General features: G+C 38.4%; 3 protein-coding genes and 1 pseudogene across 3 annotated transcripts; all 4 read right to left on the reverse strand.

Moving 5' to 3' along the window:
* Window positions 1–33,634: 33,634 nt before the first annotated feature.
* LOC135676700 (cysteine-rich receptor-like protein kinase 44) lies at window positions 33,635–39,437 on the reverse strand. Its single transcript, XM_065188154.1, has 7 exons — window positions 38,583–39,437; window positions 35,726–35,854; window positions 35,107–35,237; window positions 34,819–35,026; window positions 34,493–34,730; window positions 34,257–34,407; window positions 33,635–34,178 (listed from the first exon to the last, which is right to left on the reverse strand). The coding sequence occupies exons 1-7, from the start codon at window positions 39,409–39,411 to the stop codon at window positions 33,831–33,833; spliced, it is 2,034 nt and encodes a 677-aa protein (XP_065044226.1). The 5' UTR covers window positions 39,412–39,437; the 3' UTR covers window positions 33,635–33,830.
* A 3,045-nt stretch (window positions 39,438–42,482) lies between these two features.
* LOC135587050 (homeobox-DDT domain protein RLT3-like) lies at window positions 42,483–57,908 on the reverse strand (annotated as a pseudogene).
* Window positions 57,909–58,006: 98 nt separating this feature from the next.
* LOC135676701 (peroxidase 27-like) lies at window positions 58,007–60,659 on the reverse strand. Its single transcript, XM_065188155.1, has 4 exons — window positions 60,366–60,659; window positions 60,078–60,266; window positions 59,806–59,980; window positions 58,007–59,661 (listed from the first exon to the last, which is right to left on the reverse strand). The coding sequence occupies exons 1-4, from the start codon at window positions 60,642–60,644 to the stop codon at window positions 59,255–59,257; spliced, it is 1,050 nt and encodes a 349-aa protein (XP_065044227.1). The 5' UTR covers window positions 60,645–60,659; the 3' UTR covers window positions 58,007–59,254.
* LOC135677496 (protein NDR1-like) lies at window positions 58,244–58,900 on the reverse strand. Its single transcript, XM_065189857.1, has one exon. The coding sequence runs from the start codon at window positions 58,898–58,900 to the stop codon at window positions 58,244–58,246; it is 657 nt and encodes a 218-aa protein (XP_065045929.1).
* Window positions 60,660–72,089: the final 11,430 nt, after the last annotated feature.

Consider the following 72,089-nt stretch of genomic DNA (forward strand, 5'->3'; position numbering starts at 1 on the left):
ACTTGATGCATAAGTATATTGTGATATCCATGGATCTATGTAATGAAAATCAGATCGTGATAAGTGTTAGGATCGAGTTGACACTAAGACGGGGGGGGGGGGGGGGGTGAATTAGTGCAGCGGATAAAATTACGTCAGTTTGAAAATATTTTGTTCGATTAAAACCAATTTCGGAAAGATGATAACTTGAAACACATTCGAAAAAGTGTGTAGCTAAAGTAATGAGGAAGTATGGCAGTTTACAATAAATGTAAATAGCAAAGCAGAAATGCAAACCATATTTTATAGTGGTCGGTCATCGTGACCTACATCCACTTTGTCGATTCCTCTTCCGTTGAGGCCATTGTCATCCACTAATGATCTTCCTTCAATGGGCAAAGATCAACTACCCTTACAACTCGATTCTCCTTTTGTCAGGTTTAGGAGAGTTACAACCCCCTTCACTCTTCTCTTAAATAAGACTAACACCTAGAGCTTGAGAGGAGTTCACACAAGATTACAATAATATTTTTATTTCTTTTTGCTCTCAATTCTTATGTATATTAACCAGGGATGAGAAGGGTATTTATAGGCCTCAAGTGGAGTCAAACTTGGTGAATAAAAGTATCTCATCCTAGGTTTCTCGAGTCCTAGCAGTACCACCGCTTATGCTGGGCGGTACCACTGCTTGTGCTGGGTGGTACCATCATTTGCAGCACTCACACTAGGCGGTACCATTGCTCAGTCTAGCAGTACCATCGCCTAGCACCCTGCCACTAGGTGATACCACCCTCCAGTCTAGTGGTACCACCACTTGACAATCTCTCGGAGATTGTATCTAGGCGGTACCACCACCTGATACAATCTCGGAGACTGTGCCACGAAGGTTCCACCTATTAGATTACTATTTGGGCCTTTCACTTGGCCCAACACAGCCCAAACTTGGGCCCAATTGGACCCTAATTGAGTTGGCCTAATTTTAACCCAATTATGTGCTAACTATAAATTTTAAGATATACACTAAGCAAATAAAGTCCGGTTAGTATAAGTTTCTTCCGGCGATCTTTAGACGAACTTCCGATGATCTCTTGCCAATTGTTCAGCGGACTCCTAGCAAACTCTTAGACTTCACGACGATCTTCTTGGCGAGTTCTGACGAGCTTGTTTGGTAAGCTCCTGGACTTCTCGGTCAATTCCAATAGAACTTCCGATAAACATCCGGACTTCCAATAAAATCTCGAACTCCCAAAGAAATCTCGTTCTTGACTCCGGAACTTCATTTTGTTTTATAACTTAATCACTATCGTAGTTAATCCTGTACACTTAAAACCTAATTTGATCTACATAATTATTACAAAGCTAGTTAAATATTGTCGAGCATGTCATTGGTTCATCGACGCCTCGTCTAATTTTTCGGTGCATCATTCTCTTTTGTGGCCTATTGCCCAATCGGCCAGTTGACCTCTGCAACTCCGATTTCCTTGGTATAATTTCTACTCTTCTTGGCTCGATGCTCGAACCCATGGCTCGAAGCCTTTTGTAGATACGTCGATCGATCCTCCGGCTCGATATCCAATCTTCTGACAGGTTACAATATGGCCCAACATAATTCTTCCTGCTTTTAATTGTCTCTCCCTAATCGAAGCTTCCTGCATCACTCAAAACGTACATCAGATAAACACTATTAATTAGTTTAATCATCAAAATTTGAGATTCAATAATCTTTTCTTTTTTGATGATAAAAACCAATTGATGACAGAGTTAACCTTAACTCCCCCTATCAATATGTCATATTGATAGAACCTTGAATTCAAGTTGAATTCAAGTCAAAGCAAATTTAATCAAGAAATTATTATGAGTCCAAGTAACATAAAATCATGCAAAATCAAAGTATCTAAGTACATCATCCCATGCATGATTATCATTATGATTTCTCCCCCTTTGTCATCAACAAAAAAAGGAGAAGTGTAACTATCAAATTTTAGATATTTGAAAGCTTAGCAATTTAGCAAATTTTTCATCATTTTTGAACATGCAAGCTAGTAAGTTCTTTCTTCTCTTTTGAGCAGTGCAAGCTAGTAATTTTTACATTTCTAGCAATTCTTTTATCCATGCAATTTGCAAGCTAGCAAATTTAGTAAGTTTTCTATAATTTTGGAACATGCAAGCTAGCAAATTTTACACATATGAAAGTTGGCAAAATTTTTGCATCTTTTGAGATGAGCAAGCTTTTTGCTTCTCTTTATGATGTGCAAACTAACAACTTTTTGCTTCTTCTTGAAGTATGCAAGAAAGCTAGTAAGCTAGCAAAATTTGCTCCCCTTATTTCATTGTCAAATAGAAGAGAAGAATATAATATTGTAATTCTTTTCTCTTTTAGTAAATAACAAAAAGAAACATGGGAATTCAAAAACAAGATTTTGATTCATAGAAAAATCTCATGTATCAAATATTCATCATTTCTCTCATGCATGATACTAAGGCATTCATGATACCAAACATTAAACTAACCTTTTTTAAGCATTTATCACTTAATGATTGTTGGTACCAAATATTCATCATTTATTTTCTCCCCCTTTATCATAGACAAAAAGGAGAATCATTCAACAATGCAAGTATTTGAAAGCATATCAAGTAAGTTTTACACCAATTTATCCAAGCTAGCAAATCTATCTCCCTTAATATGCAAAACTTTTCTCATTACATCATTTTTCTTATCATCACATGAAATATATCGAGAAAAATTAACATGGTGACGAGGTATACAATTCATGAAGAAAAATTATGAATATCAAGAGACAAATTATAATTTTTTTGATATAAAAAAGAAGAAACATATTAAACAATCTTGATTCATAAGAATCTCAAGTTGTCAAGATCATGATTTACATATTAATGAAAGATCTCAAGTTATAATTAAAAAATTCATGATTCATAAAAAAAATCTCCTCTTGAGAACACATAATAAGATATCTTGATTAATAAAAGATTTCAAGCTATAATTCCGAGGAATCTCGTTCTGATGAGCTTATTTGGCAAGCTTCTGGACTTCTCGGTCAATTTCGGTAGAACTTTCGATGAACGTCCGGACTTCCGACGAACTCTCGAACTCCCAAAGAAATCTCGTTCTTGACTCCGGAACTTCATTTTGTTTTATGCCTTAATCGCTATCGTAGTTAATCCTGCACACTTAAAACCTAATTCGATCTAAACAATTATTACAAAGCTAGTCAAATATTGTCCAACATGTCATTGGTTCATCGACGCCTCGTTTAATTCTTCGGCGCATCATCTTCTTTTGCGGCCTATTACCCAATCGACTAGTTGAACTTTGTAACTCCGATTTCCTTAGCATAATTATTGCTCTTCTTGGCCCGATGCCTGAACCCATGGCCCGAAGCCTTCTGTAGATACGTCGACCGACCCTCCGGCTCAATATCCAATCTTCTCACATGCTTCACTCTGGCCCAACATAATTCTTTCTGCTTTTAATTGTCTCTCCCTGATCGAAGCTTCTTGCATCACTCAAAACGTAGATCAGATAAACACTATCAATTAGTTTAATCATTAAAATCTGAGATTTAACAATCGTTTCCTTTTTGATGATAACAACCAATTGATGACAGAGTTAACCTTAACTCCCCCTATCAATATGTCATATTGATAGAACCTTGAATTCAAGTTGAATTCAAGTCAAAGCAAATTTAATCAAGAAATCATTATGAGTCCAAGTAACATAGAATCATGCAAAATCAAAGTATCCAAGTACATCATCCCATGCAATATTATCATTATGATTTCTCCCCCTTTGTCATCAACAAAAAGGAGAAGTGTAACTATCAAATTTTAGACATTTGAAAGCTTAGCAATTTAACAAATTTTTCATCATTTTTGAACATGCAAGCTAGTAAGTTCTTTCTTCTCTTTTGAGCAGTGCAAGCTAGCAATTTTTGCATTTCTAGCAATTCTTTTATCCATGCAATTTGCAAGCTAGCAAATTTAGTAAGTTTTATATAATTTTGGAACATATAAGCTAGCAAATTTTACACATATGAAAGTAGGTAAAATTTTTGCATCTTTTGAGATGAGCAAGCTTTTTGCTTCTCTTTATGATGTGCAAACTAACAACTTTTTGCTTCTTCTTGAAGTATGCAAGAAAGCTAGTAAGCTAGCAAAATTTGCTCCCCTTATTTCATTGTCAAATAGAAGGGAAGAATATAATATTGTAATTCTTTTCTCTTTTAGTAAATAACAAAAAGAAACATGGGAATTCAAAAACAAGATTTTGATTCATAGAAAAATCTCATGTATCAAATATTCATCATTTCTCTCATGCATGATACTAAGGCATTCATGATACCAAACATTAAATTAACCTTTTTTAAGCATTTATCACTTAATGATTGTTGGTACCAAATATTCATCATTTATTTTCTCCCCCTTTATCATAGGCAAAAAGGAGAATCATTCAACAATGCAAGTGTTTGAAAGCATATCAAGTAAATTTTACACCAATTTATCCAAGCTAGCAAAACTATCTCCCTTAATATGCAAAACTTTTCCCTTAATAGACAAATTATGATTTTTTTTATAGCAAAAAGAAGAAACATATTAAACAATCTTGATTCATAAGAATCTCATGTTGTCAAGATCATGATTTACATATTAATGAAAGATCTCAAGTTATAATTCAAAAAATCATGATTCATAAAAAAATCTCCTTTTAAATAATATGAGAACACATAATAAGAGATCTTGATTAATAAAAGATTTCAAGCTATAATTCCGAGGAATCAAAATCACGATATAGGTAAAAAATCATTCAAATTCAAATAATCAAAATCATCAAAATCACTTCCAAGAAATTCAAAATATAAATAGATTCATTAATCTATTTTTGAAAAATCGATAAGATAGTGATAGAGAAATTTTCAAAATGTATTCCCTTTGTAGTTGTTTCAATTTATGTGGTATGATTTCTTACGAGCATGCCCAAGTTTCTTATGCCAAATCAAAACATGCATCAATGTTTAAATCAGAAAAAAAACTTTCATTATGGCAAAGATCGATAAGTCATTAATCATAATAATCATCATGCATAATTTTGAAATATAAACACATTAAGCATAATCATCAAACATGATTTCATAAAACATTTTCAATCAAATTCAGAAACTATCAATTTAGATACACATTATTTTTTCTTAAAAACATACATAAGATTAATCATTAGATTTAAATATAATATTTTGTTATATTTTCATAAAACATGCAATTATCATTATCGTTTTCAAAATTTGCTAGAAAAAGAAAAGCATGATCCCCTTTTATTTATTTATTTTTATATTTTATATACTAATTTAAAAATAATATATGAAATGCATCAAGTAATTTCAAAATAAAGTAAAGGGGTTTTGGCTACCTTGTCGTCAAAACCCGTTAAGGCATAGTTTGCCACATCGCCTTTGTTAGTTTGTTCTTCATCTTCGGATGAACTTGATTCGTCCCAAGCCACCTTGAATTCTTTCTTCTTCTTTGACAACTTCTTCTTTTTAAGTTCATTTTTACTTTTTGATTCTTGTTTTAAGTACTTTTTAAGTTTTATTGTGAGAAGTTTAAAGTCATCATCACTTGAGCTTTCGCTCGAGTGGTCATCTTGAGTTCTAAGTGTCAAATCCTTCTTGTTCTTTGGAAGATTATTCTCGAGTTCTTCATGTGCATTGCACGTTATTTCATAGGTCATCAAAGACCCAATAAATTCTTCAATCGGAAAATGGTTCAAGTTCTTTGATTTTTGTATTGTTGTTACTTTTGAATCCCAATTTTTAGAAAGTGATCGCAAAACTTTATTCATAAGTTCAAGATTCGAAAAACTTTTACCAAGAGCTTTTATACTATTGACGACATCCGTAAAACGGGTGTACATGTCTCCAATAGTCTTGCTTGGTTCTATACAAAATAATTCAAAATCACACATCAAAATATTTATTTTATAGTCTTTAACTCTACTAGTGCCTTCGTGTGTGATTTTGAATGTGTGCCAAATGTCAAAAGCCATTTCATAGGTAGAAACTCAATTGAATTTATTTTTATCTAAGGCACAAAATATAGCATTCATAACTCTAGCATTTAAAGAAAAAGTCTTCTTCTCCAAATTATTCCAATCATTTATTGGAGGAGAATATCTTTGAAATCTATTTCATTGATATTCCAAATATTGAAATCTAAGGAAATCAAGAAAACTCCTATTCGAGTTTTCCAATATGTGTAGTCCATCCTATTAAACATGGGAGGACAAATGATAGAGTGACCCTCTTGAAATACGAAAAGAGTCATTTCTCTTGGGTGTTAAACCAAATGAGAAAAATCGTGGCTTTGATACTAATTGTTAGGATCGAGTCGGCTGTAGTGGGGAGGGGTTGAATTAGTGCAACAGATAAAATTATGTCAGTTCAAAAATCTTACGTTCGATTAAAATCGATTTCAAAAAGATGTTAACTTGAAATATGTTCATAAAAGTGTGCAGCTAAAGTAACGAGGAAGTATGGGAGTTTGCAATAAATGTAAATAGAAAGTAGAAATGCAAACCAAATTTTATAGTGGTTCGGTCGTCGTGACCTACATTCACTCCATTGATTCTTCTTCCATCGAGACCACTGGCATCCACTAATGATCTTCCTTCAATGGGTGAAGATCAACTACCCTTACAACTCGATTCTCCTTTTATCATGTTCAGGAGAGAACCTTTACAACCCCCTTCACTCCTCTCTTAAACAAGACTAACACTTAGAGCTTCAAAGGAGTTCTCACAATATTACAACAGCGTTTTTGTTTCTTTTTGCTCTCAATTCTTGTGTATATTAACCAAGAATGAGAAGGGTATTTATAGGCCTCAAGTGGATTCAAACTTGGAGCCTAAAAGTGTCTCATCCTAGGTTTTTCGGATCCTGGCAATATCATTGCTTGTGTTGGGTGGTACTATCGCCTATAGTATTGACATTAGGCGGTACCACCACCAAGTCTGACTATACCACTGCCTGATAGTCTCTCAGAGACTGTGTCTAGGCGATACCACTACCCAGACTGGTGGTACCACCGCTTGACACAGTCTCAGAGACTGTGCCACGACGGTTCCACCTGTTGGATCACTATTTGGGTCTTTCATTTGGCCCAACACAACCTAATTGGCCCCTAATTGAGTTAGCCCAATTCTAACCCAATTATGTGCTAACTACAAATTTTAAGGCATACACTAAGCAAATAAAGTCCGGTTAGTCTAGGTTTCTTCCGGCGATCTTCCGATAATCTCTCGGCAATGTTCCAACGGACTCCTGGTAAGCTCTTGGACTTCACGATGATCTTCTTGGCGAGTTCTGATGAGCTTCTTTAGCAAGCTCCTAGGCTTCTCAGTCAATTCTGGTAGAACTTCCGACGAACGTCCGGACTTTCGATGAACTCTCGAACTCTCAACGAAATCTCATTCTTGACTCCGGGACTTCATTTTGCTTTATGCCTTGATCTCTATCGTAGATAATCCTGCATACTTAAAACCTACTTCGATCTAGACAATTATTACAAAGCTAATCAAATGTTGTTCGGCATGTCATTCGTTTATCGACGCCTCGTCCGATTCTTCGGTGCATCATCCTCTCCTATGGCCTATGTTGAATCTCGGATTTTGATGATGAAACCAATTGATATGTGTTTATGTTTTAATCTGCATTTTGAGTGATGCAGGATGCTTCGATCAAGATAAGACAATTAAAGCGGGAAGAATCATGTTGTATCGGAGGAAAATATGTCAAAAGATTAGACGTCGGACCGGTGGATCGGTCGACGTATCGACAGAAGGCTTCGGGCCGTGGATTCGGGCATCGGGCCAAGAAGAGCGAACATTGTGCCAAGGATATCGGAGTTGCAGAGTCAACTGGCCGATTGGGCAATAAGCCGCAAGAGAGGACGATGCGCCGAAGAATCGGATGAAGCGTCAAGGGACCAATGACATGCCGAACAACTTAATTATTGCCTAATATTAATTGTCTAGATCAAAGTGTATTTTTACATATGCAGGATTAACTACAATAGCAAGGTATGAAGCAAAATGAAGTCCCGGAGTCAAGATCGAGATCACATTGGGAGTTCGAGAGTTCAACGGAAGTCCGGACGGTCGTCGGAGGTTCTACGGGAACAATCCGAGAAGTCCAGGAGCTTGCCAAAGAAGCTTGTCGGAACTCGCCAAGTGAATCATCGCAAGTCTAGGAGCTTACCAGAAGTCCACCGGAGCATCTTCGAGGGTTCGTCGGATGTTCGTCGGGATCACGTTGGGAGTTCGAGAGTTCGACGGAAGTCCGAACGGTCGTCGGAGGTTCTGCAGGAACAATCCGAGAAGTCTAGGAGCTTGCCAAAGAAGCTCGTCGGAACTCGTCAAGTGAATCATCGCAAGTCTAGGAGTTTACCAGAAGTCCACCGGAGCATCATCGAGGGTTCGTCGGATGTTCGTCGGAAGTTCGCCGGAAGCTCACCGGAATAAGCGATTGACACACCGGAGCACGAGTTGCAGTATTAATGTCTTAAATATCATAGTTAGCATGAAGATTAAGTTAGAAATGGGAGGTGATCTCATTCACTTAATCTAGGGGCAATTGGGCCCTTGATAGACCCAAATTGGGCTGAATGGATTAGCCCATTCGGACCCAAATTGGCCTGAGCTCACTCTCCGAGCAATGCCAGGCGGTAGTACCGCCAGGACCCCAAAAATCCGGGAAATGATATTTTTGAGCTCCAAATTTAAACCAGTTGGGGCCTATATAAACCCCACCCTTTCCTGCATGAAAGGGCATTGAAACTTAGCATTTATTCTGAGAATTTGAGAGCTTAAAAGTATTATAAAAGACTAGAAGTTCTTCTCCCTCTTTTCTTCCAAGTTTTGATCATTCAAGAGAGGAGTGGAAATCTATAAGGGTTGTCTCCTAAGCCCGTCAAAAGGAGTACAGCTGTAAAAGGGTGGTTGGTCTTCGCCTATTGAAGGAAGGCCTCTAGTGTATGTCGATGACCTCATCGGAGGAGGAAGCCAAAAGTGGATGTAGGTCAAGATTGACCGAACCACTATAAATCTCGGCTTGCATTTATATTCTGCTCTCTATCTTAAACTACAAACTACCTCCATTGCTTTACTTCAACTATACTTTCGCTTGATCTTAAGTTCAAGAACTTTTCGAACTGGTTTTTCATCGAAGACATTTTTTTTTATCGTACGAACGTTGTTTTAAATCGTCGAAAGTTTTCCGCTGCACTAATTCACCCCCCCCCACCTCTTAGTGCTCTTGATCCTAACAACTGGTATCAGAGCCACGTTTTTCTACTTTGGTTTAACACCCAAATAGAAATAGCTCTTTTCGGCTTTCAAGATGGTTGCTCTCTCATTCGTCCTCCCTTTTTCAATGGGATGGACTACACTTATTGGAAAACTCGAATGAGAGTTTTCTTGCTTTCGTTGAATCTCAATTTATGGAATTTAGTTGAAAATGGTTTTCAAATATCTTCTCTTCCAATGAATCATTGGAATGATTTGGAGAAGAAGACATTTTCTCTAAATGCAAAGGCTATGAATGCCTTGTTTTGTGCCTTAGATAGAAATGAGTTTAATCGTGTTTCTACTTGCGAAACGACTTTCGATATTTGGCACACTCTTGAAATAACACATGAAGGGACTAGCAATGTTAAAATTTCAAAAAATAATTTTTTAATACATGATTTTGAGCTTTTTTGAATGAAGCCAAGTGAAACCATTATTGACATGTACACCCGTTTTATGGATGTCGTCAATGGTTTAAAAGCTCTTGGCAATTGTTTCTCGGATTTTGAACTTATAAACAAGATTTTACGATCGCTTTCTAAAACTTGGGACTCTAAAGTAACGGCCATACAAGAGGCTAAAAACCTAAACAACCTTCCACTCGAAGAACTAATTGGGTCTTCAATGACCTACGAAATGAACAATGTGGTGAAAATGGAACTCGAGAACAACCTTCCAAAGAACAGGAAGGATTTGGGACATAGATCATTTGAAGACCACTCGAGCATAAGCTCATGTGATGGTGAACTTAAACTACAAATGAAACAAAAATTAAAAAGTAAAAAGAACGGAACTACTTGTTTTGAACACAAGAAGAAGAACAAAAATTGGGATGAATCGAGCTCCTCCGAAGACAAGGAGAAAATCAAGAAAGGCGAGGTGGCAAACTACGCCTTAACCGCTTTCAACAATAAGGTAATCGAAATCCCCCTAATTTATTTTCAAATTATATTATGCTTTTCATGATGCATTTTTTTTGTTTCAAATTATTTTTTCTTAAAAATTACATGTTTAAAAATGAAAATAAAAATGTAAAAACTTAGGATCATGCTAGTAATTTCGAAAATGATAATGAAAACTGCATGTTTATGATAAACAAAATGATCTTGATTAAAAATGCCTTATGAAATCATGTTTGATGATATCATGCCTAATAAATTTAGTTTTTAAAATTATGCATAAATATTTTTGTGATTTATGAATTATTGAACTTTGCCGTAATGAAAGTTCTTTTTCGGTTTTAAATGTTGATGCATGCATTTACTTGACAAAAATAAAATAAATCACATGAATTGAAACAACTAAATGGAGGAAAGTATTTTTCTTGAAAACTTCTCATATCCCTACCTTATCGATTTTTCACTAAGAGATCAATAAAATTATTTATGCTATTTTGAATCTCTTGAAAGTAATGTTGATAGTTTGATTGTTTGACGATTTGAATTTGAACAAGACTTATCTTGATTTTTCGAAATTTATGACTTAAGATTTCTTATGCAAGAATCAAGATACTATAATATTTGATCTCTTAAGATTTTCTTTTGATTATTAAAAAGGAGGTTTTTCAAAAGAAATCATGCCTTTTGGTATTCACATGATTTTATCTTTTCATGATATGATGCAATTCCTTGTATTCATGAAATATTTATCTCATCACCTAACAATTCTTCTTGATATTCCTTATGTGATGATATTAATACATGAAATACTTATTAATTTGTTTTGATGTATACAAATAAGAAGTTTCGATCATGCATGGTAGGATGTAATTTGACAAAATTGGTATCATCATGATGTAAAATAAATAATGATTTGGAATCATGCATGTGATGATAATTTTATATTTTACATACATGATGATTTGGAATTATGCATGAAATACACATGAGAAGTTAATGATCATACATGATAGGATGTAATAAACTTTGACATTTAGATACCATCATTTGAAAAGTTATGATCATGTTGCCAAAATGATGTATCATAAATGTTTGAATACTATGTATGATATGCCTATAGTGATGATTGATTTATTTGTATCATGCATGAAAAAAGAAATGCATGGTTTTGAAATTATGCATGTTTTAATTTGAAAATATAATGATGCACAAATGAGATTGATACTAACCTTTGTCATGATTTAGAAATTGATGTAAAGGGTTTTTCCCTTCTTTTTGACAATGACAAAGGGGGAGATAGATAACTTGCACAATTCAAGAAGAAAGCAAAAATTACATTTCTCAAAAGAGAAGAAATTGCTATCTTGAACATCACCTAAACTTGCTAGCTTCCAATCTAAAGAGAAGCAAAGAGTTGCTATCTCAAAAGAAGCAAAAGTGCTTTTTTGCCTATCTCAAGAAGCAAAACATGCTATCTTACACGTTGTAAAATTTGCATATCTAAAATTTGATAGCTTGAATGTTCTAAGTATGATGTAACACTTGCTAAATTTTCTAGCTTCAAATTGCATGGTGATAAAAATGGAGATTATGTTTATTATACAATATGTTGAACTTGGATATCTCAAACACTTGCTAGCTTGAACATTGCAAAACAAACATGCTGGCTAACTAGTATATCTAACAAAATTTACAAACTTGCAAAACTCAAATTTTTGCTAGCTTGCATGGTGATAAAACTTGATGTTTATTATGCAACGATTTGAATTCCTACTTCTAAATACATGAGAGTTGGAACTTCTCCTTTTTGTTGATGACAATGGGGGAGAAGTATGTTGATGTCATGCATGATTTGATTATGACATGTTGCTTGGATTTTTGAATCCAAGAGTTCCTATCAATAAGGCATATTGATAAGGGGAGTTTGTTTAAACTCCGGGAGTTAAGATTAACTCCGTCATCAATTGATTGTCATCATAAAAAAGGGGGAGATTGTTGAATCTCGGATTTTGATGACGAAACCAATTGATATGTGTTTATGTTTTAATTTATGTTTTGAGTGATGTAGGATGCTTCGATTAAGATAAGATAATTAAAGCGGGAAGAATCATGTTGTGTTGGAGGAAAACATGCCAGAAGATTGGACATTGGACCGGTGGATCGGTCGACATATTGACAGAAGGCTTCGGGTCGTGGATTCGGGCATTAGACCAAGAAGAGCAGACATTGTGCCAAGGATATCGGAGTTGCAGAGTTAACTGGCCGATTGGGCAATAGGCCATAGGAGAGGACGATGCGTCGAATAATCGGATGAAGCATCGAGGGACCAATGACATGCCAGACAACTTGATTATTGTTTAGTATTAATTGTCTAGATCGAAGTGTATTTTTACATGTGTAAGATTAACTGCAATAGCAAGGCATGAAATAAAATGAAGTCCCGGAGTCAAGATTGAGATCATGTTGGGAGTTTGAGAGTTCGACGGAAGTTCGGACAATCGTCGGATGTTTTGCGGGAACAATCCGAGAAGTCCAGGAGCTTGCCAAAGAAGCTCATTGGAACTCACCAAGTGAATCGTCGCAAGTCCACTGGAGCATCGTCGAGGGTTCATCGGATGTTCACCGGAAGAAGCGATTGACGCACCGGAGCACGAGTTGTAGTATTAATGTCTTAAATATTGTAGTTAGGATGAAAATTAAGTTAGGAATGGGAGGTGATGTCATTCACTTAATCTGAGGGCAATTGGGCCCTTGATAGACCCAAATTGGACCGAATGGATCAGCTCATTCAGACCCAGAATTCTTGGCTGGCGGTGGCACCGCCTAGGAGCTCAGTCTCCCAGGAATTCTGGGTGGTGGTACCACCCCTGTCAAGCAGTGGTACCGCCTGAGCTCGGTCTCCAAGCGAAGCCAGGCGGTGGTACCGCTTGAGATTGGTCTCCGAGCAATGCTAAGCGGTAGTATCGCTAGGACCCCGAAAATCCAAGAGATGATATTTTTTAGCTCCAAATTCAAACTAGTTGGGGCCTATATAAATCTCACCCTTTCCTGCATGAAAGGGCACCGAAACTTAGCATTTATTCTAAGAATTTGAGAGCTTAAAAGTGTTGTAAAAGGCTAGAAGTTCTTCTCCCTCTTTTCTTCCAAGTTTTGATCATTCAAGAGAGGAGTGAAAATCTATAAGGGTTGTCTCCTAATCCCATCAAAAGGAGTAAATCTATAAAAGGGTAGTTGGCCTTCGCCTATTGAAGGAAGGCCTCTAGTAGATGTCAGTGACCTCATCGGATGAGGAAGCCAAAAGTGGATGTAGGTCAAGATTGACTGAACCACTCTAAATCTCGGCTTGTATTTACATTCTGCTCTCTATCTTAAACTACAAACTACCTCCATTACTTTACTTCAACTATACTTTCACTTGATCTTAAGTTGAACTTTTTGAAATGGTTTTTCATCGAAGATGTTTTTTTTTATCGTACGAACGTCGTTTTAAATTGTCAAATGTTTTCCACTGCACTAATTCACTCGCCCCCCCCTCTTAGTGCTCTTGATCCTAACAGCCTATCGTCTAATCAGCTAGTTGACCTCTGTAATTCTGATTTCCTTGACACAATTTTCACTCTTCTTTGCCTGATGCCTGAACCCATAGCCCGAAGCCTTCTACCGATACGTCGACCGATCCTCCAGCTCGATGTCCAATTTTCTGACTTGTTCCACTCCAGCCCAACATGATTCTTCCTACTTTTAATTGTCTCTCCTTGATCGAAGCTTCCTGCATCACTCAAAACATATATCAGATAAATACTATCAATTGGTTTCATCATCAAAATCCAAGATTTAACAATGAGATAATGATATTGAGACTAATTCACCTTTAAACACAGACCCTAAATAATTCTAGTTATAGGTTACTCGAGAGGGACATCAAGATAACCGGAGAGACTAGTGTGTTGTATACTCATTTATTTGATGGAGGCGATTGGTCTCATAACTGCTCATGTGGGGACTCTAGGGGTAAAGTGCATGTGCTCATTGGATAATAAGTTCACTGATTGATCTGCTCACGAAATACTGGATGGTTGATGATACCACATTGTTAGACAACGATTCTGTCATCCTAGTGGTGTATCTGGTCTTTAGACTTGTGACACTAAGGATATCCTGTATAGGTACTCTACTCTTTGATATTGGACTTATAAGTTTAGAAGTTCTAAATTTAGTATAGTCGGTTATCGGGAGTGGCAGCCAACCTTATGAGGGCTATTGAGTGTCAATAGAGGATCATCTGCCCTCGGTATCATGAGAGAGATATCCCATGTGTTCTTGCTCAAACAAATCCTTGGTCAAGGTCATTCAGATTGCGAGAGAAAGAGTTCTCCGAGAGAATCCGATTAGAGCGATACTCGAATAGAAACTATATGGGCCTGATAGTACTATGCCTGGTATACGGTCTCTAGGGTATTAGATGGATAAGGGACTATAGATATATAGTAACTAAGGACATATAGGTCTAAAGGATTAGATTCCCCTATATCATCTAAGGACTATGGCGTAGTGGCCTAGTATGTCCGTAGTCAATGAGTCAAGTGAATTATTATAGAGATAATAATTCACCGAGTCAGAATGAGCTCTGATAGGTATGACTCATGGTCAGTTCAATATTGGTTTTAGAGGGTCACACACATTTGGTAGGTGTTGCGACGAGTAGAGGTTCAGATATGAGATATCTACCGGAGCCCCTATCTTATTAGATATCCATTAAGCCCCTGAATTATTGGATCCTATAGATGAGATCCAATAAAAGCTAATAAGAGATTATTGGATAGAGACCCACTAATCTAAGAGGCTTGGGTAGTTGGATGGAGATCCAATACCCAATATGGTATGATCCATTAGGGTTAAGTTGACAAGGGGCCTCTATAAATATGAGAGAACCAAAGGGTCATTGGCTATGCTTTTTTGGTTGTCACCTCCTATTCTCCTCTCCCCTTCTCCTCCTCAGCCAACAGGTGTGGAGATTTGGGCAGTGATTCGATGAGCGTCTTCGTAGCCCTTGTCTTGTAAAATAGAGAGGAGAACGCTTTATCTCCTTCATCCTCTCCTACAGATCTGTAGAAATTCAGGGATATATGATCTATCTAGGTAACACAACTATCTCACATGTGATTTCCAGTTTCGTGGGTTTTTACGCACTAATCTTCGTACGAGGATGAACACCTTTTGGGAAATTCAAGATTTTGTTTGATGTTCTTCTATTGCGCATGTGATGTCTCCCATAGAGTTCCCCATAAGGAACGAGTCGGCACTAATAATATGCTTAAATTGAAAGCATACAGAAGAGTATAGCAAATAATAATAAGGCTGTTTGCAATTGAAATAAATTGCTCAAAAGAAATGTAAACCAGATTTTTATAGTGGTTCAATTGTCATGACCTACATCCACTCCACCGATTCCTCTTCCATCAAGGCCATCGGTATCCACTATCAGTCTTCCTTCAATGGGCAAAGACCAACTACCCTTTTACACCCATCTTCTCCTTTTCACAAGTTTAGGAGACAACCTTTACAAGCACGCACTCCTCCCTAAACAGAATTCTAAACTTCGAATTAGAGGAGGGATTCTCTCAAGTGATTTCTACAGCATTTTCTCACTTTTAAGCTCTATGTGTTTGTGTATGTTAACCAGGGATGAGAGGGGTATTTATAGGCCTCAAGTTGATTCAAACTTGGAGCCTAAAATGGTTTCATCCTGAGTTTCCGGGGTGCGGGCGGTACCACCGCCTAACACAATCTCAGAGACTATGCCATGATGGTGCCACCTATTAGGTCACTATTTGGGCTTTTCATTGGGCCCAACATAGTCCATAAATGGGCCCAACTAGCCCCTAATTGGGTTGGCCCAATTTCAATCTCAATTATGTGCCAACTATGAAATTTAAGATATTTAGTAAGCTAAACAAGTCTGTAAGTCTAGGTTTCTTCCGGCAAGCTTCCGGCGAACTTCCAACGATCTCTCGACAATGTTCCAGCGGACTTCTGGCAAGCTCCTAGACTTCACGATGATCTTCTTGGCAAGTTCCGATGAGTTTCTTCGGCAAGCTCCTGGACTTCTTGGTCAATTCCGGCAGAACTTTCGACGAACGTCCGTACTTCCAATGAACTCTCGAACTCCCAATGAAATCTCGTTCTTGACTCCGGGACTTCATTTTGCTTTATGCCTTGATCACTATCATAGTTAATCTTGCATAAATAAAACCTACTTTGATCTAGATAATTATTACTAAGCTAATCAAATATTGTCCTAGCATGTCATTGGTTCATCGACGCTTCGTCCGATTCTTCGGTGCATCATTCTCTCTTGCAGCCTATTGCCCAATTGACCAGTTGACCTCCACAACTCTGATTTCCTTAGCACAATATCCGCTCTTCTTGGCCCGATGCTCGAACTCATGGCCTGAAGCCTTTTGTCAATACATCGACCGATCCTCCGGCTCGACGTCCAATCTTCTGACATGTTTTTCTCTGGCCCAACATGATTCTTCATGCTTTAATTATCTCTCCCTGATCAAAGTATCCTACGTCACTCAAAACACAGGTCAAATCATAAATACTATCAATTGGTTTCATCATCAAAATCTAAGATTCAATAATATCTCTCTTTTTAATGATAACAACCAATTGATGACGGAGTTAAGTTTTAACTGTTAGGATCAAGAGCACTAAGAGGGGGGGGTCAATTAGTGTAGTGGTAAAACAACGTCTCGATTAAAACTTTTGTATGATAAAAACTATTTCCGATGAAAGACGGATTTCGAAAACTTAACTTGAAAATCGAACTAAGAAGATAACTTGAAATCTCATTCTCGTTCGAATATAAAGTGAAAGCAGTAGGCAAGTAAAGATTTAGTTTGCAGTATGTAAATAACAAGAAGTAAAAGCAAACCAGAGAGCACGGTAATTTTAGAGTGGCTCGATCAACGTGACCTACATCCACTTTCGGCTTCCTCCTCCGACGAGGTCACCGACGTCCACTAGAGGCCTTTCTTCAATAGGCGAAGGCCAATCACCTTTTACACCCCTTTTCTCCTTTTACTGGGTTTAGGAGATAACCCTTACAAGCACTCACTCTCCTCTCTAAATAGAATTCTAACACTTAGCTAGAGGAGGGAATTATAAAGAGATTGCAGTAGCGATTTCATGCTTTTAATCACTCTATGCTTGTGTGCTTTAACCTGGAATAAGAGGGGTATTTATAGGCTTCAAGTTGATTCAAACTTGGAACCTAAAACTTTCCCATCCCGGGTTCCCCGGGCACGAACGATACCATCGCCTGCGTTGGGCGGTACCACCGCCCAAGTCTGGCGGTACCATCGCTTGGGGGCTAGTGCTGGGTGGTACCACTGCCCAGACTGGTGGTACCACTGCCTGGCACCCTGTTAGGGGTGGTACAACCACCCAGACTGGTGGTACCATCGCTTGACATAGTCTCGAAGATTGTGCCATGACGATGAGGCTTCTTAGGGCACTGTTTGGGCTTCTTATTGGGCCCACCATAGTTCTTACATGGGCCTAGCTGGCCCCTAATTGGGTTGGCCCAAATCCAAGCCCAATTACGTGCTAACTACAAAATCCTAAGATATTTGCTAAGCTAAACAAGTCCCTATGTCTATTCTTCCGGCGAGCTTCCGACAACTTCTGACGGACTCACGATAAGCTCCTGGACTTCACAACGATCTTCTTGGTGAGTTCTGACAAGCTTCTTTGGCAGGCTCCGAGACTTCTCGGTTGGTTCCTCCAGAACTTCCAACGAACGTCCGGACTTCCAACGAACTCTCGAACTCCCAACGTGATAGAGTCCTTGACTCCGGGACTTCATTTTGCTCCATGCCTTGCCATCGTAGTTAATCCTGCACATGTAAAATATACTTCGATCTAGACAATTAATACTAAGCATTAATCAAGTTATCCAACATGTCATTGGTCCCTCGACGCTTCATCTGATTCTTCGACGCATCGTCATCTCTTGCGGCCTATTGCCCAATTAGCCAATTGACTCTGCAACTCTGATATCCTTGGAGCAATGTCTGCTCTTCTTGGCCCGATACCCAAATCCATGGCCTGAAGCATTTTGTCGATACGTCGACCGATCCACCAGCCCAACGTTCAATCTTCTAACATGTTCCTCCGGCCCAATATGATTTTTCCTACTTTAATTGTCTCATCCTGATCGAAGCATCCTGCATCAATCAAAATATAGATTGAAACATAAACACATATCAATTGGTTTCATCATCAAAATACGAGATTCAACAATCTCCTCCTTTTTTATGATGACAACCAATCGACGACGGAGTTAACCTTAACTCCCAGAGTTTAAACAAACTCCCCCTATCAATATGGCATATTAATAGAAACTCTTGAATTCAAAAATCCAAGCAACATGTTATGATCAAATCATGCATGTCATCAACATACTTCTCCCCCTTTGTCATCAACAAAAAGGAGAAGTTCCAACTCTTATGTGTTTTGAGATAGGAGTTCAAATCATTGCATAATAAATCTTCAAGTTCTATCATCATGCAATTTTGCTATCATCATAGACATGCAAGGTAGTAAGATAGCAACATACTAGCTAGCAAATTTAAGGATGTGCAAGTTGGCATATTTGCTTTTCTTGAGATAGGCAAGATAACACTTTTGCTTCTTTTGAGATAGCAATTCTTTGCTTCTCTTTAGATCACAAGCTAGCAATTCTAGCAAATTTTACATCATGCAAGGTAGCAAATTTTTGGTAATGTTCAAGATAGCAATTTGTGCCTCTTCTTAAAGTGTGTAACTTTGCACATATTGCTTCTCTTGAGATTTGCAAGATGGCACTTTTGCTTCTTCTTGAAGCATGCAAGCTAGCTAACAAGCTAACAAAATTTGCTCCCCCTATGTCATTGTCAAATAGAAGGGAATAATAATACAATCATGTAATTCATTTCCCTTTACTATAATCTTCAAATTATGACAAGGATAAATAACAAAGATGAAAAATGAATGTCAAAAGACATATATCATTTTTGACACATTTCTTCTTTTGTAAGTAGAAAGCATGATAGGAAACAATCTTGATTCAAAAAGAAAACTTGAGTTATAAATTATCAGGATGTCAAGTAGCATATCATGGTTTACAAGAACAAGTTTCTTGTTAGTTAATAGCAAAATGAATCGTAGGAGAACAAAATCTCAATTCATGCATATAAAATCTTATGATTCACATAGAAAATCTCCTCTTTTATAAAACGAGAGAATAATGATGAACAATCTTGATTTACATAAAGTTTCAAAACATAATTATCAAGATCATGAATACTAAAAGACCATGAAACACAAATCTCCTTTTAAATAGAAAACAATCTTGATTCATTCAATAGAAAATTCAAATTATAATTACGAGAAATCAAGATCATGATTTTGATAAAACCCATTAAATTCAAATCAATTTCATAATCCATGAGATTCATAAAAATAATACAAATGGATTCATCAAAATCAATAAGATAGAGAAAAATAATTTTCACGAAAAATGTTTTCCTCTTTTTAGTTGTTTCAATTCATATAATTTTATTTCATTTATGCCAAATAGAAATATGTATCATGTTTAAAACCGAAAGTGTAAGATTTATTATGTCAAAGATCAATAAGGTATACATCACAAAAATCATCATGCATCATTTTTAAATCTCATGCATAGTATAAAATCACCAAGCATGGTATAAAAAATTTTCATATTTTGGTGAATTAGTGCAGCGGATTAAAACTTTGGTTTTAATAAATCTTTCGTACGATGAAAAGCAATATCAATGGAAACCGATTTTAGAAGCTTGATAACTTAGAAACGTATGGAAGCGTAGTAACTAAGTAGAGAAGTTTGCAGTATGTAAATGGCAAGAGTAGGATGCAAACCAGATAACGCAGTAGTTTTTAAAGTGGTTCGGTCACAATGACCTACATCCACTTGCGAAGCCTTCTTCGAAGAGGCTTCCAACTTCCACTAGCAAATTTCTTATAGGGAAAGGACTGATACCCCTCTTAGAACCTTTACAACTGGTTCACACTCTTACAATTCTTTTCAACAAGATGGGAGGTGAACACTTAAGCAATATGAAAAACAAGGCTTGCAAAGACTATTCTAAGGCTCTTAACTCAAACTATTGCTTTTCAAAAGTTTGTGATCTCAGCTGAGATTTGAGGTGTATTTATAGGCCTCAAGAGGATTCAAATTTGGGCTCCAAAATTTGAATTCTCTTTGGTTCCCGATGCTAGCGGTGCCACCGCCTAGCTCTCGGGTTCTATGTGGTGCCACCACCAAATCTGGCGATGCCACCGCCTACACTATTTCAGCTCACTAGTTAGGCTCCAAAATTGGCCCAAACCAGTCCGAACTAGAGCCCAATCGGCCCCTACTTGGTTTATAGAATTAACACCTAATCCTAACCCTAAGTAACATGCTAACTACGAATTTAAAGACATTTTCTAAGCTATTACAAAGTCCGTAAGTCAAGACTTCTTCCAGCGAGCTTCCGGTGAACTTCCGACGGTTTTCCGATAAACTCTCGAAAACCATTCTGTGGACTCCCGGCAAGCTCCTAGACTTCACGATTTGATCTTGACGAGTTCCAACGAGCTTCTTTGGCAAGCTCCGATCTTTCTCGGCGAGCTCCGCGAACTTCCAACGAACCTTCCGGCGAGCTTCCGAAAAACCCTTCGGCAAGCTCCCTACTCATTCTCGGCTAGTTCCGGCAGCATTCCCGACGAACCTTCAGACTTTCGTCGAACTCTCGAACTTGCAATGAATCCTTCGTGCTTGACTCCGACACTTTGTTTTGCTTTATGTCTTCGTCGTTATTGTAGTTAATCCTGCACACACAAGCTAAAACTCTACTCCGATCTAGATAATTATTACAAAGCGAATTGACTTTCTATTGCCCGGCACGTCATTGGTTGGCGTTTCGTCCGATTCTTCAGTGCATCATCCTTTCTTGCGGCTTGTTGCCCAATCGGCGGTTGACCTCCACAACCCTGATATCCTTGCCACAATTCCGCTCTCCTTGGCCCGATGCCCGACGTCCGAAGCGTTCTGCCATCCAATATCCTGACGTGATCTCCTCCAGTGCAACGTCAATTCCTCCTGCGTCAATTGTCTCATCCTAATTGAAGCATCCTGCGTTACTCAAAACACAGATTAAATCATAAACACATATCAAGTGGTTTCATCATCAAAATACGAGATATAACAATCTCCCCCTTTTTGATGATGACAACCACTTGATGACGGAGTTAACCTTAACTCCCGGAGTTTAAACAAACTCCCCCTATCAATATGGCTTATTGATAGAAACTCTTGGATTAAAGAATCCAAGCAACATGTCATCATAAACTTATGCATAACATGTCATGTCATCATACTTCTCCCCCTTTGTCATCAATAAAAAGGAGAAGTTCCTACTCTTATGTGTTTAGAGATAAAAAGTTCCATACATTGCATGAAAAACATAGTATCAAATTTTATCATCATGCAATCTAGCAATTAAAGATGTGTAAGTTTAGCATGTTTGCTTTTCTTGAGATAACAACTAATTGCTTCTCTTTAGACTACAAGCTAGCAATTTTCATGATATGCAAGTTGCAAGCTAGCAAATTTTTGCTTCCTTTGCAACGTTTGAGCTAGCAATTTTGCTTCCGTAACAAGTTAGCATGTTTTGTATTTTGAGATAGGCAAGATAGCACATTTGCCTTTTTTGAGATAGCAACTCTTTTGAGATAGTGATCTTAGCAAATTTTACATCATGCAAGGTAGCAAATTTTTGTGATGTTTAAGATAGTAAGTTCTTTCTTCTCTTTTGAGAAGTGCTATTTTCGCTTCCTTTATAAAGTGCAAGCTAGCAAAGTGTTTGAAAAAGTGAGAAATTTTACAACATACTGTTGAATCTCATATTTTGATGATGAAACTACTTGATATATGTTTATGATTTAATCTGCGTTTTGAGTGACGCAGGATGCTTCGATCAGGATGAGACAATTAAAGCAGGAAAATCATGTTGTGCCGGAGGAACATGTCAGAAGATTGGACGTCGGGCCAGTGGATCGGTCGACGTATCGACAGAAGGCTTCGGGCCGTGGACTCGGGCATCGGGCCAAGAAGAGCAGGTATTGTGTCAAGGATATCGGAGTTACGGAGTCAACTGGCCGATTGGGCAATAGGCTGCAAGAGAGGATGATGCGCCGAAGAATCAGACGAAGCGTCGAGGGACCAATGACATGCCGGACAACTTGGTTAATTGCTTAGGATTAATTGTCTCGATCGAAGTTTTGTTTTAAGTGTGCAGGATTAACTACAATAGAAGAAAGACATGCAGCAGGAGTTGCGCCGGAGTCAAGACAATGATCACGTTGGGAGTTCGAGAGTTCGATGGAAGTTCGGACAGTCGTCGGAGGTTCTGCGGGAACAAATCCGAGAAGTCCATGAGCTTGCCAAAGAAGCTCGTCGGAACTCGCCAAGTGGATCATCGCAAGTCCAGGAGTTTGCCGGAAGTCCGCAGTAGCATCACCGAGGGTTCATCGGATGATCGACGGAAGTTCGCCGGAAGCTCACTGGAAGAAGCGATTGACGCACCGGAGCAAGTTGTAGTAAATGTCTTAGGAAAAATCGTAGTTAGCACAATGATTAAGTTGGAAATGGGAGGTGATCCCATTAACTTAATCTTGGGGCAATTGGACCCCTGAAAAACCCAAATTGGGTCAAATGGATCAACCCATTCGGACCCTGATTTCTGGCGGGAGGTGCAACCGCCCAAGCCAGGAGGTAGCACCGCCTAGGCTAAGTCTCCGAGCAAGACTGGGCGGTGCAACCGCCCCAGCCAGGAGGTAGCACTGCCTAGGCTCAGTCTCCGAGCGAGACTGGGCAGTGCAACCTCCCCTGACAAGAGGTGGCACCGCTTGAGCTCGGTCTTCGAGCTCTGGCAAGCGGTGCAACCGCCTCAGTCAAGAGGTGCAACCGCCTGAGCTCAGTCTTCGAGCTCTGGTAGGAGGTGCAATCGCCCCTGACAGGAGGTGGCACCGCCTAGAGGCTCAGTCTTCGAGCTATGCCAAGCGGTGCAACCGCTCCAGTCAGGAGGTGCAACCGCTTGATCCCGGAATTCCGGGAATTGATAGTTTTGAGCTCCAAATTTGAACTGGGTTGGGGCCTATAAATACCCCACCCATTCAGCACTAAAAGAACATACACCGAAATCTTGATCCTTTCTGTGATTCTTAGAGCTCAAAATTATTGTAAAGGCCAAAAGTTCTTCTCCCTCTGTTCTTCCAAGTTCTGAGTTGTAAAGAGAGGAGAGAAAATTTTTGTAAGGGTTGTCTCCTAAGCCCGTCAAAAGGAGTGAAACTGTAAAAGGGTGGTTGGCCTTTGCCTATTGAAGGAAGGCCTCTAGTTGACGTCGGTGACCTCGTCGGTGGAGGAAGCCAAAAGTGGAGTAGGTCAAGATTGACCGAACCACTGTAAATCTCGGTTTGTATTTACTTTCAGCATATTATCTTTACTGCAAACCTCCTCTGAAGCTTACTGCTTTCTGCGCATATACGATCGGGTTTCAAGCCTTTCACTTTCTGAATCAGTGTTTAGACGTAAATCTATTTTTTCGTACGATCATCATATTTCATATTGCGTTTACGTTTTGAGCTCTACCATAACTGCAAACTGCCTTTATACTCTTGCTTAAACTGCATCTTGCCTAATCAAGTGATTTACGAATCAGCATTTAGACGTAAATCCGGTTTTATCGTACGAACGTCGCATTTCAGTTTGCGCTTGCATTCTGATTTTCATCATAAACTGCAAACTGCCTTCGTAGATTTACTTTAACATCATCTCGCTTAATCTTAAGTTAAAGTAATCTTAGAATCGGCTTTTACATCGAAATCGTTTTTATCAAACGAACGCAGTTTCTTTTTAATCGCAGAAAGATTTCCGCTGCACTAATTCACCCCCCCCCCTCTTAGTGCTCTTGATCCTAACACATACAAGCTAGCAAAAATTTCGAAAGCAAATACAAGATAGCTTTCTTGTTGAAGTGTGTAAGCTATCGATTCTTACTTCCTATTATAATGTGCAGGTTGCAAGTCTTGCTTCTTGAGATAGGCAAGATAGTGATGTTTAAGAAGATAACTTTTGCTTCTTGAAATAAGCAAGTTAGTAATCTTTGCTACTTAAGATAGGCAAGCTAGCAATCAAGTTTTTGCGTATTCTTGACTTGTGCAAGCTAGCTATCTCCCCCTTTGTCACTGTCAAAAAGAAGGGAAGACCTTATTTGTGCATCAATTATGACAAAGGTAAGTATCAATATTATTTGTGCATCATTATATTTTCAAATTAAAACATGCACTATTTCAAAAACCTTATATTTCATTCATACACGATATTGAATAAATCAATCAACATTATGAGCATATCATACATGATACATCATTTTAGAAATAAATCATAGCATTTATCAATATTTTGATCATGATACCAAGCATTCATCATTTTGAGCATTCTTGATACACATTATATGCATATATCATCACAATAAAAAGCAATTGCGTGCATAATTTCATATCATAAATGTTTCAAATAATGATGGTATCAATTTTGTCAAATTATATCCTACCATGTTCATAACTTTTTATTTGTATGCATCAAAATAATATCAAGAGTATTTTATACATAATACAAAATCATCATTTATAATTACATCAATATTCTAATCATTATTTCAATCTACACATTATGATAATAATAAATTTGCACTATAGACAATCTCATGTTTTATCATTCAAGCTAGCGTATATTTTTGCAATTAGCAAGCTATCAAATTCCTTTTTCTTTTATAACAGTGATTCAATCATATCAAGGCATTTGTATCATAGATACAAAGAAATCATATCATCAAAGATAAGACCATTTAAATACTAACAGACATGATTTATTTCAACAGTTCTCCTTTATTTTTATAAATATCAAAAAGAAATGTAGGAGATCAAATGTTATAGTACCTTGATTCTTGCATAAGAAGTCATAAGTTATAAATTTCAAAAAATCAAGATAAGTCTTATTCAAATTCAAATCGTCAAATCAAAATCATTTTCAAGAGATTCATAAAAAAAAAAACAAAGATAGATTTTTTAATCTCTCAATTCTTTATGAATCATAAAAATTATAATTCCAAAAAAATCATGATTCATTTCATAAATTTTCTTCTTTAGTAAACAATAAGAAGAAACATGGGAGTTCAAAGAACAATATCTTAATTTACAATAAAATTTCATGTATCGATTATCGAGAAATCAAGATGATGATTCATAAAGAATATCACAAGTTACATTCAAGAGAAAAGTCATCATTCATTTTCAAATCATTTAATTTATTAAATCAACATTTCTTGGGTATGCATGATATCAAAACATGGTTTCAAATCTTCAACATATAACATGCATGAATTCAAAAATCGAAAGGAGAAGGGAAGAATTCAAAGGTACACAGATTTCAACCATCTTATAAACAAATGAAGGATCAAGTCATGAATCGAAAATTTCATGAATCATTTCGACAAATCTCCTTTTAAATAATCGAGATGATCAACAAGGGAAATATCATGTTATTCTAAGAAATCAAGATCATGATTTTGATAAAACTCATCTCAAATTCAAATCACCAAAATCATTTTTATGGTTCACAAAATTTGTAACATAAGTAGATTCATGATTTCATTGATAATATATTTTTCCTTTTTTTTATGTATTTTATTTTAAGTGATTGATTTCATGTTAGCATGATTTTTCATTTATGCTAAATAAAAACATGCATCAACGTTTAGGATCGAAAAATGAATTTCATCATAAAACCATCAAGATCAATAGATTCTCAAAAATGAATTGTTAGGATCAAGAAAATCCGAAAATGAAATTTAACACTTTCATGCATTCGAACATGGTTTTGCTATAGATTTTCAAATTCAATCATGAAGTTAAAACATGCTCATGATCATGAAAATTTTTGTATCCAAAACACATAATTTTCAACATGTTATAAAGGCATGTAATAGTGTAAAATCATCAAGATATACATGCATGGATTAATCCTAAGCACTATCACATATCATATAATTATCATCCCTAATGTTGCATACATCATTCAACATTTCAAAACATAACATGCATGAAACCTTAGCAATATACTTTTCATGATCAAATTTTTAATTTTTCAAAGATGCTAAAAAGAAAAACATGATATAATTTTTGAAAAACAATTTTTTTATTTCCTATTCCTACTATCTAAATTAAGCACTCATGAAAAACTTCAAGTAATTTCAAAAGAATTCAAGAGAGTTGAGTTACTTACCTTGTAGTCGAAGCCCGTCAAAGCCCAATTCGTCGTTTCACCTTTGGAAGTTCTTGATTCATCCTTAGGTGCCTTCCTTTTCTTTGGCCTCTTCCTCCATTCAAGTTCATTGTTTATTTTAGATTTTTGTTTAATGAACTTATTAAGAGTTGGTGTTCGAAGTTCAAGTTCATCATTGTCCTCATCACTTGAGTCATCACTCAAGTGGTATTCATTTGTCCAAAGTTCCAAATCCTTCTTATTCTTTGGAAGGTGGTTCAAGTGTTGATTGTGTTCATCATGTGCATTGCGCACCATTTCATATGTCATCAATGAGCCGATAAGTTCTTCAAGTGAAAAAATATTTAAATCTTTTGTTTCTTGTATTGCAGTTATTTTATGATCCCACCTTTTTGGAAGGGATCTTAAGATCTTGCTCACAAGATCAAAATTCGAAAAAGATTTACCAAGAACTCTTAGATTATTGACGACATCCGTGAAATGGGTATACATGTCGCCTATAGTCTCGCTTGGTTAAATTTGAAAAAGCTCAAAATCAAGCAATAAAATGTTAACTTTCGAGTCTTTGACTCTACTAGTTCCCTCGTGCGTGATTTCAAGTGTTTGCCAAATATCAAAAGCCGTTTCGCACGCTGAAATCCGATTAAACTCATTTTTGTCCAAAGCACAAAATAAGGCATTCATAGCATTTGCGTTTAAAGAAAAATTCTTCTTCTCCAAATCCGACCATTCGTTCATCGGTTTAGAGGGAAGTTGAAAACCGTTTTCAATAATATTCCATAAATCCAAATTCATAGAAATCAAGAAAACTCTCATTCGAGTTTTCCAATAAGTATAGTCCAATCCGTTAAACAAAGGTGGACGAAAAACTGATAAGCCCTCTTGAAAGCCATGAAGAGCCATTTCTCTCGGGTGTAAATCCGAAATGAGTCTTATATCCTTCCTATTCTTTGGAAGGTTGTTCTTATGTTCATCATGTGTCTTACACGTCATTTCGTAGGTCATTAATGATCCGATAAGTTCTTCAAGAGCAAAGTTGTTCATGTCCTTGGCTTCTTGTATTACCGTCACTTTTAGATCCCAACTTTTTGGAAGGGATCTTAGTATTTTATTAATAAGTTTAGTATTAGAAAAACCTTTATCAAGTGTTTTCAAACCATTGACGACATCTGTAAAACGGGTGTACATGTCTCCAATAGTTTTGCTTAGTTTCATTTGAAACAACTTAAAATTATGCCCCAAAAGATTAATTTTTAACTCTTTAACCTTACTTGTGCCTTCATGTGTGACTTCGAGAGTATACCAAATCTCATGTGCACTTTCGCATATAGAAATCCAATTAAATTTATTTTTATGAAGAGCATAAAACAAAGTGTTCATCGCTTAAGCATTTAAGGAGAAGGTCTTCTTTTCCAAATCATTCCATTCATTCATTAGTTTCGAAGACTTCTCAAAATCACTTTCAACAATGTTCCACAATTTGAAATCCATAGAAAGCAAGAAAATTCTCATCCTGGTTTTCCAATAAGTGTAGTTTGTCTCATTGAACATAGGAGGATAAGTGATTGAATGTACCTCTTGATTGCCGACAAAAGTCATCTCCCTTAGGTTTTAAACCAAATAAAAGAGTAGCATTGCTCTAATACCAACTATTAGGATCAAGTCGACACTAAGAGGGAGAGTAAATTAGTGCTTACGAAAATATTTCGTCGATTCAAGAAACATTAATGATTTTGAAAAGCTTGATTTGATGAAACCCGTATCGGAATTGATATTGAAAGTGTGTTTCACTTGAATTAAATATAATCAGTAATTAAAAATAAAGTATAGCAGTAATGAAGAGCAAAAAGAGAGTGCACATCAAATTTATAGTGGTTTGGTCGTCGTGACCTACATCCACTTCTGATTCCTCCTCCATTGAGACCATCGGCATCCACTAACTGTCTTCCTTCAATGGGCGAAGGCTAACCACCCTCTTTCACAAGTTTAGGAGACAACCCTTACAAGCCTCACACCTCTCTTGAAAAAAGGGAAGAGGAGGACACTTAGCAATTTTATAACCCAAAATCTCGAGATTTTTTTTTCACAATTTCATTGCTTTTTAATACAGAAAAGAGTGGAATATTTATAGGCCCTAATGGCTTTAGAAATTGAGCTAAAAAGTGTCTCATCCTAGGTTTCCAAGGTATTGGCGGTACCACCGTGATTATTGGGCGGTACCATCGTCTGCAGACTGACACTGAGCAGTACCATCGCCGAGTCTGGGTGATAATACTACCTAACAGAGCCTCGAAGATTGAACTCTAGCGGTACCATCGCCTGACAGGGCGGTAACATTGCTTGGCAACAATAATTACTGGTGGTACCACCATCCAGTCTAGGTGGTACCACCGCCCACCTAGGAGGCCAAGCCTCAAGTGGTACCACCACCCAGTCTGGGTGGTGCCACTGCCTGACGTGGCTTCAAGTGGTTGAATGGGCTATCCAACCGACCCAATTTAGCCCTGTTAAAGGCCTAGTTGGCCCCTAATTGGGTTAGTAAGATTTCTCCTAAAACTAACTCAAATTAAAACCCTAATTACGATAATTAAGGCTAGACAATTATAATGCAAGCAATCCTAGTTGTCCAACACATCAATTGTTCATCCGAACTCTCGGTGAACTTTCAACGAACTCCTTGCGATCTTCTAGTGAGTTTTCGCAAACTCCCAATGAACTTCTAGTGAGTTTTCACTGTATCGACAATCCTTCGGTGTATCCCTTGATTCATCCGGCCCAACTTCGATTCTACTTTAATTGTTTTGCCTTTTTCATGATCGTAGTTAGTCCTACATCATTTATCTCAATACATAGATTAGATCATTAATTCACCAATTGATTTCGTCATCAAAATTCGAGATTCAATAGTTCATACTCAGATAAATCCTTGGCCAAGGTCATTCAGATTGAGAGAAAAAGAGTTCTACGAGAGAATCTGATTAGAGTGAGACTCGAGGAGAAATCGTATGGGTCTGACAACAACATGGCCGGGGTACTATCTCTAAGATATTAGATAGATTATGGGCTATAGGTACATAGTAACTGAGGACAGATATGTCCAAATGATTGGATTCCCTTATATCATTTGGGGACTATGGCGTAGTAGCCTAGTACGTCTGTAGTCGATGAGTCGAGTGAATTATTATGGAGATAATAATTCACTTAGCCAGAAGAAGTTCGAACATGTATGACTCACAGCCAGCTCGATATTGGGCCTAGAGGGTAACATACATATGGTAGGTTTTGCGACGAGTAGAGGTTCGGATATGAGATATTCGTTGGAGCTCCTATCTTATTGGATATCCATTAAGCCCCCAAATTATTGAATCTCATATATAAAATTCAATAAGAGCTAATAAGATATTATTAAGTAGAGATCCACTAATCTAATATGCTTGGGTAATTGGATAGAGATCCAATAGCCAATATGGCAGGATCCATTAGGGTTAAGTTGATATGGAACCTCTATAAATAAGAGGGAACCAAAGAGTCATAGGCTATGCCTTTTTGGATGTCACATTCTATTCTCTTCCTCCCTTCTCCTCCTCAGCCAACAGTGTGGAGATTTGGGCAATGATTCGAGGAGTGTCTTCGCAGCCCCTACCATATAGATCACCGGTAGAGAGGAGAACACTGGACCTCCTTCATCATCATCTATAGGTCTGTAGGATTTTTGGGATATATGATCTTCCTAGGTAATACAACTATCTCATATGTGGTTTTCAATTACGCTAATTTTTGCGCATCAAACTTCACACGACGATGAACACATTTTTAAAAAATTTAGGATTTTTATTTATTTGTGCTTCCGCTGCATATGTGATGTCACCCCTAGATTTTTCCTACAGGTTGCTAGACCCTGTCTGGCGGTGGCACCGCCAGACTAGGGCGGTGGAACCGCCTAAGGAGCGATCTCCCAAGTGGTCTAGGTGGTGGTACCGCCCAGACTAGGCGGTGGTACCGCCGATAGTTATTACCTACCAAGCGATGGTACCGCCTGCTAGGCGATGGTGCCGTCAGAGCTCAATCTTCGAGAACTCTATCAAACGATGGTACCATCAGATTAGGCAGTGGTATCGCCAGTGTCAAAGTATCAGGCGGTGGTACCGCCAGTACCCTAGAAATCCGGGATGAGACACTTTTTGACTCCAATTTTGAAGTCATTGGATCCTATAAATACCCCACCCTTTTCTGTACGAAAGGGTAACAGAGTACAATCAAAGTATGAAAAATAACTCTAAGTATTGTAAAAGTGAAAAGAGTCCTCCTCCTCCCTCTCTTTAGCTTTGTAATCATCCAAAAAGAGGTGTGAGGCTTATAAGGGTTATCTCCTAAACTCGTGAAAATGAGAAAGTATTGTAAAGAGGTGGTTGGTCTTTGCCTATTAAAGGAGGACCATTAGTAGACGCCGGTGACCTCAACAGAGGAGGAATCGGAAGTGGATGTAGGTCACAATGATCGAACCACTATAAATTCTGATGTGTTCATTCCTTACTACTTAATCTCTTTACTACATTCAACTTTACTTCATTACAAACTGTCCAATCCCCTATTCTCTACTTATTCAAGATAAATGAAATGGTTTTCGTTAGAATCAGATTTTATCGTACGAAGATTTTGATGCTAAAACTGTATTTGTATACTAGACTAAAAAAGAAACAAACTTGATGCTAAAACTTAACTAAAAAACATATATGTATATGATATCTCGAGATCTTATATTTAAAGAAATTTTTTCTTATTATTCTCCATAAGTAGTTTCTTTTGGTACTATCAATCACAGCAATAAATGATATATGTTCAAAACCTATGGTTGAGTTTTCTTGATTCTCCTATGAATTTTAACTGATTTCCTTTCTCATATGTATCTACTCCTTTTATTTTTTTCTCACCAATGGTAGAGTCAAAGTGACGAAGGGAGTAATAATATTCATGAAAAGAAAGTTTCAATATTGAAAAAATTAAAATGAATAATTGTCAAACTTACCGAGATAGAGAAAGTGAAAGCATATGTCATTATCTTTTTTTCTGAACTAATTGATATCTTAAACCTGCTTGTTTTGAGAAAGTCAAAGGGGTTAAGAAGTGAGAGAATGCCTTCAACAAAGAAACGAAAGCTCTTCTTAAAAATAAAACTTGATATCTTATGTCAAAATCGTAGATAAGTTACTTGCAAATGAGTTTATAAGGTAAAACATAAGTCAAATGAAAATATAGATCATTATAAGGTAAAACTTATGATAAGAGAGTTCTTTGAAAAATATGATGAAGATTATGAGAAAATATTTAGTCCTATAATTAAGATGACATCCGTTCGATTAGTGATTGCTCTAACAGTTAATTTTAGGTGGAAGCTTTAGCAATTACGGTGAAATTGATAAAGAATCGCTCTAACAGTTAGTTTTAGGTGGAAGCTTTAGCAATTACGGTGAAATTGATAAAGATTTTTATATTGATCAACCACTAGGATATATTTATATTTTCGAACCAAGTTATGTTTGTAGGCTTAAGAAAGTACTTTATGGGTTAAAGAAAGCTCCCAAAGCATGAAAAAATTGCTCAATACATCTAATTTTATTCTATGGTGAAAAAGCAAGGAAGTCTACTTGTTATTATTCTTTTATATGTGGATAGTATAATCTATCATTGATAATAACCAAGTGGAGATTTTAAATCTTCATGTTATTTTTCATTTTGGTTTGAAATGAAGGTATTACGGAAGCTTAATATTTCTTTTGGTGGTAATAAATACAAAAGAATGCATATTTATCTCTCAAAAAATTTATGCGAAGAAAATTATTGAAAGATTTAAAATTAACAAAAATAAGAATATTTCTACTCCACTTGATGCAAATATAAAACTAAGTTATAATGATGGCAAAATATTTTCTAATCCTTAATTTTGTTCATGCTCTTATTGATAGTTTTGTCTGCTTAATAATTACAAGACCAAATATTATATTTTTAGTTGATCGTATGCAATATCCAAAAAAAGTCATGTATTGCTGTAGCAAAGAGAATCCTAAGATATGTGAATTCGACATTTGGAATTATATTATAAAAAGAGTATTCATCTTAAATTGCATGGTTACATGTATAAATGATTTGGGAGGTGATTTGAATAAGCATATATCCACTTTTAGTTATGTCTCTTTATATAATTATGTTTGTATCTAATATTGTAGCAAGAAATAATAATCGATCTCTTTCTACGATTGAAGTAGAATATGCTAAAAAGTGTATATGACTAAAGCGTTAGATCAAGTATGTTTGTTGTCAACTATGAAACCACTATTTTATAGCGTGACAATCAAAATATCCTAAAATATAAATCTGATTTATCATACAAGAACCAAATATATTAAAATTAAACATCATTCATTCAAAAAAGGTGCTTCAAGGAGTCGTTAACGTCGTAGAGGTAGCAAAGAAAATATTATAGATGTTTTTACTAAATCTCTCTCCAAAGGATCGTGGGAAGATCCTCGAAGCAAATTAATACTTATTCTCAAAAGTATAGTTAGAGTGTTAAGATTTAAAGTTATATTTTTCAAAGGAGTTTAAGATTTTATCTTTTAGATAAGTTGATTGGATATAGTTTTAATTAATTAAAATAAGAAATATGATAAGGTTCTCTTGATTTAAGTTACTATTCTATGCCTATAAATAGATGACAGCTACATCCATCCCAATCTCAAATATTTAAGCTTATTGGGCTCAAATCTAAAATTAAATCAAGATCTTATAAGAAGTTCAAGAGAATCTTTTCTATTTTTATTTGTATCGATTTTTTTATCTTCATATTACTACTATTTGATAAAGGTTTATACTTGTATATAATCCTTCTTTCTATACTCGAGAATAATTATTTATAGAGATAAAGACAACATTCTAAATGTTGATCCAAAAGTTCACATGGAAGATTCAAGCGTAAACATATGCGGATTGACATGGAATCCTTTTTGACATTTCATTTGCTTGAATTCCGCTGATACTCCTCCTAAAAGAAGGTAAATCATGAGATAGATAAGAAGGAGACTACACAGCAGCAGTTGTACGACGCTGTGTCTGAGAACAGGAACACAGGCACACGGCCTTATGTGAGGAGAGATCGACAGTGGCCGCCTTTTGCTGTTCCCATCTATCTTGGTTCTATTTCTGAAACCGAAACTTCATTTGGTGACATGGGAAATGACTTGCTTTGTCGATCAGATTTTTCGACCGGAAGAGTCGAGTTACTCGAGCCCAAGCTTGCATTCGCTTCACTCTTACCCGCACAGAACGCAGGCCGTGCAGGAGGCTGGAGGGAGACCGTCTCAGAGTTGAGCATCACAACCACCGTTGACATCGTCGGCCTGTCATTTGGATTTTCTTGAACACATAACAGCCCGATCTGGACGCATCTCAACACATCGCCTCCTTGGTACCGCCCACCCAAGGCTGGGTCTACGATCTCCATGGCTCTTCCTCCTCGCCATTTCTCCCATATCTGTTTCACAGGATGGTTTACTTATCGTCTATATATGTATGTGATTTGATTGTTATGAAACTGCACCCGACTACTTACGTAGCTTAGAAGGTCTTCGGCGACGTCGGAGTCGTAGGTACTACTGTTTTTTCTTCCGGTCAAAATCTCCAAAACCAAAACACCGAAGCTGAACACATCCGACTTGATCGAAAACTTGCCCTGCATCGCATACTCCGGCGCCATGTAGCCGCTGCAATGAGATCAACATCGATCGATCAATCAACATAAACACAAACTTTTTCAATGAGTAGACTATTAATTGTTGTGATACGCACAAAGTTCCCACGACTCGGCTTGTGGTGCCCTGAGTCTGGTCGCCACCAAAAAGCTTTGCCAAACCGAAGTCTGAGATCTTGGGGTTCATCTCTGCATCTAACAAGATGTTGCTGGCTTTTAAATCACGATGTATGATCCTTAGCTGCGATTCTTCGTGCAGGTATAGAAGGCCTCGAGCAATTCCGGCAATGATCTTGTATCTGATTCCCCAACGAAGCTGTTGGCCTCTCGTAGGATCTGTTGGACGGAAAAGGTGTTAGGACCTCAAGCACTCGGGCAATGAAGAAGAGCAGTGATATATGATATATATGGAAGGAGAATTAACCAAAAAGAAAGGCGTCCAGGCTTCCGTTGGGCACATATTCGTAGATAATCATCTTCTCTTCCTCCAAGCAAACTCCCAGAAGCTTTACAAGATTTCGATGCTGGAGTTTTGCGACCAAAACTAACTCATTCTTCAGTTCTCCAAGTCCTTGCCCAGAAGAGTTGGAGAGTCTCTTGACAGCTATTTCTCTTCCATCCGGTAGCAGTCCCTGCACAAGATCTTATAGCGTGAGGACAGAGCAAGAGCGACATTCGAAGTGGAATACTGAGGAGAAGGCTCTGGTCGTACCATGTACACTGTTCCGAATCCACCTTCTCCAATTTTATTCTCTGTGGAGAAGTTGGCTGTCGCAAGTCGTATTGTCAATAGATCAAACAGTAGTGATTCAACACTCGGGATCTGCTCCCCATCAGTTTCGTCTATGAAACAGCAAGCAGTTGCAAGCATGTTAAAAATGGTAATGATGACAAGGATTCTAATTGTTTCATATTGTAGGAAAAACACATAACTCACAAAACACATGCTCCACTCACACGTCGTACATATGTTGGAATATTAATTCAAATCATGTGATTAGATATGATTTTAGTTGAAGAGATCTAATTCAAAAAATTATCATAGTCAAAAGTTTTGATTTTACCCCCTCTATATATATATATATATATATATATATATAACTCGTGTAAACTTATATATGAGTTTAATAAAAGTTTTTAGCCTTGATAGAGAATTTTCCAGCAGCATCTCTAGTTGGCCCGGACAAGGAGAGAGGAAGAGGAAGATGGAGGCACCAAGTCAGTTAATGAACCAACTTTTTTATCCTAACATTTTCCCTGTCTTGTTCAAACAACGGTATGGCTTATATTCAATTGCAATGAAGGAAAAAGAGCATGGGCAGGTCACTCACATGGAGGTTTCGGTATCCGCTTCCTCTTCCTCCAGTAGCAGACGCAAACAATGGAGATCAGCAGCAGCACTGCAGTCGCTGCAGGTATGACAATAGCTAGAACTATTCCAATTGCGTTCTTCTTTTTTCCTGCACCGACAGATGGCCACCAAAACTCATCATCCCGTTTCTCAATCAGCATAACGATTGGGCTGTGCATGGTCAACTCCTCGAGGACAGAAATGCAAGAACAAAGAGAAGTTTGGGAACAAAAACCCAAATTGGTTGATGTTTAATTCTACTATATTCTTCTAACAATGATTACTGATATAAGATATCGAGAATGAAGTATAAGGTTATTAGGAAATATATTGCAGTCAAGATCAATGATATGAGGGAAAACAGAGGGAGATATTAAGACGACTTTATTAGGAACAATGAAAAGAGATTCGCTTAGTCCTACACAACTAATATTGTTTTATTAAATATAATATAATTAACAAAATAATTAACCAACTAAATTTGGTTCCAGATGACTTTAGACGTACCTAATTGAATTGGATGTATGTAATCATCGATTTTTTTCCCTTAAAATAAATTATTTATTATAAATAATTAATATTTTTTTTGTTTGTATAGTGTAGTTAAGGAAATGATTAAAATTAATTTTCTTACTTATGTAGGTAAATTATTTTTTTATAATTAATTAAATTATGAATTGATTTATTTCCTAATGCACTATGTGAATTTTATAAAGTAAATAGTTTAAATTCTATTTTTATATGTGAACCATAAGAAATAAATATTATAATTCTATCTTTATATATATGAAAGCAAAATAAAAATTAATTAAAAATAAAACTAACGTTAAATACATTGTCATCTCACTATCCAACTCATTCTATCTCAACCAAATATGTTATCTAAATCACACATGTGCAGTGCATATAACTCATTCAATATTTAGTCGGGTATTCGGTTTGGACTAACACTATGTGACATAGTTTAATTTTCTCTCCCTTTATTAGTTTGAACTCTCTAATTGATTGAATCATGCTAGCTTGGTCGATTTAAGTCAGTTTAGAGTGATTCCATATCAACTTGACTAATTCAAATCTATTTGACTTAATTAAAATCATTTAAATCTAGATTAAACCAGTCTAAGATAATTCCATATTATCTCTATAAAGATTTGAGATAAGTTGGGTTAGATTCTAATTGAATTGAATTTGGTTTTAGTCAATAGGGTTATTTCAATTAGGGTTTTGATCGAGGACTATATAGAGATTAACGTCTCATATTTTTATAATTTGATGAACTTGAAAATTTTATCTGAAAGTATCATTTAAAAATAATTATTTGTTGTTACTATTTCTTTTAGATTAAGCTTATGATATTGATACAATTGTTACCATGTAGTATATGTAGCTATATAGCTATACTGCTCACACTAGTAGCTTACATGTAGTATAGCTATGTAGCTATACTAGTAGCCCACATGTTGAGCCATCAGTAGATCTAGTTTAGTAAATCATACATCAAGTATGGTCCTTCGTAATATGTTTTGTCATACCATTTCTTAGATGTATGCAACGTAAATGAATGAATGTAAATGATCATAATTATATCCCTACCGAGGGTAAATAAGGTAATTCCCTTTGGAGATCAGCAAACCATCAAACATGATGGTTAGATAGTTCATCCATCTATTGTTGGGAGGAACATATCCCCACTTAGGCCAATGAGGAATATAATTCTATTCTTTATTGGAAATACGATATGAGTGCTCTGTATCTATTGTTCAAAGGAAATCATCTCGTAAAATATACATCTTTATCCGTTGTTAGGAGAGTGTATCATTAAACAAGATATAAATATTTATTGTTTGACTATTATGTATGTTATGAAGATATGTTACATACGATTGATGTATAATTTTATTTACTATATAAGAATTATCATTATTTTTATAATATATGAATTTTATAATAAATTAATATATTATTTATTTTATATTAAATTATTGATATCGTTATATATTTTATTAATATTAAATATTATTTGTATTATTTTTTAAGTTTTATAATAATTATTTTTATCTTATATTTAACCTACTTATATTTAATTAGTAGGTTTGAGGTTAGGGTGGAAGAGAGTTTTTTTTTTTTTGGTCACACGTGAAGATGTGATTTTTTTTATTAAAAAATATTTATTATTATGAAGATAAGGATTTAAATTTAAAAATAAAAAATAAAAATGAATTATAAATATTAAAAGAATAATTTATTTTTTTATAAATCGGAGATGTGACAATGCATTATGTATCTAAATTAGATTATCTTCTGAAAAAGTATAACTGGCAGGCCACTCATTTTGATGACCGATGAATGGCAGGGAAAAGTGAAAGTCTGAGCACTAGCTTTTTGTTTCAGGCTCTTACTCCTATGCTGCTTTTTAAGGCGTGATCTAAAGTGGCTGCAACTCCGTGGTGTCAGACGTTGCTCGCAAGGATAACGACAGCAAAGGAGACCACTGACACAAGTTTGTTCGTAGTCTTCTGCCGTAATCATTGCAGAAAAAGGAATTGGGTTGTCGGCTAATAGTGGGCGTCTTCACCAGCAGGGAGGGGTGTACACAGTCTGATGTACATGTGTATTTTACGTTTGAATATTTTTTATAATAACGTACGTAATAATAATAATAATACTCATATATGGACTATGTGTAAATATTTTTATAATAACATATGTAAATATTTTTTTTGAGTCAGAGAGAACGATTAAAAAAAAAAAAAGGCATACGTAGAAATCGAACAAGACTGACAAGATCATATGTTATTAAGATGTGTGGTAGTAAGAGATGATCCGAGGTAATTTACCTCGTCGGGGAACGGCGGGGGTAGCAAGTGGCGGAGAGGCAGGCGGTGGGGTCGGTTCCGATGCGCTTTCCACGGGAGCTGTAAGCGCCAGCGTGGAGTTGCCTTGGTAGAAGGAGTACACCTCGAACCTCATGTTGCACCTCACTCCGATCACCCTCCCTCCTTCCTTTCCCACCATTAGGTTCGGTAAAGGGTTGTACAGACCCCGCAAGCACGTCCCGCAATCTGTCTGCGACAGGTCCGGAGTGCACTGCACCAGGCCGTACACCTTCGGGAACGCCGACGTGAAGTTGCTCACCGTCCCGGTGGCGAACTTCTTGGCGGAGTTCGCCGCCCTGTCTGTCGTACGGTTCAGCAGGAGATCCAAGAGCTTGCTGAACCGATCCGCCCGGGTGATGTTGTTGACGTTCCACATGTAGAACTCTGGCGAGTTGCCGTCGTAGGAGAAAATTCTCCCGTTGGAGAAGCGGAGGAAGCAGAAGTCGTACCAGATCACAGCAGCCTTGTTGTAGGCGCACATCTGTTGAATGTCCTGGGTGGCAGTATCGACGCAGGAGCCGCACGCGCTGGAGTTGACGTCTCCCCGGCAGAGGGCGAAACCGTACACTTGGTCGGGGGTTTGCCCCCTGGTGCCGTTTATGAAGCCAGAAGCGGAAACCTTGGAGGCGAGGTCGGAAAGGAGGAGGTTCAGGTTGTTCTGGTACGTGCTATTGGCGCTGAAGTTTCCGGTGTTGCCGCAGATATTATACAACGGGTCGGCACTGATCACAGAGAAGAGGAGGAGGAGCAGCAGCAGCTTGAGGAAAGGGGATAGGGAGGAGGGAGACATGGTGAAGCTCTTTGGCCACTGTGAAGGAGAGGGGAAATATCTATAGCAATAATGCTGAAGCAGTGTGCCCACCGTCGTGTCTCAGAAAATTACGGGTCGAACCATGACAAGCTGACGTGAGTCACCGCGTGAAATCAAATTATTCGTGTGATGTGAGACATCATGATTAATAGATCGTCTACATAAATATTTTGCAAATTTAGAATAATTAACACTACTAAAGTAACTAATTGAATATAGAAAGTTATTATTTATCTAAAGTAACCACACACACACACACACACAAAATGAATCGTACAAAACATTAAAATTAATTGAAAAAAAAATTACCCATCAAGATAGAAATAAATTTATATTAAGTGTTTTCTAAGCAATTGAAAAACTAAGGTGAAGGTGAAGGATTTTGGGTAATTTTCCAGCGAGGAAAGCTTTCTAGTCATTAAATCTCGAGTCTTTTATTTTTGTGTCAACAACAAACATTAAATGAATCTGCTTCCCATGATGCCGTGTAGCTTCGGGTTTTTGGAAGAGTCAAGACGTAGAAAGATGGTGTCACAACAAAGGCGATGTAGAAGAAATTTGTTGGCCTTGGATAACGGGCATCATCACCAGCGCGTCGAGTGTGTCCTGTCATGAGTTAGGCCGCTACTTAGGATCAGGTATTCCCACCACGACACGCGATTGTCGGTCGTGGTGGCTTGGGTCCACGACCTAAAGTCTGGACTTGAAAGCTGTACCGCTGTCTCAAGGTGTTTCGAGTGGTCGAAGAAGCATCCCACAGATACATACATACATGTTTATAAACCGGAGTTGACTCCGGTCAAAAGTCAAGTCATCGAATCAGCTCCGAAGTATTGCACCTTTTTCTACGCCATTGGTGGTTGAGGCGTCCTTGTCAAGAAATGTATTGGCCGACGACCGCGTGCCTCTTCACGTTACACAAAGCATGGAAAAATGAGAACCCGAAGGAAGAAAAGGAGAAGATGAGATGGACTTGGACTGAGTGGTGAGAGAATGAATGCGTTCACTGTGTTTTCTGATAATTACAACTCTTCATCACCAAATTGGACTTGCTCGTCCCATCCTCCTCAGCTTTTGAAATTTCAACATAGATATAAGATTTCTGAATAGTCCTTGTGTTTTCAACATAGATATAAGATTTCAACATATGTGAATGATCCTCCACCACGTAAACTGACCACGCCTTGACGGGGAGAGAGGCGGATGAGACACTCACGAGTGGGACCAGAACCTGAGCAGTTTTGTCACATCCCACCTAATATCTCGAACAAACGACGCTAGTAAACATTATTATTGCACCTGATAAATTTTCTTCTTTACGTACGTACCGGTATGTAAATAGACTTGTATATCAGAAGAAAAAAGATTAAATTTTATTGACTGCTTATGTCATCGAATCAGACACGTTATGAGCCGCACAGACACGTTGTAGCTTTTTACAAGAGAAAAGAGGCAGCAGGCAGAATTCACTGGCATGTTGACCCATTGGTGTGACAGGTCCGACCAAAAAGTCATTGATATTTCCTAGCATAAATATATATATTATGCTATGTGATGGAAAACAGCGAACAAAATAGAATAAATATATATTATTTCTGCAGCTGCCACAATGCCCGAGATTATGATGCTAAATATATGCAGGTGCTGCAGCATCCTGAATTACAACCATTTGTTACCTCGAAAACAACAGTATCTTGAAGTAGATATTGGGATTGGTTGCATCAAACTCTAATGCTCTACTGACATATGTTGTTAAATACAAATACGCTCACCCTAAAAGACCCTCTGATCTCAACTATTGATACAGTTCCGCCTACCCGAAACAATAAAATAGCCATGGAGGGATCAGCGACTAGTAACTCTTTTGAGTGTGCAGGATAAAGATATATTCAATCGCCTTTTACAACAAGCCTACCTGTCAAAGTAGCCCTATGTTTAAAGAAGACCGCAATAGTTTTCACAGTAAAAAAATGCATTTTATCTTTTGTTCTTCATTTTCAATATATATATATATATATATATATATATATATATATATATATATATATATATATATTTATTTCAAAAGTCAAGAAAATTAACTTAGTTGCATCAAACAACATCCTCAATCTCAAATTACTACCCACCAAATGATATGACCAAATTAATCTCCATGACTTCAGAATGAAGCACCAATATTTTATGTTTGATTAATTTAATATATATCTTGATGGATAACTTTATAATTAAAATGCTTTGTTGTGTATGAGATTATCTGTGGCAGAATTGAAAATATTTAACAACATTTAGCTCATTGCAACTTTAGCTCTAGGGCACCTAAGCTATGATACCCTTCTTTTCCTAGAAAAAATTGCTAATAAAAACTATTTTCCCATCTGCATCTACATATCATTCTAGCAGCACTATCAATGGCATAATTGTGTTGCTCCAAAATATTTGAAATCTTTGTTAAATTATTTTAGATTTGTTATTCTAGCTTTATTAAAAGATATCTTTAAGGATCTTTGGCATCATTTAGGCCTCAAGGATAAATTCACTTCTTCGCGGCAACTCAGGCCTCAAGAATGAATCCCCTTCTTCATGGCAACTGATTTTATTTTTATTCATCCAGATATTTTCAATACATAAAAAAAAAGCAAATGATCCTTGGCTGCACAACATTAAACTTATAAATAAAAAAAAGAGTTAGCCAGAAACTCGAAATTAATGGTAACCCAAAAAATTAAGAAGAATAAGTTGTGAAGCATTTCCAAGTTCATTTAGGAATATATGCAGATTCACTCAAGTCATCCCTAACATGTTAATAACACTTCTGGAAAAGTGCATTAACTTTCCTAGAACTATTGTCTGAACCTAGCTAATTTGCAGTTGATGACAAAAAAATGAATACATAACTTAGGACATAGTCAGCAGCAGAATTGACATTCATCATCAACAAAGTTCAAAAAGCAAGCAGAAACATAAAACGAAGCCCACATAAAACATTATGCTTCTGCCCTACCAACAGAAGTATTAGACTTCTAGTCTCAGAATATGCCCTACAGCAGCAATGATATAAGAAACTTGTACCATATATTAAAGAGCATATCATGAGCAAGAATACTAACATAAAGGCATACACGAAGTAAAGCATAAAAGTAAAATATAATCATGATATACATTTTGATTGGGGCATGGATACTGGAGATCTTTCAGCCAGAAATCTTTCCAAATGAGGAGCAAATAGAGCATCCAACTTAACCAACCAAAGTGCAATTGCAGAAGTTGTTGAGGGCATAGTTTGAAATTGTATGATAACGTCATCTGCAGCCATATTAGAGCCAGCCCATCCATGGTGGGGCATTCATACAACCAGTGCTCATTTATGGCACCAACAAGATCAGTGAGAACCTGCAAAAGGGAAATGAACATAAAAGGCAATTCTTCATAATATAAGTACCGAAATTGACTGATCAAATTAGAAATTAAATTATGATTATATAATTAAACTTGTAAGAGTTCCGGCAAAGATGATGCACATCTAAGCTGCTTGACCTAAAGCTTGTGAGCTGATGTTGTCCATGTACCCATTAATGCTGCCTCTGGCATGCTCACCTAAGGGGAAAAAAAAAACTTATATTTTCCTGGAAACTCAAATAAAATCAACTTTAGATTATTTTAAATGAAAACTGGCATTCATTTATGCGTTAATATTTACAAGAGATGAAAAATCAGTGAATATTAACAAAAAAGTTATAAGTAGGTCACCTCGATTACATGGATTGCCGCCTTCAGGAGTTGCAACTGCGAAGACACAACTTTATGCTTGGGAAACTCACTCACATCTTCTCGTTCCCCACATGTTGCTATATGTATTGCATATCTTTCTTCAAGATCAAAATCTATCTCAAATGTAGTATGGCAAAACTTTTACAATGTTTTTCATCTCTCCAAAATAAATTATGGCAACTCACACAGTGAGACAATGATTCCATGTATGACCTCTTACGGTACCTTGCAGCATTTAAAGTGGAGTAAAAGGAATTCCAAACCCATTTATCAAATGCTTGCAAGCCGGCCCACTTTTGCTTCTTTTCTTCACTGCTCCTCTCAATTTCAAGATTTATAGCACCCGAAACAACTGATAAATTATCCAAGGATTCTGAAGTAATTAGAACACTATCAACATCTGTAGTTGGTGAAGATCCATCTCCACTACTGGCATTTGTATCAGATGGCTCAAAATTTTTTGTTTGTCTGCTTCCAATTGCAGCAGCCATATACTCATCCATCGGTTGACAGAGAAATGATTTCGTCTTCTCTAAAGAAGCAACTAGATGAGCTTCCCGCATACCCCTGCTGTCTAAGATGGACAACAAAGCATGCGGAGCCTGTTACAGAGCAACAGGTAGCAATAATGAATGTGTCAAAAAAGCTTCAAAGCTACCATCAAGAGAAAACATAAACTAGTAAATATAAAGCCAAGTAACCAGATGCAAAGTTAACAACCTGTGCTGTATCAATGATCTGCCAATGACCATCTTCTGAAGACTCGAAATAGACCCTTCGATGGCCAGGATCACGTGCAGAACATGGGCCAAGGAAAAGCCAATAGTTGTTGTACCTACGATCGAATCCTAAAAATATGGATTGGAGAGGGTGCACATCATTACAGGCTTCTCTGTCTTTGCAGTTATTAGTCTCCGAAGAACTTGACCGGCATCCTCTTCTAGAGCTAGAAGCATTTGCATATTTGAAAGCTGGTGTGTATGATGCAGAAGGATTGGCTGGAGAAGTATTTGGTAAGGATGTTATCAATGTCACACCCATTTCCCTCCGACGATGACATTGGTAATACTTGATAATTTGTCAATGATTTTTTAATTTTTGCACCCGATTCATGAGACCATGCATTTGTAATGAGTGTGATATAAGCTCTCCTGGGTTCCTAACATATGTTAGTAACATTAAAAAAAAAATCACTATTAAAAAGTAACACAGTAGGTTTCAACAAAGTAGCTTTCAACAAAACACAGAAGGTTTTATCATGAAAATCCACTTGGAACAAGGAATAAGAAAACTGATCTTAAAAATAAAGCTACAGGAGAATATTTGGGACTATCTGCCTCGAGAGTAAGCCACAAGCCCTTTTACGAGGATCAGGTGCGACAGAAAAGTTAAAATAGATCAATCTAACATTACTAAACCAAAATAACTTTACTAAAACCTAGATAAAGAATTAGTCTGATATAAAAGACAGTGGAATCTAGTTGTCTAACAAGATAAACAGAAATAAGTGACAGCTAAGAAGAAAGTTCTCCATTTGAATGATCAACTGAATGGTCAAGTTTAACAATCTAAAAACACAGCAAAATTTACTGTCAACAGTCATTACATGAAGACTTGCCGCATATATACATAGACAATTGATTTTTTTTTTCAAGAAAAAGGTAGTCTCCAAACTTGCACCTGAGAAGCTCTTGCCAATTCGGAAACTTTTAGTCCACGATTTCCTTGCTTGGATAACAAACAAAATATTTCACCTTTCAATGTGGGGGGAGGTAGGCCATGTTTCTCCATTGGATTCCTCTCCTAAGAACACAAATTAACAAGAAACAGAGATAAAGTTAAACATGAACTTGCATATACAAGAAAAATGCTGTCTGTTTAATACTAAGACTCAGTCTTCAATGTATTTCACTTGCTTTACATCCCCGCTTAGAGGTCACCAAAGCAAAATTTGGAAGTACGGTTCCCTACCGACACTTGAGATGAGGTATAGTCAAAGTAATTCAATTTGTAATGCTCATGCTATTGGTAATTTAATCTCTTCAACAAAGCACCTTTCTCCTTGATTGATTTATCACCCATCAGCATGCTGTTGTTTAATATCTCCCATCGATTGATGTGGTACTATAAGTCAATTGGTGATCATTCATTTCAATCATGTAAGGTTCTCCTAATCAAATAATATGAATGATCAACTGAATCATGATTTGATGTAATGACTGATCATGAAAACATCAGAAATCTGGAATCAACTGAGCTTAGCTGGGTATAAATTAGTTTATTCCATCATACTTGAGTCAACCTACAGACAATCACAATTAATGATGGCCCAATTATGGTTAATCTGATCCAACGATCCAATCCAGCTGGCTTAACTGATCTAGCCTTATCATTATCACATATATTAGCATCCAAATGGATTCAGATACCTGGCCTGATGAATCTTTGATATCTTAATTATCAGAGTAAGCTCTCAGAGATGTAGATCAATTACATTGTGTTTATGATCAAATCATAGAACATAACATAAAAAGTCAATCACCATACAAAGAGAGACATCTTAGTTTAGCCATTTGAAATTAGTGCACTTACATAGGCATAGAAGATTTAAACAATTACATTGATTGAATGTTTTCAAGGATAGAAGTTCTCAAGGCTTTAGATCATTAGGAAGTCAAGACTCCTTCATTGAGGAAGTCAAATGGACATTAAGCTGACATTAGAGGTAGCCAGCTCATCAGTCAATATTAGGCAAGTACCCTAGTTGCCTATTTAATTGGATCATTTTATTAAAAGACCAGTCAGTTTATGTGGCCACCCAATAATCCTAAACTCACCACACTATTTAGTATTTACAACTGTCCTCATATATAAAGCAAAAGTTTCTGCTTCAGAAAAGCATATGCAAATTGAAACCTCTTTCTTTGACTTGTATAAAATTTTGAAACCATGGATGGATAACATGTAAAAACCAATACATGCATTGTGAAAATTCTAAATAGATGTTTGAGAATCAGAAATTCCAACCGAACATTAAAGCTTGCATAGGAACAGCAAATGTTTAATCCAATGTTGACAAATATCAGACAGTTTGTTGTTTGCAATACCTCGTTATAATTTCCCCTCCGTATTGCTTTCTGTTTTGATCCAAAACCTGCTGCTACCAGAACTTGCCGTAGTATTTCAGTCCAAGTCAGAGGGCCAAGAGATTGCTTCCAGTGATCAACATCAAAATCTTGTTCTCTTATCTGAATAGAACCCATACATCGTAAAGTTTTACTACATAACAAGCAAAGTAAACAAGAAAGGAAAATTTACATCTTAACCGCAAGGTGGCTTATAATGTGAAATAAATGCACAACTTGAAAAGCAAATTACAGACAAATAAAACCAACAGTACAAAATAAAGAAAAATAAGACAACTCTTAAGTGGTCTGTGGCAAAGGAACAGAAGGCAACATGAACAGAAGGGCCTGTACAAAAACGAAACTAGAAGAAGTACAATATACGCACTCGATCAGTGACTTACAAAGTCCGAAAATACTAAAAACCTGCAGATTTTAGAAGATGGAGTAATAAATCCAGCAGTAGTCTCTTTTTCAACATTAAGCATAAGCAGCTTCAGAAGTGCCACATGAATTCCTCCTAACAACAAAGAATCCTGAAATAAATATCATATGGTAAACTTCATTAGACATCAAATTTTTAAATAGTAAAGATGTTAAAGAGTTGACAAAATCTATGCAGTATAGAACGAGCAGCAAGAAAACCTTGTCATGAAATGCCTGAGAAAATTCATCAAGTGTAAAGGCACACACTTCAAGAATCACCGAATGAGTATATATAAACTGAACCTGTCCAAGAAAATTGAAAAACATAATTTATCATCATCAGCGTGGCATGAAAAGAATAACATGATAGTAAAACCCATCAAATTGATTTTGCCACCATAAATTGAGTGCAAATTATCTAAATACACTCCACAGAATTGTGTTTGATTCATCTATCATCATGGCTGATGCAGTACAAACAGAAATACAAAACAAACATGACTAGTATAGTCCGCAATAAGGAACATCAGTTGACCAACTTTTGAAGATATTCTCACAGAATTTATACATGAACGACAGTAAATCTATCAAAATTCACGTATGGTGTTTAACTGGCATTACATAACCAAACATTTAACACAGTATAAGAACTGCAGACTACAACTTAATAATAGTAACAGCAATGTTATGAATAGCATGCAGTGGACACATGATGCAGGATCATGATTGGCAGACTGCTAAGTGGGCCTCTACAAGCCCAAAGACATCAGTGCTATCCAAAGGAGTCAGCAAGAAAAATGTCAAAGTAGCAAACGTCAAATATGGTTAACCACATCAGAGTAAAAAAAAGTAATGATGATACACCAAGCAAAACCATTGACTTCTGGGAATGACCAACTCCTACATATGAAGTGGAAAGAGCAACTTTACCTGCATTACCATAAAATTCATCTGCCATGACTTAAACTACTACAGAATAAATGCAACTATCAGTCTTGTACAAAATAGCTGCTTCATTTTAACAGTTTGAGGAGGAAACCTTGCCAACAAGTCTAGAACATACAAGAGTCAAAATCATGGCATGTGTTGGCAGAGAGATCTGTACCAAGAATAGTGCTGGACAAGAATCAACCTTTGCAAAGGGAGCAACCATGTCTTCCATTTGAAGCTAGATGGGTAGAACATCTCAATGGGTTAGGTCCTTCCTGTAACTCCTCAAGTTCCAGCTCCTCATCACCAACTAAAGTCATCGGTTCACTTGATTGTTCAAAAGATTCATCAAGTGAAAGATTTCAATCTCTTAAATGAGGTTCTTGCTGAATTGCATCTTGTTTAGACGGCACCTGAATTTTGAGAAACAAACCTTATAAATGCATACCGCCAGAAATAGAACACATAGAACAACTTTAATTTACTTAATTGGAAAAAACTGACACTACAGACACTACTCACATTGACACTTCGATCAGCCAATTGAAATGTCACAAACGTCTCTAAGTTGAAATACTGAAAATCTATAATATAGTTTTCTTATAAACTAAAAAAAAAAAATTGTTCCCATGAGATAGAAGCAAAGTCACCTTTCTCACTCTATGTTTTCTCAGGAAGGATATCTCAGGAACATATGATAAGCAGAATGGTCATCCAGTTCAAACTTTCATAGTAAAATCTGCAGAGACAGTAGTAATATGATATCCTTGGGCCAAAGTCAAAGTAGCATAACCAGAACATAATCCATTTACCATGCATGGTTCTCTTTGCTGCAGTCGTTTTAGAACATAAGATGATGTAGCCTTATGCGAAGCATGCGATCTTACATTCATCCAAGAACTCCTGTCTGTACAACTCATAACAGTTGAACATTTTTTACCATTGGGGCGTGTTGCATGCCATACTGTCATCAACCCTTTGCCCATACCATACTTCCTTGCATGAAAATTAACTTCAGGAAGAGTTCTGGAGGCAAGTATAGGAGTCACCAACGCCTGCAAAGAGTTCTTTTAAAAGAAACGATATCACTATAAAAACACACTGTTCATTTTTTTTTCCAGTGTTTCACAGGAGAAATTTTGTCAAGATCATCTAACATGCGATTGATGCTAAGACATAGCAACCTTCCTCATTGACAACTAACTAAATTAAATTAAAAAAAATCGTCATCAATTAAGATGACAGCACACAATTGATACATAAATGGACAGAGAGAGTAACCAAAACATGGACAAGAAAGTATAAGTTAACAAAAACAAAAAAGTCCTAGGATAAGATATTAAATTTTGAAGATAACTTACATAAAAAGCACTTTCTATACACAGTATCTGAAGCAAACTATCCAAAAAAGAAAAACAAATGAACATCCAACATCAGGTGACTTAGACCAAAACTTATGCATGTAGATGCCCAAATGAAAATCCAATTGGTCCATGTTGCAATTAGTTAGACATGACTTAGACCAAACCCAGCTCTACCCAAGTTAATATTTTGTATTCCAAAGAAAAAGGACAAAAGCTACTTGTCAAATTACTTGAAGTTCTGTGATACCTTGCTCCTTCTGGGAATGCGTTGGTTGTCATGACAGGACTGAAGTTTCTCGAACTCTAGTGTAAATAAGTTGGAAAATATGTAAGAACGGAACATTTGGAACTCCAAAAGTAAGATGATAACAAAGAACTGGAATTAACCGAAAACCTAACACTTTAGAAACAAGTATAATAAAAGAACCAAGGTCTGCCATACCGATGTGTACCGCCCGGTACGGGCGGTACGTACCGGTCCGAGAGGCGACCGGTACGCGGACCGCCCTCTACCGGGCGGTACACCAAAAAAAGCTTGTATCGAGCGGTAACGGTCGAAATTTCGACCGTTACCGCCCGATACCACTCGGTAACGATCGAAATCAACCGGTACCACTCGGTAATGGTCGAAATCGACCGTTACCACACTGTAGCAGTGCTACAGTGCTCCAACGGTCAAATTGACCGTTGGAGCCATTTCTCCTCCTATTTAAACTAATCTTCTCTCCCCTATTTCATTATACTCTCTTAAACTCTCTCTCAAACATTTCTTTTCTCTCATAAACTCTATAAAACAATAATTTGTGAATTCAATCGAGGTAAATTTGGGAAAATTAAGAGGAAGAACTTTCTAATCAAGAGGTATGTATTCGTTTTCTTTAATTAGAGAGTAATTAAGATATTTAAGATTATGATTAGTGTCTTTTATATATAGTAAGTATTGAATAATATTTATCATAGTAAAATAAGTTTAATTAAATTTTATTAAAGTTATTTAATGCTGCGATTAGTTATTTTAATGATGATTTAATCGAAATTTGTTTGATTTTATATCAATTTAATGTCTTTAATACTTATTAGGGTATTTGTCATGTTTATAGTGGTGAAAGAGAAGTAATTAGTAAAAAAATTAACTATATTAATCATATAATTAGTGTAGATAAATGATAATTTTATCATAATTTGAAATTTGAATCATATTTAATGTTTCTTTTATGTGTTTAACATATATATGATGGTAAAATAAGTTTAATTATGTTTTATTAAAGTTATTTAATACTGTAATTAGTTATTTTAACGATGATTTAATCAAAATTTGTTCGATTTTATGTGAATCCAATATCTTTAATATCTATTAGAGTATTTGCCATGTTTATAATGTTGAAAGAGAAATAATTAATGAAAAATTAACTATATTAATCACGTAATTAGTGTATCTAATGATTTTAATACTTCTTTTATGCACGTAACATATTTATGATAATAAAATATGATTAGTTATGTTTTAATAAAATTACTTAATATTGTGATTAGTGATTTATGATCGATATTTGGTCAATTTAATATGTTTATACTTTATAGTTTATTTGATTTAAATTTGATAGGATCATGGCACCAAAAGAACAGTAACACGATGATGTATGGGTTCATGCCCGAAAGCTAGATGGAAACCGTCATCATTGGCAATGTATTTATTGTGACTACATTGGTAAAGGTGGAGGAATAACTCGAGTGAAAATGCATTTGGCTGGTGGGTATCCTGACGTTGCAAAATGCAAGAAGGTTCCAACGGAGATCCGTAAATTATTTCAAAGCAAGATGAAACAAGCAAAGGAAGATGCATTAAAAAAGAAGGCAAGAGTTGAGGAAGAATATCATAGGGCTACACAGGAACCAGTTTATGATCAGTATGAGGGTTGCGGCGATGAAGTCGACCCGGATCTCACAGCTGGGATTCGTGCATCATTGGAGCATCAGTATACGGTCGATGAAGCAATGAGGCATCGACGACCTGACTCACAATTAGAGCATGGCAGTGGTAGTGGAATCCAGAGGTCAACCAGCATGAGGCAACCAACTGCTCCTTCTCAGTTAGGCCGAACTAGTAGCATGAGGTATGGTGGACTCCGTGATTTTATGAGAGGTCTTGGCAGGAGGTCCGCACCAGATATTGTTGATATTGATCCGCAAGCCTATCCCCCACAAACAGCGAAACAGACACGGATTGACGATGCATATACAAAAGAAAAAAAACGGGATATTGGGAAGGCAATCTCAAAATGGTTCAACTTTCATAGGATTCCAGCCAACACAGCCCAAGGTCCATATTATCAGAGCATGATCTCCTCTATTCAAAAGTCTGGCACGGGGATCCAACCTCCAACACCGAAGGAGATTCACGGCGTGTACTTAGATGAGGAGGTGGCAGAACTAAAGGATTGGATCAAATCCTTCAAGAGGAAATGGGATGAATATGGGGTGACATTGATGTGTGACAGTTGGACAGGACCAACAAGAATGAGTATCATCAACTTTTTTGTTTATTGCAATAGAAGAGTGGTGTTTCATAAGTCCGTTAATGTTTCTGAAAAGATCCAAGATGCAAACTACATTGAGAGCTTGATGGACACTATGGTAGAGGAGATTGGACCACAGTATGTTGTCCAAATAATAACCGACAATGGAGCGAATTTCAAAAAGGCCGGTTTGCAATTGATGGAAAAAAGAAAAACTTTGTTTTGGACTCCATGTGCAGCTTATTGCATAGATCTAATGCTGAAGGATATTGGTGAGTTGGATGCGGTCAAGAAATGTGTAGCTCGAGCACAATCAATTACAAAGTTTATATATAATCATCATTGGGTCCACGCATTAATGCAAAAGTATGTAAATGGTGAGATACTTCGACCTGGAATTACTCGGTTTGCTACCAATTTTATTGCATTAAAGTCATTACAGCAAAAAAGACATGGCTTGAAGGCAATGGCTAGCTCACAAGAGTGGTCTGAATCCAGATATTCGAAATTGAGTGATGGAAAGAAGATAGAAAAGGCCATTCTTTCCTCTAGATTTTGGGAGACTAACAAAAATCATAAAAGATGTGGAACCACTTTATATTATCCTCCGTAAGGTCGATATGGACAAGCGTCCACAAATGCCGTATCTTAAATATATGCTGATTTCAGCAAGAGAGGAGGTCAGGAAAGCATTTAAAGATGATTTTAAGGCCGACCAATACGTACGAATCATTGATCGTCGGGCCGAAGTTCATATGGATCAAGATATCCATAATGCAGGTAAATTCATATTCAGAAATACTTAATTTATTATTATTTAGATAATAAAAAATCATACTAACAAAATTATGTTTTGCAGCATATTATCTAAACCCGGCAATTCAATATCGATATGCTCTCGGAACGCAAAATAATTTCCTAACGACACTACGAAATGTTATATATCGACTCTTGCCAAACACTACCGAGGCAGCCGATGCTCTTATGGAGGGTCGATTATTTCGAGAAACAGTTGGTTCATTCTTCGACGTTGTAGCTATATCATGCCGTTACACTATGGATCCTGGTGAGGAAAAGTTATGCATATTGATTATCAATTATATTTAATGTTAATTATTTGTTATGCTAATAAAATCTTATTTATATCTTTTTGCAGTCGAGTGGTGGTTACAATTTGGAGGCGATGCACCACATTTAAGGAAGGTTGTCGTTCGTGTACTTTCACAGACAACAACATATAGTGGTTGCGAACGTAATTGGTCAACGTTTGCATTGATTCATACGAAAGTCCGCAACAGACTCTCCTACAGACGGTTAGAGAAACTAGTATATGTCCATTATAACATGCGGCTAAAATTGCGATGTGCTGAGTTGGATAAGGAGCCAGAGGAACCAGATATTGATCCCATTGACCTCCAATTCTACAACGAAGATTCAGAGCCAATGTTAGATTGGGTTGAAGCAGCAGAGAACCAAGAGGATCCTCTACTTCATGAGGCGGGAGATCCTCAGCATCCTTCACGTTTTATCACCGAGGCAATAGAAGAAGAAGAAGCACAACCCCAACAGGTAGAAAATCCCCCTCGATTACAACATGGTATGAGTCAAACTGCTCGAGGAACTACCGATACCTAACGGTCACACTCGTCCGCCCAACGTGCAAAGGCAAAGGGGAAGGCAGTAGCATCAGTTGCATCGTTGGAAAGAATCGAGTCGGGTGACGAGACACCTTCACAATCATATTCTCTTTCTCGTTCGGTCCAGAGACATGACAGCAACACGGACAGCAGTGCCTCAACAGATGATGGCGGTGATATCGGGCAGTCGTTGGTCTCGTCTGCACAACTTGAGGGTGGTGAATGGACTGAGGAGCAATATTTTACACATACCACTAAAGATTCAGATCATGGAACTCGACAAGGTACTGGTCAAGTTTATGCGCGGAAGGGGAAGGAGAAGGGGAAGGGGAAGGCAGTGGATGAATATGAACAAATGCGACAGAGCATACATAATATAGACACAGAAAGAGACTCATCGTATTCACAGCCATCGTATTATGAAGAATCATATGGGCAACAACAGTATGGTGATAGTTGGTCATCCTTCTCTGAGCAACAGCATGATACAGAACAACACCAATATATGCCTCAAAAGCTGCCTCGGACAAATATGATTTATGACGATCAATCTACGATCAGTACCACATTGATGCATCAATGGCATACGGTGTATCAATACACTATGTCATGGGATCAATTTCATGATTGGGTCCAACAAACGTATCATATTGATATGTATCGGATCGAGGACCCCGATCCACCACCCGTGGAGGCCCGTCGTTCGTTTTGGTGGTAGAATTAACAATCAGGTATATCTAGATATATGATTATTTAATTCATTTGAATTTTAGAGTTTATATTGTAACAAAATAGTCTAACAATTCAACTGATTTTTCTATAGATATTTCAATCTATAACGAGCTGAAATACGAACCTCGAACAAGACTACCTCAAAGCCCAAAAAATATATGTGATGCTATTTTTACCTAATTTACATTGATTTTGCTAAACTTATACTATTACTATATTTATTTGTAACTTGAAAACTCTATCCTAACTTTTTTTTTAATTTTCAGATATTTTCGGAGGGATAAATCGGTGAAATCAGGTGTACCGCTCGGTACGCCGTACCGTACCGTACCGAGCCAGCATCGAAACGCCGGTACGGTACGGTTCGGTGAACCTTGGAAAGAACCATCTAAGCTTGCTAAAATAACAGTAATCTAATTTAAATGTCTACTGCTTAGACTAAAGTAGATCTTTAGTACCTTCAGAGGTTCAAGGATAAGGCAGATTACGATAAGAGCTCAACTTTATGAACAGCAAGACTGTCAAAGTTCTTTTTGTCCAGCACATGCACTATAGTTTGTAAGATGAACTGTGTAAAAATGATCCTTAAAAGCCAAACAATGTCATTGTTCATTCATTTCAGAAAGGGCTTTTGTTGCTGGTTTCTCTACCCTTCCTCTCTCCCACATCAGCTGCCACACTGCATACGTACTGAAAGGGACAAGCCGCTGACACCATCTATTTCCCTGATGTAATTTTCGAAGACAGAGAGTCCAAGATTACTTCTCTTAACCTAAAACTGACTCCTTTAATGCTTATCCTTCAAACTTATTATTCATTCTCTTGTAAACAATCAATTTCACAAACTTCACCGTTAAACTACAACTCAGAACATACAACACCTTTTTTTCCATATCTCATCAGTCTCCTACTCAAACAAAACTCCTATATGAATTTCTACCTTCAACCAATTGCCACATGAAATAACCTCTACAAAACTATGGTACTACTATTATGAACACCATTTCTTTTAGCTATGTCATTTGTTCCATTATCGCCGAGAGGAAACCAAGCAACCTTTTAGGATTTTAGATTGCCCTAATTTACAGTAAATAATTACCATATACATGATAGTGACAATCACAATTCAGCACATATGCCTGAACCCTGACAAGACATGCTAATACACACGTAAGGCAAGGCATTATGGCATGTGCTGCTGCAAACAAACTATTTTAGCCCACTGTTTATAAAAAAAAAGTTTGTGATGTTATTACGAGAGGGCATCATGATAAAACCTTGCATAAAGCTCATCAACCCTGAAAGTTGGGACATTACAGTTTGCTGTTGTTGTTGTTGGGCATCATTGTTAAAGCTAAAATTTCAGAATAGAAGGGGCACAATAACGACAATTCATTCTTTTTCATCCCATATAGAGCTCTATATATATAGATCAACCAGATTAAACTGATCTCAAAATGTTTTAAATGTTTTATGGCACTTAGTTAATTCAACAATTTCCTTTCTAAATCTCAAGAAAAAAATTATTTAGAAAGGGATTCCTATATAGTTAAAAAAAGGATAGGGAAGTGTGAGGAATATGAACCACAAGTATTTGAAGAAGTCAAAGAACACTTTCCCCTCATCAAGTCAGGGTTGCTGGCATTCGAGTGGGCATATCCACCAGGTACAATGAATGCAGTTCAAATCTTTCCAAGTCTCCAAGCGAATCAAACCATGGGATCCACAAGGGTTAATTTAAGCTTCAGAAAATATATCCTCATACTGCACAAGCTTAACTTTCTTACCTTTATCAATAATAACAATATTATTATTAAAGTAAATTATTAAAAAAATTCCGAATTACATGCACCTAAAATTTCCAATTTCAAAGAAAATATATCAATCTAATCGTTATGAAAATTAACCAAATAAGACTGCAAATATTTCAATGTGTCTAAGAATGAAGCAAGACACACCTGTACAGTGACCAAATGCATCTCCTATATGGTCTTCAGGGAACAAAATCTGTAAGCAAAAAATGTGATTCTTTTCTGCATAATTTGATCTGCCACCTGAATGGCTCTTCATCAGTTGCTCTAGATCCTTATACCTACATTTCTGTCTGACAAGTTGATTCATCTTCTTGATAGCACATCTTGAAGTGCCAGCGGTTCTCCTGTGACCTGATAAATTAAGACACTTACCATGAGTGTGTTTAAATGCATTGGAACTACTACTAGGGAAGCTTTTTATACTTGAATGAAGAGCTTCATTCTTCCTTCTATCTTTTCTTCTTCTCTCAGCAAACCAGCCATGAATTTGATGATACGTTAAATTCAGTGATGATGCATATTCTTCCATTTTATTTTGTTTAGGATATTTATCCTCTGCAAGAAAGACAAACATCAATAAACTAAAGAATTATATTTAGAAACCCAGGGACTTAGCTGGATTACAAAAGAAACACCTGAGTATAATTTTTCCAAGGACTGTAGTCGGCATGGTGTTTTCTCTCTTTGCTCCATTGTCTTTTTGGTCATCAACATCATCAGCACCCATCAACCTAGAAGTGACCTAGAGAAGAATCGTACTAAACAGAGGTTGGAATGTGAAAATAATTAGAGACCGTACTTGAATGCATTCTCTGACAAAGCATACAAACAATGAAAAGCAGCTAATTGGCAAGATATTCAAGCAAATACATCTTGTTGTGATCAGCCAGAATTTAGTTCCTAACAGATTTCCGTAGAACATTAAGACAGTGCAAACATTATATAGATGGATGATATTCGAAAGCAAAAACATCTAATCAAGCCGGTATTCATTTCAGGAACTAGTCAGCAGCTTAGTCACTTTCTTAGTGAGGACCAAAAAGATTACGCACTTTAAGAAACAAAAAGTGCGGGCATCAGAAATACTAGGAAACCCATGTGCCCTCGAATCTTCTCCTTGATGGACAGAAATGAAACTTACTTGCAAGAAAACACAAAAACCAAAAGCAACAGCAGGCATCAGAGAATTTCCAGAACGAAATAAAAAAGGAAATTTTGGCCTTCTTGCTATGCTAAATAAAATATTTATAGATACATTCTTGAGCGACCCACAGGCAAAATCCAAAACAAAGAATTCCATGGGTCACGTCCATGTAGTCGCACACGTGTGTAGCCATGATTATTTTCGCCCCTATCACAAGCATGACATCTAAAAATAACCATGGCCAAGTAATTCTAACGAATATTAAAGATCAATAATCAAAAGTGCATTAATACGCCGACGAAAGAACATCGATCGATACGTATTCTGTTTCCTACGAAACATGAACATCAGTTCAAAAAAAAAATGATTGCCTAACCACTGGAAAAAGAAAATCCCAAACCAAACCCACCACTCGAGATAACACTTCAAGAATCCAACCCACACCCAAAATCAAACCCATTCAGCATCGAAACGGCCGAAACCGAACCCAAATACCTGGAAAAGACAAGAGAAGCGAAGGTATCAGAGCTCTGACGAAGCGACGACGGCGTTTTCCAACGGCAGCGGGCACATCCAGAGAGAATTAACGCGTTTATTGGACTGGGCACCTCTACCTGCACCCGAGGTTTAGGGTTTATGGGCCAAGGATGAGGACCGAAGCGAAGATGGCGGGGGTCTGGCTACCTCACCCTGTTCTCGCTTGCGCCTTTCGAACACCAACACCCTTGGCTCCCCTCCCGTCCATCCTGTGTGCTTTTCGTTTTGATCTCTTAAACCCATGGAGAAACATCTTGCGTCATCGGAAGCAAATGCCCTCCGCGATATTACCGACATGGACCTCGCTGAATTCGATCGATCTTCGATTTCGCTGATGTTTGGGCTTAGGGTTTGGAAGGATAACGTTAGCTTGGGTAGAATCGTATAATTATCAAAACATGCGTGTATCAATACCGTTCCTCTTGAATTATGTCTAGCAAGTTCATCAATTACTGGTGATAAGGAAAAAAAAAGATAGTGCTGGATAAAGACCACGCTGACTCGCCCGCTAATTCAGGTTTACTCTATCTAAGGTTTCTAGCAGAAGACAGGAATAATGTGACTGAAATTAATCCCCAAAAAAAACAAAAAAACCAAGTAATAGGAGCATTAATCAAACAGGTTCAGTACAGAACCATGTTACATACACATTGCAAGCCCATTGATTCACCAGAGTACCCACATATTTCGCCCATCTAATCCAAATGACAATTTTATGGGCTTCCCGATGGTACAAGCAACTCCCATGCCACATGGAGCTATAAAAAAAAAACCCTCTTAGACGACCGTCGCCGAGTATGCACAAGATAACGATAAAATCACAGCCGTCCACTCAGCATCAGCGCAGCAAAGGCAACCAAAACAACGGCGATGATGGAGTGCCGGAATGGATCATCACAGTAGACCCGCGGCGCACAGGAATGGAATCGGATCCTGTCCTCCGCCGTCTTCTTACCCTCCCCGTCGATCGCGACCTCGGCCGCCAAGCTCACCCTGTGGCGCTGGCTCCTCCACGCCACCGCCTTGTACCGAACCGCCGATTCCACCGCGATGCGGAGCACCGCCGACCCGTTCGCCACCGCCGCCCAGGGGCGCTTGGAAGAAGAAGAAGAAGAAGAAAGATTGAAAAAGCCCGCCTTGGATGCGGTCCTCTGGTGGCCCTGATAGAACCCGGGGACAACTGCGGTGGCAGAAGAGGAGGAATTGAAGGGGGGGAGAGAGAGGGAAAGACCGAGGTCGTCGTGGTAGACGCCGAGCTCCTTGTTACGGTTTTTGATGGCGAGCTCGAAGGAGGCCACCACAGCGCCGGCACCGGGGGCCGAGGAGGAGGAGGAGGAGTTGAGTAGGAGAGAGAACGCGGTGAGGTAGTAACGGGGCTTTATGGGGCGGTAGGTGAGGTAGAAGAGAAGGACTAGGAAAACGATCGTGAGAAGGAAGATGAGGCAGAAGCGGCACAGCCCATGGCTTCCCAACATGCTTCAACGACTACTGCCAGAATCAAAACACAAGAAGAGTAACTGATGAGAGGATAAAGCAAAAGTACGTAAACCTTGCTCTCGACTCCTAACGATTAGCCCATGGGACCCAATTGACACTGGAGGAGGCCTTTGAGTGGGCTTAGTCCGGGGAGAAGACCCGACGCTGATACTTGCAAACGGAGGAACCCATGCGGTCACCATTTCAGGAACCACTGTTTTATTTCATGGAAGATAGGATGAATTCAACACAACAAATCATCTGTTGATACAAGAAGAAAGTGGCGATGCAATGAATCCTGCGTTTATTAGAAATTCACGAACAACAAGAAAATCCACAACGAATTCGACAACCTAGTGGTTGACCAAAGCACAGTTCCTTCTTATCTCCCCTGTATTGCCTGTGAGGACTCCAACCTTCCCCATCTTCATCATTGATTTGCCGAAGTCGTAGAAGAAGCTCGACTCAGGGGCGTGAAGTCGAGAATAAACGTAATCTCTGGTCCGTTTGTCCTGGAGGAGAGCCTCGTCAGAACGGAACAGCCCCTTCCTTTTGGCCACCAAATCATAGTATTTGGTGTCGAACGACGTCGAGCTGCCCGGAACCATCTCCACCACCGTGTTGATACCCGTACTGCACTTGTTTCGCAATTCCATTGCGTAGTTTGGATCCAAAGTTGGATCGATGTCACGTTTGCCCTTGTAGTTGTTTAACCTCTTGCCGAAGGAAAAACAGTGCGAGTTACCAATCGCATGAGCGCCTGAAAAGAAAGACGCGCTCATGTTTACGATCATATCCCATCATCAGAACGAAGTTGAAGGCAATCATACTCTGTTTGTGATCGGATAAGCGAGAACTCCTGGGGATAAAGAGGCTTATAGGAGCTGAGATATCACGGTAGTACCTGATAAGACAGCCAAGTCCTTCACGCTTAGTCCCTTGGAAGCAAATTCTGCTTTCAGCTCGGCGAAGTCTGAGAAGGCAGATGGAATATTAGCTACAGCCTCGGAAGCCTTGGAGACGAACCCGTCTCGCCGCCCGGTGTGGACTTGGTAGAGGCTATTGCCTTGGCCTGTAGGCTGAGATGGAACAGAGGACTCCACATGATCACCACATACTGCAACCGACATTGCCTCGGCAAAATAAGAGCTTGGAAGCTGATTCGAACCAACTTACCAAGGACACAGCATCCCTGGCTACGAGAGCTACGATATCTGCGCACGAGACCGTCTCGGGGCAGGCTTTCTCCAGTGCCGCTTTCGCAGCGTCGATGACGTAAAACCCATCGAGGCTTTGGTTTGGCATCGCCTCCTTCTCGGCCAAATTGGTCTCGCTGGAGTTGAGCAGCACCGAGCCATCGCAGCCCTGCGCAACAACACGAAGTCACATCGTGATCTTTCATCCTTGTGACGGAGACAGAAACCAATCGTCATCGTAAACATAGAAGTGCAACTGATCGATTACCCTAACAAAGCAGTCATGAAAGTGCAGCCGAAGCAACGGAGCAGAGACAGTGGGGTCCTGAGAGAAGTAACTGGATACGGTCTTCCGGACTATGGCCTCGGCGTCCGGGCACGACGTCTTGTAGAACCCAAACTTCAGGCCAATGCCATTGGCCGAACCAAGGAGCAAGCTCAAAAGAGCTAGGTGGAACAAGAATCTTGCATCAAACCTCTCGGCCATGTTTGTCAGAGCCAAGTAGCGTGGTAGAAAGCTTTTGAGAACACCAAAACCAATGGCCATCTATTTATACCTGCGACTACGTACCAACCACTGTCCGCCATGGCAAGAAAGCTAGCTTTTTCTGGATTCTTTTGGTTGCAGCATTTGGTTTCCCTGGTTTCAATGAACCAACCAACCATACACGGTCGACGGATGGATGAAAGCTCCAAGATCACTAACCTCATACGTCGTTCGAGGCTCAATGTAATCACCGAATTTTTAATTATTTTCTTCGGTAAAATCGAAAATTTCTAAACTATAATTAATATCACCAACTATAATTAATATCATTGCCGTAGAGTTGCGCACTTTTGAGTAGAATGTTGCAGTGGGTAGGATCTGAAATGGACATGCTGCATATGCCGCTCATAAGTATATGTATATGTGGAGTCCAGCACGCTTGATGTTCAATATTTTAATGGATGAGGCGCGTGGTGGGCATAAGACGGTGGAAACCCTGCAGAGAGAAGCGCGTGTTAGGTACGTGGAATGCCGAATTTTATAATGGATTATTGAACGAGAGCTGCGTCATCGCTCACCTATGCTTCCTTGTCGTTTTCGTGTCCTTGTTTGTTGCTTCAGAGCTTTTATCGACAATGGCGTTGGATAACACGAGAAGAAAAGTCTTTGGGATTTTGAACGTCCTTCACTTGCGACAACTTTTTTTTGCTTCTCGCATCTAATCATATGCTAAAGATGAGTAATGAAATTACCCTCTCGAAATATATATTTTTTTTTGGAGAAAGAAATTACCCTCTCGAAAAAAGGATACAGCAAGACTGATGGAAAGTGATACCAAAGTTCAAACACGGAATGGTTAAATAATTCCATCGATCTGACACAGCTGGGATGGATGGATATCTATTTTCCAGGAAGACCAATAACGAAAGAAAAATACTTGTTCAAAGTTCAGATCACGATGAACACTAATGTTTGGAGCATTCTTAGTCAACTGATTGTTCGCATCCTGAAAGCTTTTACCTCATCGTTGGCAAAGCCAATAAAAACCTTGGCGAGTTGACGGCAAACTCATCTGTGATGTATAAACCGTGGAGGAATACGACCTTTCAGTCTCGTACCGCTCGAAATTGGTAGCTTGACAATCCACTCGGTTCCCAGCTGGCTTCGTACTTTTTGGTCAACAATTTGTCGTATATATTCACAGAATTTGTACCGCGATGGTTGAATCAAAGATGAAACGTGTACTCCAACGTTGACTTTGTTGGAATGCCAAAGTGTAACGGTAATAAAATAGATATATATAATATGAAACCTGAAGCTTCTGTCCACCTGCAAGAAAGGTGGAACACCCTCCCCCTATCAATCTTGATACCAATTATCGTTCCTTCAATCTGAACTACTTAAGTACATTTATCGTATCCTTGAGACCATCTATGTACGTTGGGAAGAAACGAGTTAAAGTGGAATAATTTTTTTCCTCTTTGTGTATCAAAATAGGTTCCTCATCAAAATACCAACTTGATATCCAAATAAAAATATCAACCAGCACAGCATAAATAATAAAGCAAAAATCAATCACATGAGACCAAATCTTTTTAACGTGGAAAACCCAATGTGAAAAAAACCACGAGACCGTAGTCTACCTCAAACTTCCATTATCAATAATAATGATAATAAGTTTACAGTAGGTCTTCTCTAGAATAACTAGAGGATCAGAATAGCATCAAGATCATATTGATACAAGAATAACATATATTCATCATAAAGGATGAATCTCTCCTAAGAAAATTTTAGTTCTCATAAAGTGGATATCACAGGAAAGTACCTTAGAGAGGGTAAACTGCAGATCAACACCGTTAGGATTGTAGAGTTTGCTACAAGGATTCTCCACGTAAAATTTGGGTCGAAACTGACAATACTTAACCACCGATCGTGAAGCAGAAAAACTCAGTAATCTTACTTTCTCTTTCTATTTCTCTCTCCTCTTTCCTATGCACGCCGTACTGTCACGACCTTAGCTGGTTTTGCCTAAGGCGTGCGGCACCCTCGCGCGTCCGTCCGCAAAGGTCAGCCTCCCCGAAGCCTCCTATTGTCCCTTAGGACCAACAAAAGAGAGAACGGGTTAAAGAGAACGCCTCAATCGGGATCCACAGGCAAACATGTCCGAAATACACTTCATAGACAATGCAAATTACAAACAGACTTTACAAGCTCTGAATAGTTGCACAACAAAGGGTAAAATGGTCCATTACAGACCGAAAAGCTCTGTCACGTGTCCACATGACACAACCTTTATTTACAAGCCTAAAGAGGCCACCAACCCAACTAAAATGGGACTTATAAGCCTTCGGCTGCCCCTCTACCTGCTGTACAAGGCATGAACATGCCAAAAGACAACAGACAGACATAAGCATTACATCCAACATCTTGTTTAGAAGTTTGTCCATTACATTCTCCCCCACTTATCCCTTCGACGTCCTCGTCGAAGCCTTTGTGAACACTGCAACTCTTCGCCTTTGCTGAGTCTTCAATCTTCTGCTCCAACTGCAATGCGCCTCCTGGCTCCCAGCTGCTCTTCGCTGCTGTTTCTGAGTAGTCGAACCTTTGATCCGCCATGCTACTTCAACTCGCCAATGACTCTGACTCTGGTGTGGGGTTGGCTGAGTTGTATTGATCCTCGTTGATTCCTGCGGATCCACCAAATGAAGGAAAAGACCATCTTTACTGCGCCAGTCTCTCAAAATTTCCCCATACTGCTTGAACTGGGTGGATGCTTGTTGGAGCTTTAACGAGCATCGCCTCGCAAACTTCTGAAGTTTTGGGTCCTTCCTCCACAAAATCTGCTCATTGACTCTTCTTTCAGTTAGTTGTCACATCCAAGTAGGTTCGCATCACTTCCGCTTTCGATTGGCATTTCGTAGGGAAATGAGGCGGACAATCTACTCTCAGTAGCACTGATCACCGTTGGTGAGGATTTGACAACTATTGTCTTCCATTATCTTCGAAGGGTCTTTGAACTTATGCAGCGCTCCTCTGCTGGATAGATAAGAGAATTGGGGTACTCGGTTTCGCCCATTCTCTTAAGAGTTGAGAAGGCAAAAGTTACTTGACTTCGCCCGCCTCCTCGAGGTTGTACTTCATGCATCGAGCTGGTTACTAGCCTTCGCCTGCTCTTTGCTCACACTTCTGAAGCACTCGAAGTGTTTGCACTCCTTGCGTTGAGTTAGCTACTGTGATTCACCTTCTCAAAGCCATTGAACTTCTGGAATGCAGGAAGTTTTCACCCCAACTTGGAGTAATTCTCTAATAGATGAGGTCGCCTCTGGGATTGTACCGTCTTCTCCATCAACCCTGCCGCCTACTCCACTGAGTAGCAAAGGTACAGCACCGCGTACTGCCTGCTTCATTCCTTGGTCGTGCACTCTTGCATGACCCGAAGTCCTTCACTTACGGCTATCTTGATGAGAAACTTGTTGACACCGGTCTTACGAAGTTTCTTGGCCTCTGCCCTTCAGCCTTGTCTCGGTACTTGGAGATTGCCTCTGCATGCTCCACCTCCTCGGCCCCTTTCACGACCAAGCGCTCTCCCTCCGTGAGAGCAAGGGATCAATGACTTGCACGGAAGTCCCGCCTCTGCGGTACCATGGCGCTGCCATGCCCATGGCCCTACTATCCGTCGCCTCGCCTCTGTATCCCTTTTCTTCACAATCAGTAGAGATGTCTCCGTGGCACTCCTCTGAGTCCACCTCCATTCTAACTGATGCTTGATTTTTGGGTAGCTAAGTCCCTCTGGACTCATCGTCGCTTCCTCGCCCCTTTCGACCCCCTGCTTCAACACCTCTGTGTTCTCCAAGCAGTCCGTTTGGTCGATGGAAAGACAGACTGCAACTCCCATGCATGGCCTCTGCCATCACGTTGTAGAGTTTGCACCGATTTTGTTCTCCTTAGCTTCCTTGGTAGCAACGTTCGCTTACTCGACCTTGTCCTCTGACTTGTCGGGCTCCCTTAAGCGAATATGAGCTTTGGAGCAATCCAACTCTCCAGTTGCTTCGATCATACCTCTGCATGATCAAGTCCCTCCCATGGAACTCACTGGTACTTGCATTCGAACTTTTCCCTTGGTGGAACCCAGCCCCCATATGCTGATGACCAAGGTTTTCATCCGATGCAAAATTCGGTGCACGCCCGGAAGACCCGCCTCTGCGGTACCATGGCCTTCACTCCTTGAATCCATAGCCCTTCTTGCCGTCGTGTTGTTCACCAAAGCGGAGCTCCCAATAGCTCCCGATCATACCTCCATATGATCTCATCCCTCACGGGACACTGTCGTGTGTGTCGCATTGCCACGAACTGTTCCACCACGATCCGCTGCACCATGTCGCCTCCTGGTGAGATCTCCATTGCATTCTGATCTTTGTGGACTAAACTCGAATTGTGAACCCTCCATGTGTGGCCTCTGCCAATACATCGCAGGGTCTCCTCCACCTTCGATTTTGTTCACTCCTTTGGCAATCGACCTTCATCCACCCACTCTTGGGTCACACCTAGATGAAGCACCACTCTAGGGCAGTCCGTCGCCTAGTAGCTCCCGAAGTCCACCGACTTCACTGTAGTTTGTGCACCATTGTCTGGATCCTGGGCCTCTGCCCCTACCAGCACAATCTCCGCTGCGCACTGCTTCCTTCATGGCAACTTGAATGGCAACACTGTGGCATATTCTTCAAGAGTACCCGCCTCTGCGTCCTCTTGCCCCGTGCTAAGACCTTCTGAACCCAACTTCGCCTCCGCAAATTGAGTCGCCTTAGTTCCTCCATCAAATGCTCCTCCGAGATAAGGTGCATGTGCCCAGAAGCTCCCTTCATCTTTGGCACCATGCAAGATGAGTCCGCTCCGTCAGAATGAAGGACCCATGGAACAACATGATCCTACCCTTGCCTCTGCAAGAGTTCATGTCTTTGACCTCTGTCTAAGGAAAGCACTGTGCTTCTGCTCCATGTTCCAACTTCTCTGCTGGCTCCCTTCATGCGGCTTGGGTACTTCGCCAAGTTACACCCAAGTTGCTCCGCTCCTCGTTTTTGCATTGAGTCGATGGTGGCCCTCGCGCCCTCCATTCCACGGGTCAGCCCTCCCTTGAGTCCGATCTCCATATCGACTCTAAGTGTGCCTTCATTTAAGTTGCTTCAGGTCGCTCCCCCACTTGATCTCGCAATGCATCCACCAATGCATTCTCTCGAGCGAGATCATGCGACAACTCCTCTCCGCTTGCTCAGTCCATCGAGCTTCGTGAAGTTGTTGTTTGTGAGGTACTCCTCCTCAACATGTGAAGTCCATCTCACATGATTCTCCCTCTGGAGTGCCGAGACTTATCCCTCCTAGATAACTGTCCCGTTGGAGCAACATCTCTCTTCGTTTCGGAGACCACCATCCCCTTGGACTACTCTGATCTGCTGAACAAGCTGTGCATTGCTCTGCCTCTTGCAAACGCACTTGCTAGATTGCGCCTCCACGTCAATACAGCCACCGCCGCACCCCTCAAGGCCTAGCAACATGCAAAACTTGTTGCACACTTCAGCCTGCTCCAGACGTATCCTTCACATGACGAAGAGAAAGTTTCAATGCTCCATGGCGCCGAGTCTGGGTCGCCTTGGGATGGCCACGAACATTCCATCGTCCGCATATAAGCCCATGCATGAGTACCAAATTCTTCGAGTTAGCAATTCCCCTCACCTCTGTGAGCTTTGCATAACTCTTTTGGTCGTTGAACAACTCATTCCACCTTGGATGGTCTCATTCTTGCCAAGCGCCTCGCTTGCCTAGAGCACCATCAAGTATAGTTGTCAACGTTGAGCCGTAGCTCAAACTCAGCCATCCCAACCTTTGTGCGCTCCGCATTCTTCCAAGCTTGCCTGTTCTCGTGGTGCCTCTTGCGCGAAGGGTTGGCCATTCCTCAAAATGCCAATGTTAGATGCCCGCTCCTCTGAGCGACTCTTTTCCCTACATCTCCATGCCTGTTTTCCCTCAAACGGTCGCGCGTGTGCTGACTGCCCTCAACGCAGCCCCGCTAGGTCCCCCACGTTTGCATGTCAAGTGTTTCTATGAGTGCTTGTCCCGCTCTGATACCATATTGTCACGACCTTAGCTGGTTTTGCCTAAGGCGTGCGGCACCCTCGCGCGTCCGTCTGCAAAGGTCAGCCTCCCCGAAGCCTCCCATTGTCCCTTAGGACCAACAAAAGAGAGAACGGGTTAAAGAGAACGCCTCAATCGGGATCCACAGGCAAACATGTCCGAAATACACTTCATAGACAATGCAAATTACAAACAGACTTTACAAGCTCTGAATAGTTGCACAACAAAGGGTAAAATGGTCCATTACAGACCGAAAAGCTCTATCACGTGTCCACATGACACAACCTTTATTTACAAGCCTAAAGAGGCCACCAACCCAACTAAAATGGGACTTATAAGCCTTCGGCTGCCCCTCTACCTGCTGTACAAGGCATGAACATGCCAAAAGACAACGGACAGACATAAGCATTACATCCAACATCTTGTTTAGAAGTTTGTCCGTTACAGCACGCTGAACGTTGCACGCTGCAATCTCTCTGCACGCTGCAATCTCACTTAATTTTGCCCTTTCTCTCTTGATTTTGGGCTCATGGCCCAAATTTGTCCAAGCCCACATATGGACTGGACCCAATAATTCTCCCCCTCCAGCTCATATGGTGGGCTATACCAAGCCCGCTTTTCGTCTACATGCTTCAAGCTTCTCCTTAGGTAAATACTTTGTCAACATATCTGAACCATTATCATTGGTATGTACATTTTCCAATTGTAATTCTTTCATCTCAGGCATATCACGAATCCAGTGATATCTCACATCAATATGCTTGGATCTAGAATGATATGTTGAATTCTTGGATAGGTGAATGACACTCTGACTATCACAGTAAACAGTATATACTTCCTGTTTCAAGCCCAATTCCTGTAGAAACTTTTTCATCCATAAAGCTTCCTTGCAGGTTTCAGTAATTGCTATATATTCTGCTTCTGTGGTTGATAGAGCAACATACTTCTATAACTTAGACTGCTAAGAGATTGCTCCTGCAAATGTCATCAAGAATCCTGAAGTGGACTTCCTAGAATCAGTATCACCTGCTCTGCATCTGTGTAGCCTTCTAACACAGGTTCATCACTGCCAAAACATAAACACAACCTGGACGTACCTCTTAGATATCTTAATATCCATTTTACTATTGCCCAATGTTCCTTTCCAGGACTAGAGAGAAATCGGCTGACAACTCCAACTGCATGAGCTATATCTGGCTTAGTACAAACCATAGTATACATCAAACTGCCTACTGCATATGAGTAAGGCACTCTTGACATTTCTTCTTTTTCTTTCTCACTTGTAGGACATTGTTTCGAACTAAGCTTGAAATGACCTGCAAGTGGAGAACAAACTGCTTTGGCTTTACTCATGTTGAATCTTTCAAGAACCTTTTCAATGTAAGTCTCCTGAGATAGCCAAATCTTATTTTTCTTCCTATCACGAAGAATCTTCATGCCAAGTATTTGTTTCATCGATCCCAAGTCTTTCATGGTAAAAGACTTACTTAGCTCTCTTTTAAGCTTTCCAATTTTTTCAACATCATGGCCAACAATCAACATATCATCAACATATAGCAGTAAAATAATAAAATCATCATCTGAAAATTTTTTCATAAACACACAATGATCAGATGTGGTTCTATCATACCCTTGGCTCATCAAAAAGGAATCAAACTTCTTATACCATTGTCTAGATGCTTGTTTAAGTCCATATAAACTTTTCCTAAGCTTATATACCAGATTTTCTTTTCCCTTGACTTTGAAACCTTCTGGTTGCTCCATGTAAATTTCTTCTTCTAAGTCACCATGAAGAAATGCTGTTTTTACATCAAGTTGCTCAACTTCTAAATTCAAGCGGACAGCCAAACCAAGAACAACTCGGATATAAGACATTTTCACAACTACAGAAAATATTTCTTCAAAGTCAATACCTTTCTTCTGACTGAATCCTTTCACAACTAGTCGTGCCTTGTATCTTTGTTGTGAGCTATTATTTTCAGTCTTCAATTTATAAACCCACTTATTCTCGAGAGTTTTCTTCTCTTTAGGCAACTTCACCAAGTCATAGGTGTGGTTCTCAAGCAGGGATCTCATATCTTCTTGCATGGCTTTAACCCACTCATTCTTATTCTCATGTAGAATAGCTTCTTGGTAAGTTTCTGGCTCTCCCCCGTTAGTAAGCATAATATACTCATGTGGAGGATATCTGGTAGAGGGTTGTCGCTCTCTAGTGGATCTTCTCAATGGAATCTCAACTGGTGGTGGAGGTGCTTGTTCAGTTGGTTCAACATCATCAACTGTAGGTGTATCATCACTTACATTCTCACCATAATCTTCTTCTTCATCTCCCCCATGATTATCATGAACTACAGGTGAAGGAATTGGACCCAAACTCTAAGAAATATAAACAGAGGTTTCTGGCTTCTCAATATTATCACCATCATCAAACAATTGGTCTTCAAGAAACACAACATCTTTGCTTTTAATAATCTTCTTGTTCACTAGATCTCATAATCTATACCCAAACTCTTCATGACCATATCCCAAGAAGATACATGCTTTTGCCTTATTATCAAGCTTGGACCTTTCATCTTTGGGGATATGAACAAATTCTTTACACCCAAAGACTCTTAAATGATTATAAGATATATCTTTTCCTCTCTATACCCTCTTTGGAACATCACATTACAGAGGAACTGATGGAGAAAGATTTATCAAATCAATTGTAGTTCTCATAGCCTCCCCCTAAAATGACTTTGGTAACTTGGTGTGGGAAAACATACACCCAATCCTTTCTTCAATGGTTCTGTTCATCCTTTCTGCCACACCGTTCTACTAAGGAGTTTTAGGAACTGTTTTCTCAAGCCTGATACCATAAAACCTACAATAATTCTCAAAAGGACCCCTGTACTCGCCACCATTATCTGATCGAATACACTTTAGTTTTGGTCTTTAGATTTCAAAGCAAAAGCCCACACTTTTCTAGAATGGTCATCAACAAAAGTAACAAAATAAAGAGCACCTTCAAGAGTTCTAGTTTGCATAATACAGACATCAGTATGAACTAAATCAATAACATCTGATCTTCTAAATGATGGATATGTCTGAAATGCAACTCTATGTGTTTTTCCAACTAAGTAATGATCACAAGATTTAAGAGATGTACCTTGCAACTCTGGTAAGAACTACTTTCTAGCAAGAGTTTGAAGTCCCTTGTCATTGATATGTCCAAGTCTCTTATACCAAAGATCTATACTTTTACCTTTTCGAATTGCATTAATCTCTCCTTTGTGTAGCTTAGCTTCCATGACATAAAAAGAGTTAATCTTCTTTCCTTTTGTCACAATCAGAGAACATTTAGTGAGTTTCCATTTACTTTCACCAAAATAATGTGCAAAACCCTCATCATCAAGTCTACCTGTAGATATCAAGTTAAGACGAATATTTGGAACATGCCTTACATCTTTGAGTATTAATTTGCTCCCAATACTGGTCTCCAAGCAAATATCTCCAATACCCACAATCTTAGATGTACCGTTGTTTCCCATTCTGACATTACCAAAATCACCAGCAGTGTAAGATCTAAAGAAACCTCCATGAGAAGTAACATGAAATGAAGCATCAGAGTCAATTACCCAATTACTGTCCTGAGCTACAAGGCTAACACAACCTTCATCACAAATAATAGTGATATTACCTTCAGCAGTAATTATATTGGTCTCTTTCTCATTTTTCTTCATTTCATTATGTTCTCGCTTCCAAAACCTACACTCTTTCTTCATGTGACCTGGCCTATTATAGTGGAAACATTTGATATCTCTTCTAGACTTAGATCTCCCTCTATATTCATGTGGATTTCTACTATAACTTCTTCCACGTCTTTCTTGTTTTTCAGTAACAAATGCCCCAGAAGAAGAATCATCCTGTTCTTTCCTTCTAGCACCTTCATTTAGCAAACTGTCTTTAACCATATCAATAGTTAGAGTTCCCTCTGGCGTGGAGTTACAAATAGTCACAAGATACGTTTCCCAACTTTCTGGTAAAGAGTTGAGAAGTAACAATCCCTGCATCTTATCATCTATATTCATTTTCATAGCAACCAACTTGTTTGCAAGACTCTGAAATAGACTTATGTGCTCAACAATATTACCACCATCTTTATACTTCAAATTTACAAGCCTTTTGAGGAGAGAAATTCTATTTCCCACTGTCTTTTTCGCAAAGAGATTTTCTAACCTTTGCCAAACAACATCAGCTCTAGTTTCATCAGAAATATGCTTATGCAAGTTTATATCCATCCATCTTCTAATATAGGCAATAGCTTTTCTATGTTGAACTTCTCATTCTTCATCGTCCATAGCAGAAGCTTTATCTTTAACCTTGATAGGCTTATACAAATCTTTGCAATGTAGCAAATCTTCCATCAGACGCCTGCAAGTGGAATAATTTGATGAGTTCAATTTAATCATACCATCTGATTGCTCCATTTCAATCACCCAAGAAAAACTAGCACCAATTAACATGTTGCTCTGATACCACTCGTTGGGAAGAAACCTGTTAAAACGGAATAATTCTTTCCCTCTTTGTGTATCAAAATAGGTTCCTCATCAAAATACCAACTCGATATCCAAATGAAAATATCAACTAATATAGCATAAATAATAGAGCAAAAATCAATCACATAGTGAGACCAAATATTTTTAACGTGGAAAACCTAATGTGGAAAAAATCACGGGACCGTAGTCCACCTCAAACTTCCACTATCAATAATAATGATAATAGGTTTACAGTAGGTCTTCTCTAGAATAACTAGAGGATCAGAATAACATTAAGATCACAGATCTTGGCTCAAGAATAGCATATCTTCATCATGTAGGATGGATCTCCTCGTAAGAAAATTTTAGGTCTCACAAAGTAGATATCACAAGAAAGTACCTTAGACAGGGTAAACTGCAGATCAACACCGTTAGGATTGTAGAGTTTACTGTAAGGATTCTCCACATAAAATTTGGGCCGAAACTGATAACGTTTAGCCATTGATCGTCAAGCAAAAAAACTCAGTAACCTTACTTTCTTTCTCTATTTCCGTAGACGCCGCACGCTGCACGCTGCAATCTCCCCTTTCTCTCTTGATTTCTTTGATTTGGGCTCATGGCCCAAATTTGTCCAAGCCCACGTATGGGCCGGACTCAACAATGTACATCGAACTTGTTCGTAGTTGTTTGTTTACGAGGCAGAGCCCAACGAGGCCTTCTTCTTGTCCCAGGAACACTCGCATTGATGGGCTTCAACGAGATGCACCTCTTCTTCTTTATCGAATGCTTCCATAAGCATGTGACAGAACGTTGCTTGGTGTTGGACGAAAACCATTCTTCTGGGTTTGCAAACTAACATGCA

This window comes from Musa acuminata, chromosome BXJ1-6 (assembly GCF_036884655.1).
Source record: "Musa acuminata AAA Group cultivar baxijiao chromosome BXJ1-6, Cavendish_Baxijiao_AAA, whole genome shotgun sequence".
In the NCBI taxonomy this organism is placed as follows: domain Eukaryota; kingdom Viridiplantae; phylum Streptophyta; class Magnoliopsida; order Zingiberales; family Musaceae; genus Musa; species Musa acuminata.

What these genes read in the sequence shown, in the direction of transcription:
- LOC135676700 (XM_065188154.1), bottom strand. Translation starts at nt 39,411, where the DNA reads ATGTCTCCCTCCTCCCTATCCCCTTTCCTCAAGCTGCTGCTGCTCCTC. An exon ending in GATTCGGAACAGTGTACATG is followed by an intron (nt 35,027 to 35,106) that starts GTACGACCAGAG and finishes GATCTTGTGCAG; the next exon opens with GGACTGCTACCGGATGGAAG. An exon ending in CCTGGACGCCTTTCTTTTTG is followed by an intron (nt 34,731 to 34,818) that starts GTTAATTCTCCT and finishes TCCGTCCAACAG; the next exon opens with ATCCTACGAGAGGCCAACAG.
- LOC135677496 (XM_065189857.1), bottom strand. Translation starts at nt 58,900, where the DNA reads ATGTTGGGAAGCCATGGGCTGTGCCGCTTCTGCCTCATCTTCCTTCTC.
- LOC135676701 (XM_065188155.1), bottom strand. Translation starts at nt 60,644, where the DNA reads ATGGCCATTGGTTTTGGTGTTCTCAAAAGCTTTCTACCACGCTACTTG. An exon ending in CCAGGGATGCTGTGTCCTTG is followed by an intron (nt 59,981 to 60,077) that starts GTAAGTTGGTTC and finishes GTTCCATCTCAG; the next exon opens with CCTACAGGCCAAGGCAATAG. An exon ending in GGACTTGGCTGTCTTATCAG is followed by an intron (nt 59,662 to 59,805) that starts GTACTACCGTGA and finishes CTTTCTTTTCAG; the next exon opens with GCGCTCATGCGATTGGTAAC.